This window comes from Sander vitreus, chromosome 2, assembly GCF_031162955.1.
Source record: "Sander vitreus isolate 19-12246 chromosome 2, sanVit1, whole genome shotgun sequence".
In the NCBI taxonomy this organism is placed as follows: domain Eukaryota; kingdom Metazoa; phylum Chordata; class Actinopteri; order Perciformes; family Percidae; genus Sander; species Sander vitreus.
This window is the reverse complement of record NC_135856.1, coordinates 18,596,980-18,657,927: the sequence shown is the minus strand read 5'-3', so window position 1 is coordinate 18,657,927 and position 60,948 is coordinate 18,596,980. Positions and strand designations below refer to the sequence as shown.

At 40.1% G+C, this 60,948-nt stretch overlaps 3 protein-coding genes across 5 annotated transcripts; 2 read left to right on the top strand and 1 right to left on the bottom strand.

Annotated features, from left to right (window-relative positions):
• Window positions 1-391: 391 nt before the first annotated feature.
• LOC144523746 (dynactin subunit 6-like) lies at window positions 392-3,389 on the top strand. The gene is made up of 7 exons (XM_078259570.1): window positions 392-499; window positions 689-753; window positions 1,343-1,448; window positions 1,606-1,691; window positions 1,811-1,858; window positions 1,999-2,141; window positions 3,054-3,389. The coding sequence occupies exons 1-7, from the start codon at window positions 471-473 to the stop codon at window positions 3,144-3,146; spliced, it is 570 nt and encodes a 189-aa protein (XP_078115696.1). The 5' UTR covers window positions 392-470; the 3' UTR covers window positions 3,147-3,389.
• Window positions 3,390-5,163: 1,774 nt separating this feature from the next.
• Window positions 5,164-24,960, bottom strand: gtf2e2 (general transcription factor IIE, polypeptide 2, beta). Of its 3 annotated transcripts, none has more exons than XM_078259550.1 (8): window positions 24,711-24,960; window positions 23,416-23,576; window positions 13,789-13,871; window positions 13,054-13,161; window positions 6,677-6,874; window positions 6,479-6,572; window positions 6,018-6,133; window positions 5,164-5,859 (listed from the first exon to the last, which is right to left on the bottom strand). In XM_078259550.1, the coding sequence occupies exons 2-8, from the start codon at window positions 23,573-23,575 to the stop codon at window positions 5,740-5,742; spliced, it is 879 nt and encodes a 292-aa protein (XP_078115676.1). In that variant the 5' UTR covers window position 23,576; window positions 24,711-24,960; the 3' UTR covers window positions 5,164-5,739. The 3 variants fall into 3 exon arrangements, with proteins under 3 accessions (XP_078115676.1, XP_078115665.1, XP_078115684.1); XM_078259539.1 differs by having other exon boundaries at window positions 23,416-23,580; window positions 24,711-24,959; XM_078259558.1 differs by having other exon boundaries at window positions 6,692-6,874; window positions 23,416-23,580; window positions 24,711-24,959.
• On the top strand, window positions 18,651-19,151 carry smim18 (small integral membrane protein 18). The gene has a single exon (XM_078269123.1). It carries the CDS (start codon window positions 18,753-18,755, stop codon window positions 19,074-19,076), a length of 324 nt encoding a protein of 107 aa, XP_078125249.1. The 5' UTR covers window positions 18,651-18,752; the 3' UTR covers window positions 19,077-19,151.
• Window positions 24,961-60,948: the final 35,988 nt, after the last annotated feature.

Below are 60,948 nucleotides of genomic sequence, written 5' to 3'. Positions count from 1 at the left end.
GAGATGTTCTAAGCCTTCCTTGGTTTGGTTTATAAATGATTTTAAATAGTTTTTTTCCTCACTGAAAAAGATCAAATCTTCTAAAATTGCAAGAAAAATGCGTAGTGACATATCTAGGAAACTACTGTTTTGATTAATCTCCCCTTGTGTGCCGCTCCAAATGTTAATTTTATTTTCTCTAGCCTTTTTGCCTTTGACTTGTGTATTTTTAAGTAACTTTTTTGTTGTTTTCTGCCTTGGTAATACCTTTTTGTACATTGGCAACATTTGTATATACGCATGAATATTCTCTTTCCCCTACGAGAGTTTTGTATGTTGCTGTTTGTTTTTGGCAATTAAAAAAAAAAAAAAGATCATGGCCTGTAAGCGTCACAGACATGTGACGCATGCGCATACGCTGTGACAACGAGGACTCTAAATCGATAATCGAGTGAATCAACGGCACCTCCTACTGGAGTTCATCTATCACAATGGCAGATAAACAAAATAATCAGAAAAGGTAATATTAATGTTAGTCCAATATTGATGTTTAACCGCTAAGCTAAAAGTTTGTAACAAACAAAATGATGACTAAATAGCCACCATGAAGTAACCATGTAACATTAGTTTAGACGGCTACCGTTAGCGAATTGGCTAGCTAGCAACGTTAGCTTAACATTGTCAACCTTTTTTCTCTCATGTTTTTTAGTGTCAAAATAGCCGCTGGAGCCGTAGTTTGTGTTGAAAGTGAAATAAGAGGAGATGTCACTATAGGTAAGCTATCTCGCTTTTGCTTACTTCCAAGTACCGTGAGTCACTGCTGACTTGACAAAACTTGCATTTCATTAACGTTACCTCAAATAACGTTACCTTAAGAATATTTGCTGTGTGAGAGAGTACCTGAAAGTATCTCTCTGACATCCAGGACACCACCACCTCAGTGTCCAGCTCATTGTTGACTGTCAGAACTATATGTTTATGATGAGAGAGGCCAGCTGGAGTAAGACATACCAGTACACATTGTGCGGATCAGTCGAAACCCATTTTGAATATTTTCACAATTGCAGGAAAGATGCTACAGCCTACAGTGTGGCTGACTACACCTAACTATGAAGCCACTAAAATTAGAAACCGATAGCACTATGTTTGCTATTGCACTGGTTAGAATCAAGCAAATAATTTCTTTGAATCAAGGGAAATAAAATAATTTTATTTTTTGACTCCATGTTGACCTACGTATTGTAAATCAGAGAAATCATGCAATTAAGGCGTTGCTTTGCAAATCGGATTAGACTTGAAACTAATTCTACAAGTTTAGGTTAATTTAACCTAACTCACTTTTTAAAATAATCTGTTTCCTCAGGCTCCAGGACAGTAGTCCACCCTAAAGCTCGTATCATTGCAGAGGCAGGACCCATCGTGATTGGAGAAGGCAATTTGATCGAGGAGCAAGCTCTGATCATTAATGGGTGATTTAAGATTCAGTGTACCTCAAAGTAGAACATGCAGGCCTATATCAGTGTTACACATACACGATTGGTCATCTTTGCATGTGGGCTGTCTCTGTTTTGAAATGATCCATGACTCCATCATGATAATTACAAGCGTGTTTGTTCTGCCCTACAGTTACCCTGAAAACATCACACCAGAGTCTGAAGTGGAACCAAAGACAATGACCATTGGCATGAACAATGTATTTGAAGTTGGCTGTGGTATCCTTTTGACTTGCCTGACCAGTCTTATTCAATAAGTCAAATGTTTTCATAATGTAACCATTACATGAATCATAACTGTCAAAAATCAAATTTTTGCCTTAGCTGGCACCCAACAGTATCACAAGCCCTGAAAATCGGGGACAACAACGTCATTGAATCCAAAGGTGGGATGTTTGCGACTTTGGTCGTCTATCAGTGTGTGTGTGTGTTCATGTGCGAGCAATCCACATCTGCAGAGTAGGATGGAACATTCAGATTAATAAAGTCACTCACCATATCGAATATCCTCTATTTTGTTGTCTAGCTGACGTCGGTAGGAATGTGATCCTCACCAGTGGCTGTATTATTGGAGCCTTCTGTCAGGTCAACACCTGTGAAGTCATACCTGAGAACACGGTCATCTACGGCTCTGGATGTATGAGGCGGGTTCAGACGGAGAGACCGCAGGTCAGCGTTCCATTACATTTTGTGCTTTTAGATGGACCATTTAAATCTAAGATGTGTGTTTTTATTTAACTCATTGGTAAGCATTTAATAATTCTGGGTAGTTCATTTCTTACAAGTTTCAAAAACGTACTCATTATCCTTCTGATGAACATAATACTGTATGTGGATATTTACTTTGTGCTGGCAGATTTAAATAGCAGACCTGTCCTGCTAATTTGATACATTTTAGACTGTATGTAATGTTCTTTTTAGGCAAATGGTTACTTAAAGCCTAAGGAGTTGAGCAGTAGACCAATACTACTGCCAAAGAGACACAACAGCAGATGATCTCAATATGCCTGCCTTAAACTTGTTTGTGACATACTACAAAATGGTAAAACCCTGCTCTGAATGGTTACACGGTTTGGTCATGTTTATGTTATCACAGATCTAGCCTGTCTTTGAAGCATTTCTTTCATGTCCGAAAGTTCCTACAGTACATGTACTAAATATTAAAAGTTTTCAAACTTTTCAACCATGCTGTGTGCAAGAGCACACTTTATGTAATACATACAAGCATAAATTGAAGCTCAAACATTCAAGGCCCTATGTTTTTATGGCCTTCTGCTAACTTAATCAGTGAGTGTTCAATAACATATTCCGATGCAGGTTCCTATGAGATTTTGCACATTGCTGCATCTGCATGCAATGAAGAACAGTGGGACTCTGGGCGCCTTACATTTGACAAACTGTACCTTATTATGTCACAGAATTGCAGTTTCTAATTTCCATTGCATATTTTTTCCATGTTTACTCAACTTGTTCAGAAAAACACTAGAAATCATGGGATTTCATCCACCGTGGTTTTAAGTAGTAGGGCAGGATTTTTCATGTCCTCAGCTTATTAATATGTTTGTGTTGCTATCTTTACAGCCCCAAACTCTTCAGCTCGACTTTCTGATGAAGATTTTGCCAAACTACCACCATTTGAAAAAAACTGTTAAAGCTGGCCACAATGCTAGCTAAACTGTAACTTCATACTTTAAAGTTGAATTGTAAACAGCTAGCAAAACTCATATTTAAATAGATATTTCTGGAAGGAAGCATGAATGTATAGAATTATAGAATATGTAACTAGCTTCAGCAGTACTTTTTCTCACTTACTGATAAATATTTTCTACTCTAACCGCAACAGCTGATAAAGACGTCTTTATCTTGCTGTGCTGATGATCCCTTTTCTATAATAAATTAAATAACTTCTAAAATGCTGATGGTGTGCTTCATATACTAATTTATGGTCACAGTGGTTACCAGTAACTTTCATCACTGGGTTGTATATAGTGCAGTAAGAACACAGGGATTAGCAGAATGTTTTCAGTGCATATATATATAGATTTTGAAAATGGGGGAGGGGGGGGGGAAATACCAACACTAAATGAGACATTTTATGTACATACAGCGGGGAAAATAAGTATTGAACGCGTCAACATTGTTCCCAGTAAATATATTTCCGATGGGGCTATTGGAATGAAAATTTCACCAAATGTCAGTAACAAAGCAATTAATCCACACATACAAAGAAATCAAAACATGTCCATGACAAAAGTTATGTGTAATAAAGTGGAATGATAATGGGAATAAATATTGAACATATGAAGAAAAGGCATGGGAAGCCAAAAAAACAGCTGAAATCAGTCAGTATTTAGGAAGCAATCCTGCCCCGTTAGTGTAAATATCAGCTGGATTAGTCCTAACTGATGGCCTATAAAAAGATTTCTCATTAACAAGGTGTCACTCAAGAAGCATTTCATGGTGGGTAAAAGCAAAGCACCGTCCAAAGACCTTCGAAAGCTTATTGTAGAAAAACATACGGATGGCATTGGTTACAGACGAATATCTAAACTTCTGAAAGTTCCAGTGAGCACTGTTGGGGCCATTATCTGGAAGTGGAAAGAACATCATTTCACCATTAACCGGCCACAACCAGGTGCTCCTCGCAAGATTTCTGACAGAGTCCACAGAATACTTAGAAGAGTTGTCGAAGAACCAAGGACCACTCGTGGAGATCTTCAGAAATACCTGGAAGAAGCAGGTACAGTTGTTTCAAAGAAAACAATTAGTAATGCACTCAACCGCCATGGCCTCTATACACGCACACCACGCAACACACCACTGCTCAAGAAAAGGCATGTGGAAGCTCGCTTAAAGTTTGCTGCACAACATCTGGACAAGCCAATGACATACTGGGAGAATATAATCTGGTCAGATGAGACCAAAATTTAACTCTTTGGCTGTCATAGCATACACCATGTTTGGAGGAGAAATGGCACTGCATATCACCCTAAAAACACCATAGCAACAGTGAAGTTTGGAGGTGGGAGCATCATGGTGTGGGGCTGTTTTTCAGCATCTGGCACTGGCAGACTTAATATAATTGAAGGAAGGATGAATGGAGAAATATACCATGACATTCTTGATAAGACTCTGCTGCCATCCACCAGGATGCTGAAGATGAAACGAGGGTGGACATTTCAGCAAGACAATGATCACAAACACACAGCCAAGGAAACTCTCAATTGATTTCAGAGAAAGAAAATCAAGCTGTTAGAATGGCCCAGTTCACCAGACTTGAATCCAATTGAAAACCTCTGGAAAGAAGATGCCCCCCGGAACCTTCAAGATTTGAAGACAGTTTGTGTGGAAGACTGGGCAAAAATAACAGCTGAGCAATGTGTGACTAGTTTCTTCATACAGGAGGCATCTTGAAGCTGTCATTACCAAGAAAGGCTTTTCTACTAAGTATTAAATACATTTCTGCAAGTGTGTTCAATACTTTTTCCCTGTCATTTCACTTTATTACACAACAATTTACAACTTCTGGACTTATGTTTTGATCTCTTTGTATGTGTGGATTACTTGAGTTGTTACTGACATCTGGTGAAAATGTCATGCCGATAGCCCCATCAGAAATATCTTTACTGAGAAAAACGACGCGTTAAAATACTCATTTTGCAGCACATGTAAATCAAGCTATGCTGCAGTATCCTGTAACAGTGTAGTTTATTAAAATAAGTTCAAAAAGTTTGAGTATTTTAAACTGCTATGCATGATGCTGCAAAGTGAAAGAATTTCAACACTTCTAAATTCCAGGTGAAGTGATGTCCGAGGTGTTTTCATGATGGATGAGACCTCCATGTCTTCTGCTATCCCTATTAGAAGGATGGAACGTTGCCATCAGATGAGGACTGCTGCCCTTTAAAATAAAAGCTTCCACACACACCTCTTTACAATATACTAAAAAAGATTAAGAAAAAAGTTATTTACACACTTCAACCTCATTCACATTTTAACAGTAAGGTTGCAGCACCCCCTTTTTCCTCCAGTGTCCTCCGGTTATCATTGATCAATAAACAAACTAAAAAGGATTCCACAACACAGTTGCTATTCACTCGATGTAATACAAGACCAATAATCACAAAAGAGTGCAGAAAAAGAAGCTAGTTTTGAAAATTGAAAGTCTTTGCATTGCAGCGTGGCCAGTGTCTCCATCCCGAGCCACGTCGGATTTACAGATTCTTCATCACTCCTCTGAGGGCATGAAGCAGCGAGGGAACGGATCTCACTTTTTAACAGGAACGCCGTCTGAATAGTCCTCCAGTACACCTGCCAAATGATTGTTGTGGGTCTTGAAGTGTCTTTTCCTCTGACCACCTTGCTTCTTCCTCTTTTGAACGGGTAACTGCGGGGAGCACAGAAACGCAATCGGCACTGATTAAGATGACTGTCAACATTCAGTGTTAAAATCTTTATTTCTAGTGAAATAAATCAGGGAAAGTATATTTAAATTTGGGAAGTTAGGATGAACATCAAGCAGATGGGAGCCCAGGGGACACTGACCACTTTCTTTGGTCCTGTTTCTTGCATGGAGGAGATGCCCTGTTTCTTCAGGTACTCATCAATCTTCTCTTCATCTATGGAATCAACGGGAACACTCCTCCACAATTTCTGGAATTCTACGATTGAACGACAACTTTTTGAGCCACAAACACACCGATCAAACAGCTGTACAGCCAATTATTTCATGATTTTGACCAAACACATGACCAGGGGTGCGCCAGGTGCAGTGGATATGACACATGCCTTTGGTGTGGGAGACCTGGGTTCGATTCCCACTGTGATACATCAACCAATGTGTCCCTGAGCAAGACACTTAACCCATAGTTGCTCCAGAGGCGTGCGACCTCTGACATATATAGCAATTGTAAGTCGCTTTGGTTAAAAGCGAGAGAGAGAGAGAGAGAGAGAGAGAGAGAGAAAAAAGAGATTACAGTTGGCTGACAAAGCTGATTTATGCTCACCTTCGTCTACCACAAACTGGCAGTGCTTGTCATTGTAGAATAGGATCTTTTTCTTATCTGGTCTTGTCACAAAGATGATCTGATCCCCCAAAGCCTGCGAACAACTCAGAGCTAATGTTTCTTCTCTTCAGACATACATGTGCTTCAGACATACATGTGCTTTAGACATACATGTGCTTTAGCATAAATGACATGTACTGTGTTGTTTGTTACCTTGATGGCCTTGGCTGAGTTGGGCAGCCCCTCCTCCACGTCATCCAGCAGCACTCCTCCCAGGCCCAGCTGGTCATGTTTGTCCAGCAGCCTCAGTAAGGCCTTCTTGTCCTTCAGGTTGTACTTGGGCTTGAAGCCGTACGTCCCATCCCGAACGTCAATTTTGGGGTTGTTGACCAAGGCCTGAGATTGTCAGAAAGGGAAGGAGTAAATGTCAGGTTTTAAGTCTTTAGTTAAGAAGTAGACCTGCTGGGAGATATTATAATTAGTATATTAGTATAGTATATTAACAGTTTTGTCATGTCAAAATATGTGAATTGATATAATAATTTGCAAACCTTGATACTTCATTACTCCTTTTTAACCTTTTATCTCTTTATGCCTCCACCAATCAGTCAAGTTGCAGTTCACATCCATGTCTGTCCAACCTCATATAATATATGTATTAATGACTTTAAAGGAATTAAATAATAATAAAAAGGTATTAGGTGTATTTTTTGGCAAAACCTGGATGCTTCCCCACACATCTTCAACCTGGCAGCACAGAAGATCTATACGATCACCACAGTTTCAAGATTAGTGTCACCAAATCAGAATCCCACCAAATGTCTCCCCTTCTGTTCCTGAGTTATAGGCAAGGCAGCTTTATTTGTATAGCATATTTCAGCAAAAGGGCAATACAAAGTGCTTTACATAAAACATTAAAGAACAGTTAAACGATAAAAAAAATTAAAAATTAAAACATTAAAGAGCAGTTAAAAACGATTAAAAAAAATTAAAACGGATAAAAGACGAGAATAAAATTTACAGTGCAATATAAAACAAGTTAACCGAGTCCAACTCGGGCCTCCCAGAGGACTTATGTTTTCTGTTGCAACACAGGTTCCAAACCTGGCCTCCCAGACGACTTATAAATTAACAATTATTTAAAGAAAGGCAACATCAAAAAGAAAGGTCTTCAGCCTTGATTTGAAAGAACTGAGAGTTGCGGCGGACCTGCAGTTTTCTGGGAGTTTGTTCCAGATCTGTGGAGCATAAAAACTGAACGCTGCTTCCCCCTGTTTAGTTCTGACTCTGGGGACATAAAGCAGACCTGTCCCAGATAGGGTTGGGTACCGTTTGGATTTTTACGATTCCGATGCCAAACCGGTACTTTTAAAACGATTCCGATTCCTAGCCGATTCCTAAACTGATTCTTGAAAAAGAAATATAAGTTAATATGCTTTTACGTCCGTTTTGGTGAGCCCAGAGGGAAAATATGTAAAAGTAGACTAAATTTACGATAGCTTGCTAACGGTAGACTACAGAGAAAGTGTGATATTTTTACGTCCGTTTCGGAGCGTGTACAAAAAGCCGTCTATCAGCTGTGATTGTAGAGTGCACGTTGGGGGAATAGCGCGGACACGCGCTTCACACCGCAAGCGGTCTGAATACTACCGTTTGCGTAGGAATCGGATCCATAGTGGAACCGGGTTTCGGAGACCTGTAAAGACACCGTTACAGTAGTCAAGTCTACTAAGACAAGAGCAAAGTTTTTCCAAATCCTGCTGAGACATAAGTCCTTTAACCCTTGATATATTCTTAAGGTGGTAATAGGCTGACTTTGTAATTGCATTAATGTGGCTGTTGAAATTCAGATCTGAATCCATGACTACACCAAGATTTCTGGCTTTGTCTGTTGTTTTTAACATTGTCGTTTGAAGCTGAGCGCTGACTTTTAATATTTCCTCTTTTGCTCCAAAAACAACCACCTCAGTTTTTTCTTCATTTAATTTAAGAAAGTTCTGGCACATCCAGTCGTTAATTTGTTCTATGCACTTGGTCAGTTTTTGTATTGGACTATAGTCCCCTGGTGACAAGATTATGTAAATTTGTGTGTCGTCCGCATAACTATGGTAACTTATTTTGTTGTTTTCCATAATCTGAGCCAGTGGAAGCATGTAGATATTAAACAGAAGAGGCCCCAGAATGGAGCCTTGGGGAACTCCGCACATCATATTTGTATGCTCAGATGCATAATTACCTATAGACACAAAGTAGTCCCTATTCTTTAAGTAGGATTCAAACCAGTTTAGTACTGAGCCAGAAAGGCCAACCCAGTTTTCCAATCGGTTTAGTAATATGTCATGGTCGACCATGTCAAATGCAGCACTGAGATCAAGTAATACTAGGACTGAAATTTTGCCACTCTCTGTGTTTAAGTGGATGTCATTAAAAAGACTTTAACAAGAGCCATCTCAGTGCTGTGGTGTGGTTGAAAACCCGACTGGAAGGCATCAAAACTGTTGTTCAGTGACAGGAAAAGGTTGAGTTGAGAAAAATCGCTTTTTCTATGATTTTACTTAAAAATGGAAGGTTTGATATTGGCCTATAGTTTCTCATTAGTGACGTGTCTAGATTGTTCTTTTTTTAGGAGTGGCTTGATTACTGCAGTTTTCAGGAACTGTGGGAAGATACCTGAGAGAAGAGACGTGTTTACAATCTTTAGAAGATCTGAAGCCAAATAATTCAAAACATTTTTGAAAACGCCCATTGTTATAATATCAGGACAACAGGAGGAGGTTTTCAGATGTTGTGTAATGTCCTCCAGGTTTTTATCATTGATCATATGAAATTTTGTCATAATGGAATTTGTTTTGCCTGGACACTGTGACAACATATCCTGTACTTGATATAGAGGCACTGACTGTCTAATTTTCTGAATTTTGTCTTTGAAGGAGGAGGCAAATTCATCGCAGGCCTTGGTGGATAAAAGTTCAGATGCTACTGGTACTGGAGGGTTTGTTAACCTATCGACAGTAGCAAACAAAACACGTGAATTATTATTGTTTTTGTCAATAATGTCAGAGAAGAAGGACCGCCTTGCATTCCTTAGTTCCAAATTATAAATGCGAAGTCTCTCTTTATAGATTTCATAATGGACCTGGAGATTAGTTTTTCGCCACCTGCGTTCAGCTTTTCGACGTTCTCTTTTTTCTGTTCTCACCAGTATGACATTTCTCCATGGAGATCTTTTCTTACCAGAGACAGCTTTGACCTTAGTGGGAGCAATGGTATCAATAACATTTGTAATTTTACAATTGAAATGATCTACAAGCTCAGTGACTGAGACCCTAGAGAGGGCAGGTGTGGATGAGTAAAGCTGAATGAATGTTTCAGTGATATACCGTTTTCGGATTACCTTTGTTTGAACACTTTTATGCACAGAGATAGTGCCATTAAAGAAAACACAGGAATGATCAGAGAGAGCAACATCAGTCACCACAACCTTGGAAATGTCCAGACCCTTGGAGATAATCAAGTCCAGCGTGTGTCCCTTATTGTGCGTGGGCTCCGTCACATGCTGACGCATTCAAAGTTAATACAGATTATAGACAGCAGTTCAGTGAAGTCATCAAAGAATGTTGCACAGTATTTAGGTGGCCTGTAGATATTTAGAAATATAGCTCGAGGGGAGGACCTTATCTGAAGAGCCACATATTCAAAAGAAGTAAAATTTCCATAAGATATTTGCGTGCATTGGAATGAGTCATTAAACAAAATGGCGACTCCACCTCCTTTCGTATTCACTCTATTCTCACTCATAAAACTGAAGTTAGGGGGAGCTGACTCAATGAGAACAGCAGCACCATTATTATAGTCTAACCAGGTTTCAGTTAAAAACATAAAATCAAGATTGTGCTTAATAATAAAATTATAAATTATTTTCCTGACAAAGACCTGACGTTTGGTAAGGCTAGTGTGTTAAAAGAATGAGCGGTTTCATTTTTTAGGACAGGCTGCGGCTGACGAGGAATGGATGCTAAATTTGTTAAGTTTGCAGTTAAGTGCTTCTTCTTACTTGGCGGATTTACCATTCTTTTTCTATTACCTATCACAACATACATTGAGGAAGAATTTAATACACAGGGCCCGGGCTTGTCCTGGAAAGAATCATGAGTGCCACTAGGCATGCAGCCTGGACCCGGCATATATCAGGTAAAGCTTGTTGCATTTCGTACACAAGCATCCTTAACAGTCTGGGGAGAGGGAATTTGCTGCCATTCTGGCAGAGACGCCTGGGGTTCCACTTTTGGCCAGGGGTAAGTGATGGGAGAAGGAAAAGGGGGCAAACTTGGTTCCAGCATCCACCAGCTGCCTCATCCTGCCACTGAACTCCAACATGGGGATGGGGGAAGGAGGGGAAAGGGTGGGTGGAGAGTGTTGGACGGGTGAAGAGGGGGGTTGAGATTTCTCGTATCTCCCATGGTCAAATCTCTGCACAGGTGGGGGCTGTGGTAGATCACTGCCATGCTTTCTTATTCCTTCCTCTTGTTTAGATTCCTCTTGTCTCATGTCCTTGACTGAGAGAGCAGATGTGTGGCGCAGAAAGTAAAGTAGGTTGGAGGTGAACAGCTTTACTCCTGGCTTGTTAAGGAAAAGTCCATCTGCTTTAAAAAGATGTCTGTGGTCCCAGAAAATGTTAAAATTTTCAATGAACTTCAGAGAATGGACGGTACATGCAGTTGGAAGCCATTTGTTCAGTGCCAACAGTCTGCTGAATCTCTCAGCTCCTCTTCTGACTGGCAGTAGAGGGCCACTGATAAACACCTCCATGTTTAGAGAGCTGACTGTGTTCAGCAGATCCATAAAGTCACATTTCTGCCGTTCAGACTGTTGCTTTACAACATCATGTGACCCTTTATGCAGTATAATGTTCTTCACAGTTGGGTGTGCTGTCACGATATCCGGGATTTCCGGGAGTATTTTGGTGTTTTTACTGCTTTTTACATCTTTTACAGCAGAGTCACCCACAATCAGAGTTTGAGGCCCAGTCATTAGCTTTCCCTGTAGCTTTTTACTTTTTGAATTGCTTTCAGTCCTTACCCTGCTGTGTGACGATGAGACGTAATCCAGGTAATCAGATGAAGGTCCAGGGTCCTGCGGCAGTGCAGCAAATCTGTTTTCCAGTTGCACACTTGGTTGTTGGGGAGGCATTTTGTTGCTAATTTTCCCTTTTGCAGCTGTCCAGGGCTGTGTCCTACTGAGTACAGGGGTTGAAGAGGCACTCTGCCTGGATGATAATGCAGGCCAGCAATTCATATCACAAATCTCAGGGCGCTGTGCCCTGCCCGTTAGTCGTCCTCCCATTACCCGGAAGATGATATACTCTTAGGCATTGCACCAAAAGAGTTCCAGGGAGGACTACCACTTGTTGATTTATTACCCGTTCCACAGCCCTCTTGTTTCTTTGTAGTCTTGTTGGTTCTAATTAGCCATGGGTTAGCATGCTTTTGTCCATTGTTTTGGATCCATGGTAAAGTGGTGTCATTCCTACATGGTCCGTTCACTCCCACGTTTACTTCTAACCGGTGAATTTTGGTTTCTAGAACTGCAATCTTCTGAGGGAGTTTGTAGTAGTTATCCACGGAGAAAGGAGGCATCTTGCTGCTAATTAGCTTTAACTAAGTACCACGTTTCCAGTCACTGTAGGATAGGCTTGAGCTATTGGTAGGCCACGCTCACACAGAAAAATTTTTGAAATATGGCAATAGCCTACTATGTCTACAAAAAATGTATAGTCCAGTGATTTATAAGTATCCAAGAGCCGCTGCTCATAGTTTCTCACAGAGGAAAAACAAGATTATCAGCAGAAATATGCAAGCAGAGGCAGGAGCAAGCAGCAAAGTGTCCGCACTGTAAGAGAGCAAGAGGTAGTGTTGAATAATGGCCAGAAGTGTTTTTTGCAGAACCTTTTTGATGTCACAGTGAAGTTGACCTTTAACCTTTTGGATGTAAAATGTCATTAGACATTTGTGTGAAATACTACTGTTGCCATAATAAGTGTTGAAATTGATCAAAAACCTGTTTGTGAGGTCACAGCGACCTTTGACCACCAGAAATGTGATCAGTTCATCCTTGAGTCCAAGTAGACGTTTGTGCCAAATCTGAAGACATTCCCTCCAGAGGGTCCTAAGAATTGCGTTCACGAGAATGGGACGAACAGACAGACAACCCGAAAACATAACGGGTTAGACGGAGCCCCGAGGAGATGCTAATTTCAAATCTTGCTAGCTTTTCAACATTATCAACCCTGCCTTTAACGTATTGTGTTCACCTTCCAAAACATGCACACTTCAAGCCGACTTTCAGCTGCAGAAGCTCCAATTTCTGTCAACCGTATCTTTAACACATTATTGAATGTTGTATGATGTGTGTTATCGGCATTATTACTCAGCTTCGACTCAGTGGCTACCTTCTTTTGCAACATACAGGATGTTCCGACTGTGGCTCACATCAGCGTACAGATGACTTTGAGAAGGAAAAACAGTGTTGTGGGGATTTCAGCTGTAAAACAGGTCCGTGAGACAAACAGAACAAACCTCAGTCATGAGCCATTGCTTCTGTTTCATGCTAATGTCAAGAAGTTTGGTCTCATCCAGGATCTCCTCTAGGGTCAGGCAGTGTGTATCACCATTCTGATGCCTTGTCTGAGATTTAAGGACAGAAAAGGACACAGATTTACATAAAGAAAACACACATGCACAGCCAAGAAAGTAAAAAATTGCGTATTTTAAAAAGGATGCACTTCTTAGCTCACCCCTTTAAAAAGGGATTTCAGCCAAATGTCTACACTTATTTTACGCCTTACATCCAACTGTCAGAGTATTTTACATGGTTTTCAACTGTGTGCTCAACAGATGGCACGAAAGATGCAAACATTTAAAGGAAATCTGTCAACTTGAGTGCGAGTTCTGCAGCGAGGGATGAGTCAGCTAGTGTGACAGGGCCTAGCTGCCTCTTTGCAGGGTCACAGCATGACAAACAAGCTGTTAACATATCAAAAGAAAGACTGGGGACCAAATGTTACACGACTGACTCAATGGGCTGACAACAGACAACAAGCTTAAAATCTATCAATTAAGTGGAAGCGGTTTTTAGAGCTTAAAATCAACTTGGAGAACAATGTCCATAAGACTGAAACAGACCTTAGTCAAAAACAGTGTTCATCTGCAGGGGCAAAAACTTTAAATATTTATACAATCAGAAATAAATAGCTAGAGAACATTCCTTTTTTTTTTTTTTTTTTTAAAGACTAAATGTCTCCGGAAGCTTACCTTCATGTAATTGACTATCTTGGCTAGGCAGCCAAACTTGTACCCAGAGCTCGTCTTGATGTTAAAGTTGCCATTACTAGACTCTGTAGAAAAGAGAAAAAACTTTATTATATTTAAATGTCACATTTGTTGTTGAAAATTTCTTTATTAGGAGTAACCCCTTGAGATGCACCATCTCGTTTTCGAGGGGGTCCTTAACAATAATTGAATCTACAGTACAATCATAATTGGACACAACAGTTAACAAAACAGACAAGCAAAAAATTATTTAGAAATAAATAAATAAATAAATAAATAAAACAGTCAGTCATAATCAAGTTTTTGATCAAGCAAGAATGAAACTGAATACTACTCATAATATTAGAAGAGGTGTTATGGTGTTGTAGTGGATTAAGGACAGGTACAGTTGGTACTGTAATAGGAAAACAGGGCATTTTTAAAGGATGGGAGAGATAGAATGGACCGAATATTTACAGGTAGATTATTCCAATCTGAGGGGGCTTTAAACCTAAAGGCTTTCTTAGCTGTTGAGAAACGTACAGCAGGAACAGAAAAAAAAAAGTTGTGTAGAGTGTCTCAAGTAGTAGATAGAGGAAAAGGGTACCATAAGCTGTTTAAGATAGCTAGGGTAATTGCAAGGTATACATTTGTAAATAAACAGCAACCAATGCTGATGTCTTCTTATTGAGGGTGATGGAAGAGCAAGTTTTTCATACATAATACAATGATGAGTAGTAAAAGGACATCCAAGAACAAATCTACAGATTCTATTGTAAGCAACATTGAGAGGGAGCAGATTAGTGCTGGGTGCAACCTGATATACAACATCAGCATAGTCCATAATTGGTAAGATAATTCTTGCACAAGTTTCGAACAGTAAGAGAAAAACATTTTCTGGATCGGTAGAGAACACCAATACCAAAATTGATTATTTTTAAAATATAATCAATATGATACTTAAATGAGAGCTCAGTCTAGCCAAAGTCTATACCAAGAGGTATTTGGTGTGTTCAGCTTTTTGCAGTGAACTACCATCAGAACATGTAATTACACATGTGTGACCTTTTAATTTGGATTTGATGGTCTGTGGAGTTCCAAAAATCATAATGTGAGATTTGGTTTTGTTAAGTAATAATTTATTTCTTATGAGCCAATGTTGTAGGCTATCAAAGTCAGACTGCAGAGCTGATTCGATTTGTAATAAATTAGTTTTGGAAGTGTATAATACTGTATCATCTGCATAAAGCTGAACACAACATTCAGAGTAGATTGATGGAAGGTCATTAACCAAAATAGAAAAGAGAATGGATCAAGAGTTGAACCTTGAGGGACGCTTTGTTGCTGAATTAATATATCGGATTTGCATCGTTGTATCATTACACATTGTTTTCTGTTATGGAGATAAGAATTGAACCAGAGTAGTGCGTTGCGTGACAGACCAGTAGAGAACAATTTATCCAAGAGCAAGTAATGATCAACTAAGTCAAATGCTTTTGTTAAATCAATAAAACTTTATACTAAAGGCTGACACCAGTGGACTATATGAAGAGACAGAAGATTTTTGTGAAAAGCTTTTTGTTGATTAAACTGTTTAAAATCAATAGACATGATTTGTACACCGGTTGGTATCAAACCCATCATAAGGAAAAAAAACAACAAATTACATTATTTTCTATGGAGGTTACTAATCTTTATTTAATGAGTAGACAATTTTAATTGAATGAATTATTCTACATCTTTCTTACTGTCAACAAATCCCATAAAAAGACCAAAAACCAACAATACATTTGTATTTGTTCCTACTGAAGAAATTATTTGTTGAAACGTTTCACAAATATATATATATATATACACTTTCATTTTATTAAAAGGTTGGGGACTATTTTCAGCAGCGAATTAACACACATTTGATGTGCTAATGAGTATGTATGGCAGCAGGACAGTGTATGTGAGATTAACTCAAAATAAGCTTCAGTGGCCATATTTGTGTGTTCATGGTGACAAAGGAAAATGTCACCCAGGACAACAGTGTGGCTCATTGATGTTTTTAATAACAACCAACCAAAACAATGGAGCTCTATGGCACAGATGAATAACATATATCAGGCTTTGACTACATAGTCAAAACGTTACTTGGATCAAGTTCTTGTTAGTTTTGGTCTTTTCATGGGATTGTTGACAATAAGAAAAGTGTAAAATAGCACCAGCCTTATTCTTTAATGTAACAAAAATATCCTAAAAATGCTGCAGGAGTAGTATATGAGAGTGATCTGATGAGAATTATTTGAAGTCTGGCCAGCTGGTCCTATTCTCTGTTGGAGTCCAACAATGCTGCCCCCCCCCCCAAGACTGTCTGGGGTCTGGACTCAGCACTCGCCAATCAAAGCTGAAAACAGACACCGATTCATCAATGATTCATGGTGTGGGCGGGGGCTTCTGCTGCTGTGAGCTGCACTGTGGGCAGGGCGCAGAAGTTGTGACAGGCCGATGAACGAATGGTGCAGAGGCAGGACGAAAAGAAGAGAGCCAATGATGGAGAGAAGCCCGTGCATTTCAGCTGAGACATGAAGAGCTGCAAGGAGTGGCGGAGGGAGCAAACGAGTGCACAAGCGACGTCTGAAAGTGCGTGAGCAAGCTGAGGAGGAAAACAGGTCGAGGAGTGAACGCGGAGGAGGGAGTGAGTGGAAGACAGAGCGATAGGTGGAGCACCACAGACAGGAGAGTGCATCTGTTGACTTGCGTCCTCTAAAAGACTGAGCCAGACACACAGGTGAGTCTGCATATTTGTCAGAATGGCATCGTCAGAATAATGTGTGCATGTCTGACATCAACAGATCATAACAATCCACTGTATACATTTATGCTACAGGCTGTAGGCTCTTCTGGGTCTCACTGTGTGGCTATGACTATAAGGGTTTTTTGGAGTGTAAACCAGCATTCACAGGGTAAAATCATGCATTTTTAAATGCAGCATGTCTATTTATGAAGCCAATTCCTTCTGCATTAGAGGAATCTAAAATTGCAAAGCACCATATCTAACAACTACGTATGGAAAATGTAATTCATATTAAAACTATTACTGAGCTAAAAGCTTTCGGTGGCATTTGTAATATTAAGGCCAAGACTGAGCAAGCACGCAATGTATTAAATAAACAAACATTCGCATGTCTGCACTCTTCCCGCTAGAATACCAAACATCAGAAACTCTGTGTGTTTCTATGTCTGTATGTGTATTCATATGCATCCTGCCTTTGTTTGTGAAGATGCACGACTCTGTGCAAACTGTAGATCTCAAGACGAATCAATGAGGGACTGACAGCTGTGTGGAGCCAGCCAGGGGAATTAGGAGTGCATACGTGTTTGTGTGTGTGTGTGTGTGTGTGTGTGTGTTCGGTGTGCATGCGTTTGGTGTGCATGCATTTGTTTAGTGAGAGGCAGCCGCTGTGTAGCCAGAGAGCAATATATGATCCTACAACACCTTTAAGAGCCTGGCTGGGGTGGGGCTCATTTTGGGTGAGATAACAGATGCTGTTGGGAGCCAATTTGTCATTAAGTATGTGACTGCGGGGGGGGGGGAAATACCAGGCGAGACAAATTAGTAAAAAAAGAGGTTGTTGTCATGGCAATGAGTTGACGTGAAGTTGATATGAGCTGGGTCTGCAATAAGAGGATGCTAAAGAGGGAGTTGAGTTGCATTAACTGAGAAGAAAATACCACAAAACGCATTCTATAAACAGATGGGCTTCAGTCTGTTCCAATAAACCAATTACCAACTCACAGTAAATGTAGTTAACTGTGTGACCCCTTGATAGTCATTATTTTCCTGCCTTACCTAGCTTAATTTAAAATCACACCGTAGTATTTAAGTATTTTCGCACTTAGGTAATTTCCTGAGTTGGAAATCTCTTGAGACAACTGAAGCCACGACAACAACATGTTCTATCACATTACAGTGTCAAGTAACACGGAACAACCGAGTTCCAGTCATACAAGGAGCATACATCTCTCCCTGTAAGTGCACTAAAATATACGCTCACTTATACAGGTCATACTCTAAGACGCCACAAATATATCCCTCATACATGAAAGGGTGCGTTTTTACACAGAGTAAGCCCAGTTGCAGTATAAGATCGTAGAATAAATACACAATTGTTTTTAACCTTACACAGTTAATCGCATGAAAAGAGAAGCACTTACGCCCCTCTTCCCCAACTCTTTTCTGTGGTTAACTCAAGTAATCTGGGTCATCTTTCTTGGTCTCAGTATGTGATATAAAATGGCTGTGGTTGTGTGTGTCCATATGTGTATTTAGAGCATGTATGTGCACACGTGTGAATGTGTGTGTGGACTAAGATACTGGCAAGCAGTTTCCTGATGATTTTTAAAATGGTAGGCATTGGCTGAAAATGTGAAAGGATAGCTGAAGAGGGACAAATGGCCTGACAATGTGCATAATGCAGAACATCATTTAACTTCATTGCTAGATTGCAGTTCCTTAACCTCATGTGACACTTTTGTCACATACTATGGCCGAAGATTTGCAAACCAAGAGTAGATGCCACGTTTCCCTGTGCAGCCATTCTTTTCTACCAGGCTTTTACATCTGATTTTGTTCTGAGCAGATGGCCTCAGTAGGGCTTATGCTCATTTGCAATGCATCCTTTTGCTTTAATAACACATTGTCTTCTCATGTAACTAACAAGTCTTTCTCTAGTGAGACTGTGCCGTGGTCAAATAGTACATTAGCAGTGTAAAAGTAAAAAATGAAATTCAGGCACATTTTTTTTGAGACATTCTACTTCTTTCATTTTTTAATCATTCTCTCACCATGGAAACAACCAACATTCTCTAATTTGGTCTCCCTACTGCTGTCACCACCTCACAGCGACACCCAGAACCAAACACTGTCACAGGCATTAACAATCTGTCTTTCTCCCTGTTTGTGTTGCTTCAAACCAGAAATCATGGCCAACATCACTGCCATTATACACCCAAGTAATCTCCCATGGCACCCCGAGGCGGTCCCTCTCTCCCGTGTCTCCTTGCAGGTCCAGGAGGTCTACCCTTTCCATGATGGATGGAATGTGGCCTGCTTCATCATCCTTCTGCTCTTCATCCTCACTGTGGTGTCTCTGGCTGCCTTGGCCGTGCTCTATGAGCTACTGGACTGTGGGTGCTGTGCCAAAGGGAAGACACATCACCAGCTACAGGAGGAGGGGCCGGGAAGCTGCGGAAAGCTCATGTCCAGCATTTGCAAAGAGCCGGAATCCTGCACTGAGGTGGTATAAGGGCAGCAAGGATGAAGATAAGGAAGCGTAGGAATTTGGGTTTCAGTTCTGAACTGGGCAATACCCCAGCGTAGACCCCGATGCCCTGAGAAAAGAACTTCTAAAAGTACCCAATAGTGGTTAAACTGCTCACAGTTAAGACGATGTGGAGGGAAGAGACAAGATAAGGTGACAGAGCAATGTAAAAAAAGGAAGAGGAGTGAGTCTAATTAGCTTTTCATTTCAGTTAGGAGGGGATCTTCACACATCTACATTTACTACCACTTAACACACAGGGTGAACCCTGGAAGCCATATTTTACACCAGAAACACTACCAGAAGAAAGATAGAGCACCCAAATAGTCTACTAATAATAGTGCTAGAAATAGTGCTAATATGTGACCATGTTAACATAAAAACACTAGAAAATCCCTATATCAGTTGGTTTAAAAGTGTGAATACTGCACGTACCCGTGAGGCTGTAAATGCAAATGCCCTTCTATAAGATGTGGTAAAATGTTGTATACAGACAGAAAATGATGTCCAGAGGCCTGTACTACGAATCAAGATCATCATGCCCTGGATTTATTTCAGTTACCCGGCTTCACTAACCCTAACATAACAGTCCTGCATAAGCTGTATCACGACGGTGGTTAACAACTAGTTCAATCAACCCAGGGTTTCCCAATCCAGCGACGTGCACGTTCACATAAAAGGAGGCGGTGTTTGCACAACATGACCAATCACAAACATCTACCAGAGCCGCATATTTTACATAAGAAGAGCAAACTATAATTCTACATAAATATGAAGAACACAGACACGGTTTTACAGGCAAAACGCAATACAGTCGCTGCTTCCTAAAACAGGGAGGAAAGCTGGCAAAAAAATAGCCAACGCTAAATGCGTAAATCACAACGCTTATTAATATCACTTCCCCATCAGTCAGGCACTAGATCTGACCATAATTACACTTGTGATTTCCATAAACTGTCATTGCTTTAGCCTATTATTTCAGTTGCAACCCTGGCAGTGGAAGCGATCGTGAGAGCAAATAAAAATATATAAAAACATAATTCAAACCGATGTGCGCATTGACAACACATGGCTCAAGATGCCGATAGCCTATATGTAATTCCCTCCCATTAAAATCTACATATTTCAGAAAAATACCCATCAGGGAATGTTAACGGGGTTGTCGGTCTCTAAATGTTTTAACTTTTATGAGCGCATCCCTCTCTCTCCCCCTCCCTCCCTCTCTCTTTCTCTCTCCGAGCACCGAGCTCCACCTGATCTTCTAAGAACGGTGACGCCGTTATCAATCGAGTATTGATTGATCAGTAGGCGGTGCTTTTACACTGGTTGATCTCTGATCTCCAACTTAACCTGCTCCCAACCAGGTTAGGTGTTCAGCATAAGTTACCACGGCGATTGAACCCGGTAACAAGTGATCCACTGTCGTGGTACAGAAAACCCTGGGTTGAACCTGAAGTTACCTCGTTAACGCCAAATCTCGCTTCGTAGTACAGGCCTCTGATCTAAAGACTTAGCCTAAGTTTCCCAACAGGACCTGAAAAACAACAAACCTGAACAACAACTACCAGATGATCAAGCTTAGTTGGATAACATTGCTGCTTTGAATAAAGCCTGTTTTTCTCTGTTCTTTAGTAATTTGTATGCCAGGGTTGTCAACATGTTTAGCATTTGGTTTGCTGCACAGTGATGTAATTTTATAACGTCATCTTGAGCACAATGTATGATTTCATGGGCCTTAACACAAAATGCCTAATAAATTGTCACTGAAATATGTACCAGCCTTTTTTCTGCTAAGAAAACAGACACACAGTATCACTTTTTATTGTTGCTAATATTTTGCAAACTTTCACTTTAAATTTCCAAAGAGCCTTCAGATTCTCAAAGTAGAGTACTTACTGACTATGATCATTTGGGCCGACATTGGGCTGTGCCTACCTTGCTGTGCTAGTTGGAAGTGCTTCTCCAGTAGGCATAGATCAAGTGACATTAAGCCCAAGAGGGACTTAATGTCACAGTTACACACTCATCCGTGTTTTCCCTAGGTTTGTGGAAGTCTTATGGCTGTTTTATGGTTCTGCGGAGGCTGCACGTAGAGCTTTCGCCGTAGCCTACGTAAGTGGCCTGATGTTTATACTTGTGCGCTGGTGTGTGCGTCGAGCCGGCATGTGTGTGTGGGAGAGCGAGGTAGAGAGAGACAGTGACGGCGATTAGCTTCGGAGCGAGTACCGACTCTAGAGTCATAGTGAGAGAAACAAAGTGTCTCCCCTGTGCTTTCTGACCACGGTGGGAAATCTTTAGCAGGAAAAGTTAACCCTCTCCTTGATTTCATGTTGTTTATGATTAAAGGAGAACCAGGAAGTGAGTCGGGGGAAATGCAACGGTACCAAGCCGCGTCGCTGCGTCGTGTAGTTACATTTTTCAAGTGGTGCACGTCAGGCTACGGCGTAGGGTCCGGCGTAGGTTTGTGTCTTCACGTACCTACGTGCGTAGCAACGGCGTAGATTTAACGCAGAAGTATAAATCAGCCTTTAGGTGCACATACTTGGCGGAGGGGTTTAGGGGTCCTCCCCCAAGAAAATGTTACGTTTTTCAATTTAATAATATGCAGTTTCTCATCATTTTGGAGCATTATTATAACCATATTGGTGTGTAAAATGTTGGAAAATAAACTAGAAAATGAAAATAAATAGATAATGAATAAATAAAACTCAAAAAGCTTAAAGACAAAACTTAGGTGGTGCCCAGAACGGCTTGGGTGCTGCGCACCTAAGCCTTATAATGGTAGAGAAAACCCTGCTCATATCAGAGTGGACATTTATCAGACAAGCACAGTTTCTATGTCTGTATTTACTTGTATGGAGCCTATATGTGGGTGTTTGTTGAACACAACAGGGATCTCACTGCACATTTCGCTCTAAATAACTCTTAAATGCGTACCTCTGGTCTTTAGTGACCTGGGACTATATTACAGCCTATGTAATCTGTTCATTTAATTCCTTTACACTCATAACTCCCTGGTATTCCTCAAACCTTTTGTTTTTAACAATGGTCTGGTGTCAAAATGTCTGAGGTACTGTATGTGAGAGTGTTACATACAGTATACTGGATGCAAGTGATGTTGTGTTTAACCTGTTTGGCCTCATGATGGCACTGCTGTCTCACGGTTAACAGACACAATGATGTATAAGTTAGCTTACTGTCTCAGTAACACCATGGTGCAGCACCTGGGTGTCAGGTATAGTGCAGAGCAGTGTTTTCCTTGATATCGGAGGGTTTAGATGACAGTAGCCCTGGAGATGAAGATGTACCTGAGGCTACTGATGAGAAATTTGTTTTGTATGAATTAAAAGCAGAACTGGAGCATGAGAAGACAAAGCTAGCTCAGACGATATGAGCTCTGAATGGGATAACCACAAGTAGTGATCCCAAGGGAAGTTAGGACTGATGAGGGAACCTTATATAGATACCACAACTGACTAGAACGTACTACTATAAACACAAGTAGTTTTTCTGGCCAAACTTCCAACTTGGGAAGCCAGACGATCTCACAGGCATTGCACTCTCATGGAAAGCCTTGGCCTTCAGCTGTTGTGGTCATGCATACGTTATTTTGGAGAAGCTACTCCGATTTTGAATAGGACATAACACAAGTCAAAAGAAGACAATCTGTATCATCTAAAAATGTTGATTGGTGCCTCTCTACTGATACTTACAAGCACATTGATGGGCACTAGAATCATACAGTATGTTACAATAGTGTATGTCAGCAGCACTGTTGCTTCTATCCTAGTCTCGCTTTGCCAGACCTTCCTCCACAGCGCTGTGGAGGAGGGTCTGGCGAGTCCATACAGCATTCTGGGATGGGAGAAAAACGTGCTCTGGTTTATTGGCATTTCTTTAAACCAATCACAATCGTCAGGGGCGGCGCTAAGCTCCGCACGGAGCCGCTGCAAAATAGTCTCAGGAAGGAAGTTGTTTTGGTGTACGTTCAAAAGTTGTTTTTAGTCGTGCAATGGAAAACTCAGATTGGACAGATAGTCTAGCTAGCTGTCTGGATTTAACCTGCAGAGATCTGAGGAGCAGTTAACCATAGTCCTCATAAATCCCCCAGAGTTTAAAATTCTAACACAAAGAAAGCGGAAGGTAACGGACATCGGCGAAAAGACATGCATCAGGCGGAATTTCCTGCGGCACTGGAGGACTCCCGGAAATGGAACGTTAAGGATATAGACTACTACTATCCCTACACAACGTACTTACAACACTAGGAAAAGGCCATTCACTGTAACAGTCAAACATATTAGAAATCATTTTCTTCACTTACCAGCATTGTGTTTGGAACCAGATGAGCTCTCTTTGTCTACTTTAGGCTTCTTCTTCTTGTGTGAGCCAGAGTCAGAGGCAGCCTGTCTCTTCTCTACAGCTGGATTGGATAGAGCTCTTTTCTTGAACAGTTCCCTCTCCCTCAGTAGAGCTGGATCCATCCTGGCTGGCATGGCATAAAATATATCAAAAACAGCAATGATTTTAATAAGACAAAATAAAGCAAGTAATCCATCTCTCCAAACAGAGCCTCGTCGTTAAGGCAGACATTTCATATAAACCAGATATTTTTTATCATGAAATGACTGAGGCAATCAACAATAATGTAACTGTTTTCATATTGGTACGGAAAATGGTATCACACTGTAACCATGGCCTGATTAACCAGTTTGGGGGCTCTGGGGAAAGAAATGTACTGCTGAGACCCCCATTGACACTGTCACCTCCACCCCCTGTACATTGTACATGTTCTCCGTTGCCTACTTCCCATCACGTACAGTGGATGCAGCAGACTACACATGCAAGCTTCATTATTTCTACACCGAGTCAGAGAGCAACCAGTACTCTTATGCTGATGTCACAATACCTGGTCCTTTGGTTTTAGTGTGTCAGTTGGTAATTTAATGAGACACATTTATTTAAGAATATGCAGCACCTGAGCACAATATAAACTAAAATAATAGAAGGTCTGGATTTTGACAAAGGACTCCTCTACAAGACAGGACCCACTGACATTAAATGACCCTAGGCCTTTTAGTGGCCGTAAAGGGTCAGGGGCTCCTTTTCCCGTTTGGAAATGCAGCTTTGACTGGAACCAGTATAAAGCCTTTTGGGCGTTTTAGTTTCTGTCTGATCTCTACCTTTGTAAAGTTACCACAGTTGTAACGTTAACGGATCCCAGCAAACAGCAGCTAAACTGGGACATGTAAATATTGCATGGACGCGAATGATCTAGCTACGCTCTTGCACCAAGTTAAACTGGCGTCAGAATGTAACGTTAGGTTGACAGCTAACGTTAAGTTAGCTAAAATTACCATTAGCTCGCTCCAAGTAACTAACGTTAGTGAGTCGACATTGTTCTAGCTAAGTTAGCCTGACGTTGTTGCTTTATTGTGATAATGTGAACCCACAAAATAGCCACATAACGTTATCTAAGTTACCAAACGCTCCTGACTAACGCTACTTAGTTTGTATATTTGGATAACAACATTGGTAAGCAAAGGTTACGACACAGTCTGACATTTGGTTTGTTAGTTAGCGTTAGCTTGCTGATTTGTAGCTACTTGATGAGCATACCTGACACTTTGTTCCTGCTCTCACAGAATGTGACGGGTTAGTCCAGGAGGACTAGCTAGCTATGTAGCTAATTTCGGGGGATATCTAACAGAAAGAAATGCTTCCTTCAGCAATTCACCGCTTTAACTTCTTCCTTCTACGATACTCTAAGTTAACATTAACTAACTAACTTCATACACAGAACATCTCTATTTTTCTCATGCTTTACTCCCGTTGCTGGTTCGATTCTTCGGACATCGATAGCGAATCCTTGGACGACGTCATCACGTATAATCACAATTCAACAGAAAGGAAAATACAACAAAAGGTATGCGTTTTATATTACACTGTATAGAACGACAAAACAAAAGCAATTATTGAAAACACATTATTAGATAAAGAAAAGTGAAAATATATTATGAGATATACTGTTCCAATCAAATTGAATGTGAATGAATGGTAATGGTAAGAAACACCTAAGAAAGAAGACAGCCTATTAAAGAGGGGGCAGATTTTGAAGGAGCTCATTTGATGTGTTCATAATGTAATTGACTATCACACCTCTTATCCGTGAATTTAGAAGTATCCACAAAAACTGACAAATGCTGGTTATCGCCAGGGAAGAAGTGGCTCAATGGCGCCACTTAGTGGTTCGTTTGTGCCACACACACACACACACACACACACACACACACACACACACACACACACACACACACACACACACACACACACACACACACACACACACACACACACACACACACACACACACACACACACACACACACACACACACACACCATGTTCCTCACGCTCTCTTCCATTCTGAACAGTTATACAGTAAATTGTGTATTCTAAGGGCTATGTTATTGACAGTAAACAGACACTGTACTGGGCTACTGTATCTCCAAGCTTAACATGAATGGCTTTTTTTCAGTGCAGGGAGATGAGAGATGAAAGCATGTTACAGACATACTATCAGGAACAAGTCTTAGTCAAGCTCAGATGACTACCACCAATGCACTGCTTTACAGTAATGCTGCCTGGTCAGTAATGTTCTGTCTGGCAAAGCGAGACTAGTAATGTTCCCTAGGCTACCACAACAAATCGGTGAAACAACTTCACAAACAAGTCCAAGTTTACTTGTTGTTTCAGTATATACGATTAAAAGAAATTATGTTTCTTCAGGACCACAGTGCAAAACATTAGAGAACATCTGGAGTCAAACAGTGCAAGAAAAGATCTGTGTTTGTTCAAATAAAGTACAAATGTGACATTTGCAGTTTGATTATGTGGAAAGTTAGAGATTGCACTGATGAAAGCCCTGGCGTCCATTGAAGGAATGCTTTGGCTTTGCAGTGTTCTGGAGATTAATGCATGGAGGCAAACCCTACACGAGTTTAGATGTGAGGCCTTTACAGCACTCCTAAACCCATTGGTGTCCTCTGGCAGCCTTTCAAATAAAAATTCAACTCCCTAAAGGAATTGATTATTATTATGTGCCTATAGTGCAACTTTGGCCATGGCTGAGGCTATAATCTATTCTGCACATTGATCAATAAATATGATTCAACCTTGCTTGTCACTATACTCACTGCATTCAAAAATGTGCCATATGGGAGGCTGAAGCTGGTCAAAGTTTAAAAAGGCCATAATGTCCGCACTACAGAGACAGTTGTTATGAAACTGCGTACATCAGTTCATCCAAATGAAGCTGGACTTTGCTGACTGAAGATGAAAGGCAACCCCACCACAGGGTAATCAAGTGAGAGAGCGTGAGATAAGGCTGCAGTATAACCAGGTCACCAAAGCAAATGGAAAGCTAAGTACCCAGGAGCAGCAGAGTGAGGAATATAAGATACAGTAGAGCTGGACCATAGCGTTTAGCTGAAACTGTATGAGGAGAATAGAGGGCATTTTTCCAAAATCAGTTCTCAAGTCCTGCACATGCATAAGCTTTCGCCCATAGATTATTTGGGATTTAACATAAAAGATGCTGCTTCATGTTTCCAAGCATTATGCAGTAACTTGTTTTAATGTGAAAGCTCCTTAGATAACATTAAGAAGCATTGTACAGCTTTATTTTCTGGTGTGATTGGCTTGAACATACTGTAAGAAGGTTTTCTTTGTGAATTCAATTGATTTGTGAGGTGAGGTGCATCGAACCTTTGATCCATAGTATTTTGGAATCGGTGGACTGTCACATTAAAGCCCTTGAAAACATGGCTTCAAATCTTTAAGTATTTCTCTTAAACATTTTATTAAGTTAAACAATCAAAAACTCAGCTAATCTGCTTTACCTGTGTTGGTGTTTTTGGTATGATCAGTATTGATTTGACAGTGACCAAACAACCCACCAGATTCAACCTATTCAGATTCTGATGGAATTTATTCAATAATTAAAATGATCAAATCCTGATTGGTACAGGGCAGTATGTGACATCACTCTTCTTCTTCAATCTGTTTTAAACCACTGAGAAAAACAGAGAACTGTGAAACCACAACTTTTGTAGAAAATAGCAGAAAATAGTGTGCTCATGAAGGACCTCATTGCTTGAAAATACGCATTGAGAAAATGATTTTCAGGGCCTTTGAAGAAATCTGAAAGACCATTTTACAAATATATATTTAATACAATCATTGTGGAAATAATATGACTTGGACATCTAACCAGTTGTTAAGCAGTCTGCCGGTCTATGAACACACAACCCTGCCCATGAGGTATGCTGTGTGACTTAGAAATGGGTAAAATAACAAATAAACAAATTTCACAGTTAAGGTAGTAATGTATCCATTCATACACCACACACACAGATACTGTACATGCTCACTGAATTGGTTTTTACAACCCACAGTGAGAGAAAATGCCTAAAATTGAAACTGAGTTTGCTTTCCTTTAAGGGTGTGACGAGACACCCAGCTCACGAGACGAGACACAAGATTGGGTTCACGAGATCGAGACGAGACGAGATTTTAACACTATTTTAAAGAACTCTTCCATGAAGAAATAAGACAAGAAAAATAGTCCTTTATTTAATCGAAAGTCACAAAATGAAAAATGAGCACTGAAATGTTGGGCCACAAACCCAAATGACTGGCTGATGATGGCTTCTCTTCTGTATAACTAACAGTTACACCATTACTTATTCCATATGTACCGTGGAGAGATTGTCTCTTCACTCAGAGAACCAAAGTTACAACGTAACCAAGCGTTTTCCGGCAGTAGTTGAGACCAGTTGTTTTGTACTTGAATGTGTCATTGTACAGTCGACAGAGAGAAATACAGTGGGGCAAAAAAGTATTTAGTCAGCCACCAATTGTGCAAGTTCTCTCACTTAAAAAGATGAGAGAGGCCTGTAATTTTCATCATAGGTACACTTCAACTATGAGAGACAACATGAGAAAAGAAATCCAGAAAATCACATTGTAGGATTTTTAATGAATTTATTTGCAAATTATGGTGGAAAATAAGTATTTGGTCAATAACAAAAGTTCATCTCAATACTTTGTTATATACCCTTTGTTGGCAATGACAGAGGTCAAACGTTTTCTGTAAGTCTTCACGGTTTTCAAGGTTTCAAGGTTTTCACACACTGTTGCTGGTATTTTGGCCCATTCCTCCATGCAGATCTCCTCTAGAGCAGTGATGTTTTGGGGCTGTCGCTGGGCAACACAGACTTTCAACTCCCTCCAAAGATTTTCTATGGGGTTGAGATCTGGAGACTGGCTAGGCCACTCCAGGACCTTGAAATGCTTCTTACGAAGCCACTCCTTCGTTGCCCGGGCGGTGTGTTTGGGATCATTGTCATGTTGAAAGACCCAGCCACTTTTCATCTTCAATGCCCTTGCTGATGGAAGGAGGTTTTCACTCAAAATCTCACGATACATCGCCCCATTCATTCTTTCCTTTACACGGATCAGTCGTCCTGGTCCCTTTGCAGAAAAACAGCCCCAAAGCATGATGTTTCCACCCCCATGCTTCACAGTAGGTATGGTGTTCTTTGGATGCAACTCAGCATTCTTTCCCCTCCAAACACGACGAGTTGAGTTTTTACCAAAAAGTTCTATTTTGGTTTCATCTGACCATATGACATTCTCCCAATCCTCTTCTGGATCATCCAAATGCTCTCTAGCAAACTCAAGATGGGCCTGGACATGTACTGGCTTAAGCAGGGGGACACGTCTGGCACTGCAGGATTTGAGTCCCTGGCGGCGTAGTGTGTTACTGATGGTAGCCTTTGTTACTTTGGTCCCAGCTCTCTGCAGGTCATTCACTAGGTCCCCCCGTGTGTTTCTGGGATTTTTGCTCACCATTCTTGTGATCATTTTGACCCCACGGGGTGAGATCTTGCGTGGAGCCCCGGATCGAGGGAGATTATTAGTGGTCTTGTATGTCTTCCATTTTCTTAAAATTGCTCCCACAGTTGATTTCTTCACACCAAGCTGCTTACCTATTGCAGATTCAGTCTTCCCAGCCTGGTGCAGGTCTACAATTTTGTTTCTGGTGTCCTTTGACAGCTCTTTGGTCTTGGCCATAGTGGAGTTTGGAGTGTGACTGTTTGAGGTTGTGGACAGGTGTCTTTTATACTGATAACAAGTTCAAACAGGTGCCATTAATACAGGTAACGAGTGGAGGACAGAGGAGCCTCTTAAAGAAGAAGTTACAGGTCTGTGAGAGCCAGAAATCTGGCTTGTTTGTAGGTGACCAAATACTTATTTTCCAGAGGAATTTGCAAATAAATTCATTAAAAATCCTACAATGTGATTTTCTGGATTTTCTTTTCTCATTTTGTCTCTCATAGTTGAAGTGTACCTATGATGAAAATTACAGGCCTCTCTCATCTTTTTAAGTGGGAGAACTTGCACAATTGGTGGCTGACTAAATACTTTTTTTGCCCCACTGTAAAGCTTATTTTATTGTTTCACAGTCATTACGTTCTAAAGCACAAAAAAATTACCATCAAACACAATCTCGTGGGATGAGATCTCGTCACACCTCTACTTTCCTTTGTCCAGACTGTATGCTGTCTGATTATCCCTCATGTCTTTGTTATAAGAATGTTATCATGTAAAGTAAGCAGGGCTCAACAGCTCGCTGATTACTTTTACTTTTAAAAGCCTTGCCAGAGTGTTTTATACACTGGACAACACACTGTAGCACAGAAAGTGTACATTAGCTACTGCATAAGGATATGGAAATTTGAATAGGAGCGTGTGTATATATCTGTGCACATTAGTTGGATATTCTGGTCTAGACTCATCTTATCTAATTTGGTCCTGAGTCCCAATATCTAAAGCCTGAGATGTCGATATTAAAATAAGTCAGTATGACTGCTGGTGTTTGTGTGTATGTGTGTGTGTGTGTGTGTGTGTATGGCATGGACACAAGTCTTTGGATGGGCATATTATTCCAAAATGTATTCACAGTCCTTGACTAGTCCTCCTATTGCAGAACACCCTTGTTGTGCAGTTACAGGACATAAAAACAGACATCATTTCATCCCAACTTTAAGATGTTCATGCGGCTCATAGAAAAAAATTAGCATCTCCAAAACTCTTAATTAATGATTCAGCAGGCCAGTCAAAGAAGTGAGCCCACATGAATGATTAAATATGTGCTAACCTAATTTAGGGCCTAATCCATAATGAATGAATTACACTGTTTATTCATTGCAGAGACATAATGGAAGGGCCAAGGAGAAGATTTAGACATCAGAGAATAGCCAGACTTGTGAAGTGACAAATGATTCTGCTTCTGATGGCTCGACCTCACCATGACTTCAACTGCAGTCACTTTGAAGCCGAAACCACCTGGGCAAGTCAAGGTATAACCATTGCCAATTAGACCGACACTGTCACTACGGAGTGAACTAGACTGAATCAGATTATTTTAAGGACTCACAGTGCTCTCTGAATTAATCTCTAGAGGTTTAACGTGTTGTTATTCACAGCTAAAATTGTGAGCGACAGTCATTTATTAGCAGGTCTCTGTGCAAGAGGAATGCGAGGGAGTTGGTGTATCATGTACTACAGTAACAGAGAGCGAGAGAGAGTCAGCACTGTAATCTAGAGGTGAGGAGTCATATCAAACAGAAGAGACGAGTGAAATCCTGGAGCTGCAGCCAACCAGTGAAAATCCCTGTGGAGGAGAAAATCTCAAAGTGACAGCTTTCAATTACAACAGTATGAGAAAGAGTGTGTGTGCATGTGTGTGTGTGTGTGTGTGTGTGTGTGTGTGTGTGTGTGTGTGTGTGTGTGTGTGTGTGTGTGTGTGTGTGTGTGTGTGTGTGTGTGTGTGTGTGTGTGTGTGTGTGTGTGTGTGTGTGTGTGTGTGTGTGTACTACCTGTCAGCACTTCTGGGCTTCACTGACAGTTCGATGTCACAGCGTCTGAATTGAAAGTACCTCTTGTACACAAGTAAGTCTTACCCAAACACACACACACACACACACACACACACACACACACACACACACACACACACACTTTCACACTTTTTCTTGTTCACATTTGTCTGTGCTGTATTCTCAGGTGTCTAGGTTGAACTGCTGTTGGACCTAAAATCGCACTGGAACTCAGTGTACTACTATGCGCTGTGTGTAGGTGTATGTAATCTGTGCCCAGAAGTTTGAGAGTATGGATATAGATTGTGTTTTGCAGCCTTTACTTAGGGGAAGCAAAGGCCATTAGTGAACAAAATATGAGCAAGGACTATGATTTATTCACTTATTTGTTAGTTTATTTAATAGAGTCACAAAATAAATATTGTTACAGTAAACAGGAAAAAGAAATGTGACAGATGTATATCTGGCATCTAGCTAAGTTGCAGCATCCCCTGTCCCTAGTTGTGCATTATCTGAAGCATCCAACGTTTATAGACACGTGAACAAAAATTGTGGACACATTACACCCATATCATCCCAAATTCATGGGCATTTATTTGCTGCTGTAATAGTCTTCTCTCTTCTGGGAAGGCTTTCCACAAGACTTTGGAACCTGGCTGCAAGGATTTGCTCCCATTAAGCCACAAGTGCATTGTGTTCACAACGGGTGTTCCTCTTCATCTCAAAAGTGTCGGATGGGGTTACAGTCAGGGCTCTGTGCAGACCAGTCCGGTTCTTCCCCTCCAAACTCTGAAAATCATTTCTGTATGGACCTAGCTGTGTGCATGGGGGCATTGTCATGTTGAAATAGGAAGGAGCCTTTCCCACACCTTTTGCTACAAAATTGGAAGCACACTTTTTTTTTTTAAATATCTATCGTATCCATCTATTGTATAATATTGTTTAAATAGCATTAAAGCTCAAACCATGAAAAACAGCCCATACCAAAATTACACATAGGTATGTGTCATCATACTTTTGGCCACATAGTGTTTCCTCCATTACAATATTCATATCAGCTTCATTTTATGTAAGTGTGATGTGTATGTCAATAAAACAGTAATCCTAGGTTATTTATATTTAATATTGGTATTAAATTAGACCCAAGGTGCTATGTATTCATTTTGTAAACAAATGATTAAAATTCATATTTATGCATAATATGAATTATTAGTTATTAAGGCCTATTTTGCAGTAGCAAACTTTTTTTTTTTTTTGCGAAAAGCGCAAGTGCTAAATGTTGTTTTACTGTAATGAGATCATTTTGTGAGGAGTGATTTTTGAGTTAAAGTTTTACAATTACAGTAACCACAAGGTGGCTGTAGAACAGCATTATTTTCTGCTGCAGCCTGATGAGTGACTCATCGAACCAGACGAGCTACAGCCTATCAGACACTTAGAGAAGATAAAAAACAGCCAAACCTGCTGTATTGACCCCAGTCTCAAGGCTGTAGCTCATCTGCTAACCTCTCTGAATGAAAAGCCCACCGTGGCTGCAAAAGCATCCATATTTACTTGGTAAATATAAATAGAGAAGATAGGGGATAGGGGAGATATAGGGGTCTGACATGCTGTCACGCTCTAAACCAGGCCAGCAGTCTGTGGCTTTGTTTAGACACTTTCTTGTGTGCCCTTTCTTCAAACCTTCCATCAAAAAAATCAACGATATGATTATAACCGACTGGTGAAAAGTGTGCTGGTCAAGCCAGGCAATCCTTTGCTAAATCTGACAGTTTAAAAGACAGAAGAGCTGCCTCTTAAGGATTTTGAACAAGCTCACTTGCTGTGAGGTGGCTGGTGAGGCATCGTTATGTAAGACATCACAGATACTCAAGGATGAGGCAGAGTTTTGTTGCTGAGGCAGTTTTTCAACTATTCTGTACTTTGTAGCGGACATAATGTCCCAGAATGAGTCTCATAGGCATGTGAATGTGAGATGATGAACAGCAAAAATGCATTATTCTGCTGTTTATGTAACTGGAGAAGGGGGATTTTCATGAATATACAGCAAGGGTTAAAGGTTCTCCCTCCCTGTTTTCCTCTGAAACACACGCACACACATACACACACACACATGCACACACACACACACACACACACACACACACACACACACACACACACACACACACACACGCACGCACACTCACTCATGCTTCCATCACTAACAAATCCCCCCCCACCCTACACACACACACACACACACACACACACACACACACACACACACACACACATCTTTATTACTATACTTGAGAGGGCCGTCAATGGCCAAAATTATACCCTTAGCTTCATTCCCTAATGTTAGCCTTAGTAAATGCCAAACAATTAATCTCAATTTATCCATGCATGTGCACATAACTTTGTGTGTGCTGCTACCAGATGGATGTATGCATTTGCTGTGTGGTTGTGTGGGTGGCTACAGGACAGCCAGGTGAGACGAGTGTGTGCTGTCCAAAACCTGCAGGGGCAAGCTAATCCTGGTTCCTGATGTTAATCCGAGTATTGAGCTTCTGTTGGGGAGGTGGAGGTCAAAGCTTTAGGTGTGTGTGTGTGTGTGTGTGTGTGTGTGTGTGTGTGTGTGTGTGTGATGCTCCTCTTGCCCTTTCCAAATGTCACAGAAGGGCCAACTCCTGAGGAGCTCACCCATAATGTGGGCTCACACGTTGTGTGTGTGTCATGATAATCTCCACTATTAAGCCCTTCAAACGCAACATTTCCAATGATGTTTGTGTGTGTGTGGACAAGAATGTGTGCACACTTCTCTGTGTGCACAGTCTGTTTGCATGTAACTTTCTCTTCTGCATCCCATTCTCTATTATCATATTGCATCTTTAATAACTGCCGTTCACAGTACGGTGCAGTCTTCAAACAAAGTCTTCAAAACAACATCTGCTTACTACAAAAATGTTTTGCCTAAAATGTTCTCAAGTGTTTTATAGTTAAGTCTTGATTTGTTATTATTATTTATGAACAACTCTCCTAAAGTTAGAAATAAGAAAGTCAATGCACTATGCTGCCAGGCTGTGTCACTTTTTCTAATACTGTCTGGTTACACTAACTTTTTCAATGATTTTGTGAAGCAGAACTGGCCCTGCCATGAAAAACTTGGTTCACACATGTATAAAAACATTGTAGAATTCAACATGAACAATCCACAATCCTGGTTTAATTTCATGACTCCCCATTTATGTATTCACTCATACCTATTCCTTATCCATGTGACTAATGTGGGTGAAAACAAAAACGAGTGCACCGTGCATGGTGCTGGATCCAGGCTAGCATTGTCCGCCTACAGTCTGTCACTAGTCGTCCTAAACTATTCCTTATGGCAGGAAAAACAATTAGCACAGCCACTTTAGCACAGTTTACTTGAGATTTGTTGACCATCATTGCCAAAAAGAAACAAAATAATTGTATGTTTGTTTTATTTCTTTACAAACTGATTAAGCTGTCCAGAATTACAGGTATATTACAACATTGTTTTTTCTTTTCACCACCACTCTAAAATTATGATTGTCATTGTATTTAGCCAATACAATAGAACAATTTGAGTTGCACAACAGCTCAAACTACGTGAGTTGTTTCTAAGCTTCAATTTGCAAAAACATGGAAAAGGTTCAAATGCATCCAAATGCTTATATATACCATTAGTGCATCCTGATAAAAAGGTGCACATTTACAGCTTTTAGAGTCTAACTCTGCGGGGGACTCAGAATGGTGCTGTTTATAAAACAGTTTCTATGACAATCATAACACAATGGGTTGTCTTACTCATGGGCAGAACCTATAATGATGGTCTTTGATTTCTGCAAAATACTGTCATTATCAGAGCAACAAAACTTCCAGCACAGTGCAACTGCCATGCACACTATATACTTATTGAGACACCACAACTTTTAAGTTTACCAAATGATTAAATTACTTCACAGTGATGGATTACATTATTAAAGAAACAGATAAGGCGCTAACGGTTTATATGTGTATGTTAAAAGCAAAACAACTTTAAGATAATACTGTATTTCATCTCTCCATTGTAATCCTTCCAGGTACAAAATGGTTAAAGGATAAGGTTTGTTTTTATTGTCAACTAATTCCATGAAAAGGAATTGATCCTACTACTAACCAAAACCTGATATGCTGTATATTAATCCTCTGTGCCATGGATGTCATTAGGACTTTTTCACAGAAGACATGTTGACATGTCACAGTAGGAAAAGCACAGATGCAAATAACAAAATGAGTGATGAATAAACACACACTGGGCCATCCAACACTATTAAAAACACATAAGTAAGCCACACCGTTGCACTGGGTGACATGTTCCATCATTATAATACACATGGGCACCGTAGTTTATTTAATCAATCCTACATACACCGACCTGTTGAAAGTAGTCCCAAACAAACAAATACAGTTTGAAATGAAAATATATATTTGTTACCTGGTTTTAAAGATTGACTTCTTCAGCAGCAGAATATACAATTAACTTGAAACATAAAACATGTTTAGAAGGAAACATACTTTAAGCTGAATTATGCTTTCTATTCCATTCAACCAGGTGACTCTTTTTCTGCGTGCTGATCTGGCGGTTAAAGGAGCTGATGGGATAACATTTCACTGAAATGTTATCTCGTATGATTTCATGTGACGAATAAAATTGATTGATTGATTGATAGAAACATGATGAGGAAATGTTGTTAATTAACATATGTGGCAAGTTGCAAAATGTTGATACTCAACATACTTTATTTGTTTTCTGCTAAAAATATATGATCTTGTCAGGATCCTGCCGTAACTGACTGCCTTTGTGCCACCCTGGTGGCCATTTTGTATATTGTGTTGTGTTTTATGCTTGTTGCTATTTCCCCATGTGCTCTTTGGTTACCATGGACTGTACAGTCTATGGTGGTTACCTGTCTGTCATGTGTCTTTGTCTCCGCCCATCCCCTTATATGGTCTGCACTTCCTGTCTTGTAAGTTTCCCTCCGTTTCTGCTCTCACCTATTCCCAATTATTGTCTTGTTGGTCTCATCCAGTCCTCTGTCTTCCTGTTAATTGGTCTGTGTATTTCTACACCCCTCTGTTCCTCTGTTCTTTGTCGGTTTGTTTCTCTGTTTGTCCTGTCTGAGTCCTCTGTTCGTTTGTAGGTTTGTAGCTTTGTAGTTGTAAGTTTGTAAGTTGTAGAGTCATAATACAACGTGTTTGTCTGAACTTCTGCCTGGAAGAGTCTTGCATTTGGGTCCTCCTGCTGAAATCTGACAGATCTTGTGATACAATATATCTTGTGTTATGACTACAGTGTGTACAGCATTTTATGTGTAAGTTAAGGCAACAAAAGCACTTTTATTAAGGTTAGGGAAACATCACGTCGTGATTTAGAAATATAGATTTGCAATCGTGTGTGTGTGTGTGTGTGTGTGTGTGTGTGTGCGCATGTGTGCGTGCTGGATTTATTCAAGAATTCCTGTGATATCAGCTGGCAAACATTACTTCCCAGCCTCTCTCATAATCCTCCTCCCTTTTTCACAAGTGTTTCCTGACCAAAATGGAAAAACAATTGAATAATGAAGTACAATCTAATACTTCACATATATCCTCTCTTATCATCTCCACTAATGAGGCAAACAGGATAGCTTAACAGGTTGTTTAGGGTGGACATTATACATACTTTGAAGGTCATCCCTTTGGAGAAAAAAATAAAATTGTTTAAATTATATTCAAGAAAGTACATCAACAAAATTCATATCCCAGCCCATATTCTCATTTGGAATAAACACTAATAGATAATAGAATTCCAGCACACTGCCAGCCCCTTTTTATGAACCCAAACCCAAGAATCAGTACAATATTTTATCATATTTATATTTCTTTTTTTCTTCCACTTCTTTTGTAGGCCTTTATTTGGACAGGACAGCCCAGACTTGAAAGGGGGAGAGAAGTGGAATGACCCGCAGCAAAGGGCTGCAGGTCGGAGTCAAACCTACGGCCGCTGTGTCGAGGAGCAAACCTCTACATATGGGCGCCCGCTCTACCAGACGAGCCAACCATGGGCCCCCATTTTATAATTATTTATATCAGTTGCACATCACCATAAGTTTGGTCAAGTAACAGTTAATAAAAGGCCTTGATTACATACTCTCCTGGATGTATTACATTTGTAATGTATGACAGGAAGACTTAATAATGCTCTGACTGCAACTGAGGCCTGACATTTTGAGCTTTATATATCAGTAGAACTGAAAAACAAATACTGTTGTCAAGGATAGTGATCGCCATTATCATTTGTTTCTGGATGCTTCATGCTTGTCATAGGCCTCCGTATGTTTGTATTGTCTATAGCCCTCTTGTTCGTTGTGTTATCGGTCCCTTTGTTATAATGCTTTTTGATCACAACATAAAGAGTCATGCTTGCTTTCCTCTTAAAGCTGCATTAAGTGATTTTCTTTGCCAGTTGGGGGGCAGCGGAACAAGCTGTAAACACAACATCTAACATTATCAGCTCATGAAGTTGTTATGGCACGTTAGCAATATTTGCATTCATTTGGATTCATGTTTCAGTCCACCTGATGGATGTAAGTCTAATATTCACGCTCCTTTTGGCTGTTTCCACCAACGACTAAGAAAATGATCCGTCTCTTTAGCTTTCTAAATGCTCCACTATGTTCACTAGCTGGTAAATAGTCACTAACTTTCCCTGTATGTCATTCGGTGCTCAGTGTGCGGTGGGGTTGTTTGTGGCCTGGAAAAGCTAAACAAATAGCCACAGCTAAAAGACACAGCTAAAAGCTCCATAGATTCTGAGGTAAAATCTAGTTGAGTGATAATTATCTGTGAGTTTGTCAATACAAGTGGCACACTTAGCAATAGACATGGTGATTTGATCTATTGTAATAAAAGTGACAAAAGTAAGAGCCACAGCCATGCTAGTTGCTCACAATAACAATAATGTTTGGAGTAGTTTAGAGTAATGTTTGCCTTTGTTAGTTATTGTTCACCATATTAGTTCGTCTTAGCATGTTAGCATGCTAATATTTGCTAATTAACAGTTCAAGTAAAGGTGTGGCAGATGAGAATGTCATTAGTTTTGCCAGACCTTCCTCCACAGCGCTGCTCAGGAGGGTCTGGCTAGTCCACACAGCATTCAGGGATGGGAGTAAAACGTCCTCTGGTTTATTATTATTTTATTATTTCTTTAAACCAATCATAATCGTCTTGGGTGGCGCTAAGCGCTGAACAGAGCCATGGTGCCTCTGCAAAATAGCCTCAGGAAGGAACTTGTTTGGTGAAACGTGCACGTTCAAAGGTTGTTTTAGTCGTGCGAGAGAAAACTCAGATTGGACACTGGATAGTCTAGCTAGCTGTCTGGATTCCCCCTGTAGAGATCTGAGGAGCAGTTGACAATAGTCCTCATAAATCCACCAGAGTTTAAAATGCCAACACAAAGAAAGCAGAAAGTGACGGACATCCGGCCAAAATGAAGGACATCCGGCGGAATTTCCGGCAGCACCTGAACAACCCCGGAAGTGAAACGTCGTCAATATAGGCTAGCTTTCTAGTAACACAATGAGAAAATAATGTTAAGTAACATATCTGGCAGGTCACAAAATGTTGATATTCAAAGTACTTCATTTGTTTTCTGCTCAAAATATTCGAACTTGTGAGCATATCTTCTGTAGTCAATACAGCCATATTAAACACTTTATGATTAAGTTTAGGCAACAAAAGTACTTTTATTAAACATCACAGTCTTTTTTTGAAATATAGATTTGCAATCGCTAGGAGACAGGGTTGTCAGCAGGAATGAGGGAGCTTGGAGCTGAGTGCAGACAGGGTAGGGAATTCGGCAAGTATTGAGAGATTGACTAACACATTGCTGTTTGACTTTTTCCTTTTCATTGGATTTGTTTACAATAAGAAAAATATAGAGAAAGACCACTCCTATGCTTTAAATGACTCACCACTGAGGTATTTACTGAGAATGATTGAGTCATCCATGGCAAATCACTACTTTATTCCTAGTAGTAATCATCTGTTGCTGTAATAAAATGAAAGAAATGGCGCAGTTTAACTAATGCCACTCATATTTCTGCTTTGGGCCGACTTACTCACATTTTTGTGAATTCCTCATATGTTCTATTTTGGATCATTGTGGCTTTCCTACTCGACCAACTAGAGTAGATGTCGTGGGAACAGTAAGGGTCAGTCATTTTTTGTGATCGTGTATGTGCTTGCATGTGTGTGTGTGTGTGAGAGTGAGAGTGAGAGAGAGAGAGAGAGAGAGAGAGAGAGAGAAAAAATAAAGCTGAAAAAAGTTGCAAAAGTAAGCATTTCTGTTCCTGTGAATCTCTTCATTTTGTAAGTGTGTACTGTATGTATTTACATAATAAATGAATATGTGTTAACAACACAATGTGGTACCTTATCATTTTCCTTTGTGATCGATCAGCAAATCGAGAAAATCAGTATTATCTTATAACATGTGTTTAGCTCATGTGTTTGTTAGGCTCTCTCCCCTCACAGCTTGCTGTCACATACCAGGTGTTTATTTAAGCAAACGAAGCAACTCAAATTCACTTCATTCTTTGTGCATTTTAACACTTTTCTACTTTCTCTCTCCTGTGGCAAAGTTACAGTAACACCACAAATGCTATTTTCTCTCTCTCTCTCTCTCTCTCTCTCTCTCTCTCCCTCCCTCTGTCTGGCTTTCTCCATCTCACTCTCTCTGTGCCACGGTGTTTGGTGTAGGCAGCAGTGATATTTCAGTTGTGGGTATTATTAGTTTCTCTTGAGAGCTCCACCTGTACACAAGTCACACCATTGTCAGGGAAGGAGGTGAAACCAACTGTAAGACATGGGCAGCAGTAATATTTAGCACATTAATGAGAAAATAACCATAGAGAAGACACAGAGATACAAATATTACACCTCACCCAAAATCAGCATTAGCAATTACCATTGTTTGTATTAATGTATCCTCCAGTAATTAAATGCTTGATGAAAAATGTGCAGCAAAAGTCTGTGGAAAAAAAGAAGTGGAAGCTGTATATGCACCAAGCTGAATATGGTGCTAAAATACGTCTTCAATACACATTAGAAACCCATCAAACTTTACTAAACAGCTGTGGCTGGAAATAGCAAAAGAAGACATTGTGCACATAAAAAACATGCAAAGAAACAAAAATTAACTTTATTCAATATATAGCCTATAGCTTTTTTTTACAGAAAATATTCAGATGTAACCCCCAATGTAATCATGAACATTTTCATAGGTAACTGTAATTTAATTGCACATTGTCCTAGTAAAGTAACGGATTACGGATAACAGTTACCTTTATTTTGTAACTAAATTATGTAATGCCGTTTCATGTAACTAGTTACATCCCAACACTGTTAATACCTATAAAAGGAATTTAAAATTAAAAATGTAAAAGCCTTTTTAAAATCCATCTAAAATTCTTTATTTTATTTATAATTTAAAGACAGAATAATGAAGTGGAATTATTAATTGCCACATGTAATGACAGTAATTGTTTTCTTATTGCACAATTCATATGCAAATTTAAGTAATCACTTAATGGCAAAGAAAGGAATTAAAGAAGTAAAAGTAAAGTAGGCGACCTCTTCAAAGAAGGGATTCTTATGACCTTTGAAGAAATCGCTCTAATGTATGACATTTCAAGAAAAAAACAGCAAACTCTAATTTAAAGCTACTCCAATATAATTGGCTGATGCAGACATACACAACTTCTGTTTAAATTAAACAAATACAACAATAATATATCGGACCTTTGTTTTAAATGCAATTACGCTAAAGGAACATTTATGCACTGTGTCTGGGAGTGTGACAAAATTACTGTAAAACATTCTGGAAGGAAACTATGTTCATCTTGTCTGTGAACATTCCACTTGACCCTAAGATGATTTTCCTGCCAACAAATCTAAATCTGAAACCCCAAGAATATAAATGTATTGATTTTGCTATATTACAGGCAAAAAGGACTATAGCTCTCATCTGGAAGAAAATGGGTGTTGAAAATTGTAATTGCAATAAAAACATTCTTAAAAAAAAGAAAGAAAAAGTAATCTCTTAATAACTTGTTTCAGTGTATCAATTAATTAATCAATTATAATTATGCACTGAAAAGGTCTATCATTATTTCAGTGCCATAAAGCCTCTATACAAATTGCCCCTGAGGGACATAAAACATCTATAGAATCGCACTGAATGGAGTCTACCGTGGCCATCTGAAGCACTGATGTCTGCATGGTCAACATTAACAGCTGGAGGCTACAGGTCTCTTACTGAGCCACTGTCACAACATGTGGCAGCTGTTATCAAAGACAAAGGTGGTACTGAACAGGATTTTTTTTCCTGGTCACTGAGAGAACAGAGAACTAAAACAAGCTGTGTGTGTGTGTGTGTGTGTGTGTGTGTGTGTGTGTGTGTGTGTGTGTGTGTGTGTGTGTGTGTGTGTGTATGTATGTGCGCGTGTGCGTGCGTGCGTGTGTGTTTGTCCATGCACCTACTGTACTGTGTGGGGGGTCTCTAGTTGATGCTGCAAATCAGCCCCAGCAGCTGTTTGTATATCACTTTTAGTCCTTTTGCAGTAGGATATATTTAACACATTTTTTCTTGACTATTTATAAAAAAAAATCTAACTGATGTACTGTGTCTGTAGCCACTTATCATTTTAATGATGATTTAAACTGTTGAATTAAAACTAATTTAATGAATTTAATTAGCTTTTTATCACACTTTCTTTCACTTTAAGACACCTACATTCAAATACTGCAGGCTGTTCTCATGAACCAAATACTGACATGTAAATGCATAATGTTATTCTTGTTAATATAGGCCTATAGTATGTTATGCCTCTAGTATGTGTATCTTCAGTTGAGGATTTACTGGCTTCATTTATGCCTTTAGTGAGCTGTTCTGTCTTTGTCACATTTTCACACAAGCTCCCGCATAAGAGACCCTGTGTCATATGTTATCATACAACTTGTACTCAGACTCCAAAATATGAATGTGTTTCTCTGTAATGCTAGAAAGAAATCTGCATCCTTAGTTTATAATGCAATGTAAATTGATGGATTTATGGCTTAGAAATGCATTCTGGCATAAAGCACTTATTCATTCTTGTCTGTCACTTATGTTTATTAAATCTGCAATAGCAAGCAGAAAAATGCATAATTTGCTTTAAAGTTTCATTAATGGCATGTTGTATCATTGATGGCCAATAAAACTAATTGTGAGTGAATTGATACATTATCATTATGTACTTGCAGGAGCATCTGCGAGTGTTGACTTGTGAAGTGCAAGTGAAGAGGGATCGGTTTTCGGTTTTTGGAGAGGGCCTCCGTCAACGTTGTTTCTAGCTAACTAGCAAGCTACACAATGCCCCCCCTCAGCTGTACACCTGGCTGTGACTCATGCCATGACCATGAAGCCTATAAACTCCACCTCACTGCCTACAAACACGCCCTCATTGCTGCCAAATCTGCCTACCTCTCCACCATCCTCACCAACCCCTGTCAAAACCCCAGAACCCTCTTCTCTACAATGAACAACCTCATCAAGCCTCGGACCAACACCGTCCCTACCTCTACTCCAGATCTCTGCAACTCATTCCTCCACTTTTTCGCTGACAAAATCAACATCATTCACCAATCTCTATCCCCTGTACCTGACCTCCCAGTATCTACTCCAGCACCGACCACGGCCCCTCTTCTCCCCATCCCTCCTGACCCACGAACCCCTCCTCCACACTGCCTCCTCTCCCAGTTTGACTCGGTCACCCCTCCTGAAATCTCCAAACTCATCAGCTCTTCCAAACCCACTACCTGCTCCCTTGACTCCCTCCCTACTCCACCCCTTGAAGTCCTGCCTCCCCGTCCTATGCCCCTACCTCACTAACCTCTTCAACTCCTCACTGTCAATTCAATTCAATTTTATTTATAGTGTCAAATCATAACAGGAATTATCTCAGGACACTTTACAGATAGAGTAGGTCTAGACCGCACTCTATAATTTACAAGGACACAACAATTCCAGTGATTCCCCCAAGAGCATGCATGAATGCGTAAGTGCGACAGTGGCAAGGAAAACTCCCTTTTAGGAAGAAACCTCAGACAGACCCAGGCTCTTGGTAGGCGGTGTCTGACGGTGCTGGTTGGGGGTGTGATGAACAATGGCAATAATAGTCACAATAAAGATAATAACAAGAAGTAGTAGTTGTAATAGTTCATGGTGTTGTAGAGCACAGCAGGGCTTAACAGGGCGTGGCAGGGCGTTGGCCGGACATAGCAAGTCGAAGCCGGGCATTGCAGAGCGTAGCAGGGTGTAATAGGGCACAGCAGGGCGTAGGGCAGGACCACAGCGACAGCTGCCACCATGATGTAGGTGCCATCATGATCCAAGATCCAAGAACATAAGGACTCCGGGGAATAAGCTCCCCGGAGCTAGGTTAGTAACAAGCATTTCTGGGACATGAATACACACAGATGGAAAGAGAGAGGAGAGAGAAGCTCAGTGTGTCAAAGGAGGTACCCCGGAAGTCTAGAACTATAACCGCATAACTAAGAGCTGCAGGGAAGGGGAGATAGGGAGGCTGTGTTCCGTGATTGTGGCTACACACCTTCCCCCGCCGGTCTAGGCTAACGCTGCGACTCCTTACTCCCTAAGTATACGTAAGCTTTCTATGGGGAGAAGCAGAGATAGGGTGGGGGTGCGCCATGACTGTGGCTACAAACCCGCCCCCGCCGGTCTAGGCGAACGCTGCAACTCCTCATACCCTAAATATAGTAAGCTTTCTATGAAGAGAAGCAGAGATAGGGAGGGGGTGCGTCATGACTGTGGCTACACACCTTCCCCCGCCGGTCTAGGCGAACGCTGCAACTCCTCTCTCCCTAACTATAAGCTTTATCGAAGAGGAGAGTTTTAAGTTTACTCTTAAAAGTGGTGATGGTGTCTGCCCCCCGAACCCAGACTGGGAGCTGGTTTCACAGGAGAGGAGCCTGATAGCTAAATGCTCTGGCTCCCATTCTACTTTTAGAGACTCTAGGAACCACAAGTAACTCTGCATTCTGGGAGCACAGTGCTCTAGTGGGACAATAAGGTACTATGAGCTCTTCAAGATATGATGGTGCTTGACCATTTAGAGCTTTGTAGGTCAGAAGAAGGATTTTAAATTCAATCCTGGATTTTACAGGAAGCCAATGCAGAGAAGCTAATACAGGAGAAATATGATCTCTGTTCTTAGTTTTTGTCAGAACACACGCTGCAGCATTCTGGATCAGCTGGAGAGTCTTAAGGGTTTTATCTGAGCATCCTGATAATAGGGAATTACAATAGTCCAGCCTGGAAGTAACGAATGCATGGACTAGTTTTTCAGCATCGTTTTGAGACAGGATGTTCCTAATTTTGGCAATGTTACGAAGGTGAAAAAAGGCTGTTCTTGAGGTTTGTTTTAAGTGGGCGTTAAAAGATATATCCTGATCAAAAATAACTCCTAGATTTCTGACAGTAGTGCTGGAGGCCAGGGCAATGCCATCCAGACTAATTATATCTTCGGATAATGAGGTTCGGAGCTGTTTAGGGCCCAGCACAATAACTTCAGTTTTGTTTGAGTTTAACATCAGAAAATTGTAGGTCATCCATGATTTTATATCTTCAATGCATACTTGAAGTTTAGCTAACTGACTTGTTTCATCTGGCTTGATTGATAAGTATAATTGGGTGTCATCCGCATAACAGTGAAAGGTAATTGAGTGTTTCCTAATAATATTGTCTAGAGGAAGCATATATGAGGAGAATAGAATTGGTCCAAGCACTGAGCCTTGAGGCTAACTTTAGCGTACTTGGAGGATTTATCATTGATATTAACAAATTGAGATTGATCAGAGAAATAGGACTTAAACCAGCTTAGTGCGATTCCTTTAATGCCAACTAAATGTTCCAGTCTCTGTAAAAGGATGGTATGGTCAATAGTGTCGAATACAGCACTAAGATCTAATAAGATGCTGAGGTGGATCTGAGGGACCATGAGGGTTGGTACGGGGAGAGGAAGTCAGTGAGGTATGAGGGGGCCAGATGGTGGAGGGCTTTGTAGGTGAGGATCAGGATTTTGTAGGTGATCCGGTGGGAGATAGGAAGCCAGTAGAGTTGTTTTGAATGTCCTGAATTCAATAACAAACTCCGCTACGCTGCGGGTTCCCTGGCGGAGTGAATAAAGTCTCTTAGATGCGTCCTTACCTCGGACGGGGTGGTCAAAAAGCTTCCTCATCTCAGCCGTGAATCTCTGGTAGGAAAACATGCAGGGATCCTGTCGCTCCCATACGGCAGAAGCCCACTCCAGAGCCTTCCCACGCAGCAGTTCAATCACAAAGGCTATACTAGCCTTGTCTGTGGCGTAGGAATTGGGCTGCAAGTCAAAAACCAGTCCACACTGCATGAGGAATGAACCACATTTTCCCAAATCTCCTTCGTACTTATCTGGCGTTGCTATTTTGGGCTCACAGAACGAAAAAGCTCCAGGAATAGCAGGCGTGGATAGAGAAACAGGTGGTGGATTATCTGCAGAAACCCCAAGCTGAGTCTTCATTTCCATCAGAGAGGCAGACAGGTTACTCACAGATAACGCCATCTCCTTAAGCACCATGCTGTCCTGCCCCAACATATTTTCCTGTTGGGTAATGGCATGGCGAACAGAGTCCAGGTCCGCTGGGTTCATCGAGTGTCACGATTCACTAGGACAGGAACCCAAAAGCAGACAAGGACAAGGTAAGTAGAATGGAAAAAAAGGTAAGTATTTATTTGGTTTTGGTACGTGGAAGCAGGGGATGACGGATTCATGCAGATCCAGTAATAATGGTGATGCAGACGGCCAGACGGAGATGGCGAGAATCTTCCAGGTCACAAAATGGTGAGGATAACGATCTGGCAGGGAATGGATGTCAGTTCACGGCATAAATGGTGGAGAGGTGATGATCAGGACCAGGTGTGCAGATTGCAGATGAGATACAGGTGAGTGTGATTGCTGATTCTCCCACCTTGCTTCGTCGCCAGGCAACCAGACAAGATGCGTTCAGGAACTCCCAGAAAAACACAGACTCACAGGTGAAAACAGAAACTGAGGCAGAAAATGAACTTAGGAAGCAGAATTCATGACATGACCATACCATCCTGTTACAGAGATTGGACCATTTAGTTGCCATTAAAGGAATCGCTCTAAGCTGGTTTAAGTCCTATTTCTCTGATCAATCTCAATTTGTTAATGTTAACGATAAATCCTCCAGGTACGCTAAAGTTAGCAGTGCTTGGACCAATTCTGTTCTCTTTATATATGCTTCCTCTAGGCAATATTATTAGGAAACACTCAATTAACTTTCACTGTTATGTGGATGACACCCAACTAATCAATCAAGCCGGACGAAACCAGTCAGTTAGCTAAACTTCAAGTTTATGAAGTTATTGTGCTGGGCCCTAAACACCTCCGAACCTCATTATCCAAAGATATAGTTACTCTGGATGGTATTGTCCTGGCCTCCAGCACTACTGTCAGAAATCTAGGAGTTATTTTTGATCAGGATATATCCTTCAACGCTCACTTAAAACAAACCTCAAGAACAGCCTTTTTTCATCTTCGTAACATTGCCAAAATTAGGCACATCCTGTCTCAAAACGATGCTGAAAATCTAGCCTATGCATTTGTTACTTCCAGGCTGGACTACTGTAATTCCTTACTATCAGGTTGTCCAAATAAGTCCCTTAAGACTCTCCAGCTGATCCAGAATGCTGCAGCGCGTGTTCTGACAAGAACTAAGAAAAGAGATCATATTTCTCCAGTATTAGCTTATCTGCATTGGCTTCCTGTAAAATCCAGGATTGAATTTAAAATCCTTATTCTGACCTACAAAGCTCTAAATGGTCAAGCACCATCATATCTTGAAGAGCTCATAGTACCTTATTGTCCCACTAGAGCACTATGCTCCCAGAATGAGTTACATGTGGTTCCTAGAGTCTCTAAAAGTAGAATGGGAGCCAGAGCCTTCAGCTATCAGGCTCCTCTCCTGTGGAACCAGCTCCCAGTCTGGGTCCGGGAGGCAGACACTGTCACCACATTTAAGAGTAAACTTTAAACTCTCCTCTTCAATAAAGCTTATAGTTAAGTAGTGAGGAGTTGCAGCGTCTGCCTAGCCCGGCCCACCTGCTTCTCGTCATAGTCGTCAGATTCATTAACCATATAATCAATAATATAATCAGAGTAGAGGGAGGCAGGCCAGTACAGCCCGATCCAGCAGGGGAGAGTTCTAGCCCGACCAGGCTCCTCTCCTTAACCTGTCTCTCTTAGTTATGCTGTTATAGTTTTAGGCTGCCAGGGGACTTCCTTCTTTTGACACACTGAGCTTCTCTCTCATCTCTCTTTCCATTTGTGTGCATCCATGTCCCAGAAATGCTTGTTACTAACCTAGCTCTGGGGAGCTTATTTCCCAGAGTCCTTATGTTTTTTTTTCACCCAGCATGTTTCCTTGGATTAAGGTGGCACCAAAATCATGGTTGCACCTGTTGCCGTGGTCCTGCTGCACGCCCTGCTATGCCCTGTTACACCCTGCTACGCTCAGCGGTGCCCTGCAGTGCCCTGCTACGTCCTGCTACGTCCAGCTACATCCTGCTATGCCCTGCTATGCTCTGCTGTGCCCTGCTACGTCCTGTAACACCCTGCAGTGCCTTGCTAGGCCATGAACTACTACAAATACTATTTTTAGTCATAGTTCCATTATCTTTATTGTGACTATTATTGCCACTATTCATCACACCCCCAACCAGCACCGTCAGACACCGCCTACCAAGAGCCTGGGTCTGTCCGAGTTTTCTTCCTAAAAGGGAGTTTTTTTCCTCGCCACTGTCGCACTAAATGCTTGCTCTTGGGGGAATTATTAGAATTGCTGGGTCCTTGTATATTATAGAGTGTGGTCTAGACCTACTCTATCTGTAAAGTGTCCTGAGATAACTCTTGTTATGATTTGATACTATAAAAAAATTTAATTGAATTGAATTTGTCTGTGCTACAACATATTATAAAGTATGTTGTCCAATATTGTAAGTTATATACTTAAGTTATTAATAACTGCTTATAAAAAATAATAATGATATGATAATGATAATGTACATTAATTAACAAGATAAGCCAATAAGACCAGTATGGGAAATGAAATTTAATTTATTTAAGTTTTTCATAGAGTTAACAGTTTTTGTGTGAATGCATGCAACGCTAAAGCAATTTCTGAACCCAGCTGAGCTGAACACAGCCTCTGTGAATCAGACATATCAAATTCATTTCTGCCATCCAACTTCCTCTTGCTCTCTTCTTTTAACTCCTCCTTTTTAATATCACTTTCACTTTCTCTATCTTTACAAATCTTTTAACGCAACCATCTCTCTCACTCTCACACTCACACACTCTCACTGTCTCATTTCCTCACACACCCAGCAATCTTTTCAAAATCACTTCCTTGATTCACATCTTTGCCCTCCCTATTTATGAGCACTTTATTGAGAAGCAGAGAGGTGGCAGAAAAACAGACATAATTGCCTAGGGTGGAAAGTTATTGGAAAATGTATGAATTGCTTTCTTCAGGCAAGAGCTGTAAGAGTGTCAGGAATAAAGAAGGATCCTTAATAGCACTGAAGGTCAGGTGCTGGGATGTTGGGGAGGAATGTCTTTATGTTGAAGCCAAATGGGAGATGAATAAACACACAACATTTTTCTCTCACCCTGTCTGCATATGCAATTTATCTGTGTGTGTGTGTGTGTGTGTGCATGTGTGTGTGTTTGTGTGTGTGCATGTGTGCATGTGTGTGTGTGTGTGTGTGTGTGTGTGTGTGTTAGGGTAGGGGCCGCTAATATTGTTATTCTTTGCCAGCTGGGCTTGGCTGACTAAGGTTAGGGCTCCTTTTGATAGGGTCATTCAAGTTTATCTCCATGGTTACAATCAGATACCATAAGGTGGTAGTAAGTTACATTTAGTGAGGATGGGTATGGAAAACAAAAGAATATTGCTGAGAGAGGCACACATCGTCAGCCTAATAACAGCATCACTCTATTGGGTTTTTAGCATGTCTGTGTATGGTGTGTATTTTTGTCACTTTGTGACATTTCCAATGTCTCATTTCCAAACCTAGTTTTCGAGTTTGGAAAAAGTGCATCACATACTAAAGGTGCGAGAAACTCTTTTAGAGCGCTGTGCCTTTGTCGAGGAGAGTCAGGTTGGTTTCAAGGTTTCTGGTATCAGGATAGTTTTAATGAAGCCTCTTCTCCTGCGACTGCGGCTATAAATGAAATTTTTTTGTTTTTTGCCTCCAGTTCCAGTGAATTCTGCCATGTTGCTTCATGACCAATTGGTAACAGTCACTAAAGTGCAGCAACAGTAGGAAAAACAAACAAACATTTCTCCATGATATGAAATAATTTGTATAACAATCATGTGAGATGAGATATATGAGAATGGGGTCACATTGTTAAAATAGCTATGACTACAATATATACAATCAGTAAACCAGTGGGAAAAATGAATATTGCACTCTAATATGCATTTCCAAACCAAAGGGGCTACCTGCACAAGCCAAAAGTTGTTACCACTATGACATAGCCAGGATCAAATGTTTGTCTTAGTCTTCTGCTTATTGATAGGTTGACTTAATGCTGCTATTGAATTGTTACACCAATCAATAATGATCAGTGTGTGAAAAGTAAATGTACATCAAAGAAGATGTAAGCAAAATAATTGTTTCCATTTGTTGCTATTTAAACAAACTTTCTTAAAGAATCTTAAGAAATACCGTGTTTTGTAATTAAGTTTTCTCCTCAGCAACAAAATGGAAATGATTACACTCTGAGTAATGAAGAGACAGGGATCCTGGTCAAGTTGTCTCTGAAATGACATGAGACCTTTGCCAAGAACTATATCTCATGCTGGATTAAGAGGTTTTCAACCAAGATAGGTACAGCTGAAGCAATAGACAACTTGCTGATTGTTCTCTGGATGTTGTTATTTTCAACAAGTGTTCAGAAATAGCACTGTACACTGTACACCGTTAAACTCACTCATTCTCATTGTCAACTCACTCAACTCATTTGGTTTTCCTTGCCTAAGAGTCAAAAGCTGTCCAGTTCTCAAATCACTGCCCACATATAAGACTGGTCAGTTGTTGGGTTGCTGTCCCACAGTTAGTTACTCATACGGAAATGTGCTTGTTATGTATATTTAATGACATTTTTTCATGCATTGTTGTTCTTACTAAAACAACAGTTTAAACATTCAACGGAGACGATGTTTAAGCAAAAAAGGAGAAAAGTCAAAGTATTAACAATAGATAGAATAAACCTTTTAAGATTGTTTGACTTATATGACTAAATTTCCATTTAAAAAATAATTATTTCTGTATTTACAGCTTCAAACCCCTGTCTCTGTAAACACCTCACCTGAAGCACCCTCACTCTCTAACGTCCTGGAACTTTCTGTGTGACGTTTATGCATTCTCTGCATTCAAACCAGACACACAAGAAAATGTATTACTCAGTAATATTTGTGTCTAAGTGAAATCAATCACTAACTTAATATCCCCTATTTCTATTTCTATTCCTATTCATCGCATCTCCTTCACTTAGACTATGAAATTAGTCAATGCTGTGGACACCCGATGAAAAATGTAAAGGCAACTTTCTCGGGCTTCCTCCCACAGTCCAAAGACATGCACGTTAGGTTATTTTTTGACACTTAATTATCCGTAGGTATGAATATGAGCATGAATGGTTGTCTGTCTCTATGTGTCAGCCCTGTGGGACCTGTGGGTGTACCCGACCTTTCGCCCAGTGTTAGCTGGGATTGGCTCCAGCCCCCCTAGCGACCCTGAATAGGATAAGCGTTTACAGATAATGGATGGATGGATGTGTTTGAGGGAAATCAATCACTCACTTAATGTCCTCTATTTCTATTCCTATTTATATTTATTGCATCCTCTTCATTTAGACAATCAAATTAGTCAATGCTGACAGATAGCCACCCGATGAAAATAGATGTAAAGGCAACTACCTGCACATCTAGCATATTCAGCAGACCAGGGACAGTCAGCACATTGCTACAATTCTGTGGGTGGACTTCCTGTGACCAATCAGTAAGATTGGTGCCTGGGAGTGCCAGAAGTTAGAGCTGCCGGAAGTCCCAAGAGACTTGAGATGTTTGTGGAAGTTTTTGAAGGAATAAATTATCAAATGTTCTGTATTTTTGCCTGCTACTGATATTTTGAGATGTGTTCATCTTTCCCATTATGAACTGTTGTAAATACCATTTACTTTACTTTATTTATGGATTACTCTATCCTATCTTTTCCTCTAAAAGTAATACCAACCTCTCATTGGTATGTTGTACTATGTCAACACACGCCACATGCAGCAGTCCCTCCACCAATCAACCTGATGCAAGGCACTGTGTCTCTCCGTGTTGCTGCTGCTCTACCTGTCCAAAACTAATCTTAGTTTGTTCGGTAGAGAGACAGTAGAGAGATGCAATGCATTTCAAAGCCTGAGAGATGACATTAAATGAGGGGAGAGAAAGTAGGGATTTGAACCATGAATGCTGCCATTACATGATCAGCATCTTAAAGTAACTATGTAACTTTTAAATGTTTCTGAAACTACGTAATTTTTCATGATGATCATAAATGACCTGTAAGAGCAAACAAGACTAACAGTGAAAAGAACGCTATTTTTATACAATTTTTATTAATGCCTTTGCCTGTGTCCAATTGTTTTCACAAAGTCACAAAATGATTTAGAATGGCTCTACAGAGCACACAAATTCTGACGGGTCACAGATTTCGGCGAAACACTGGAAAAGCCTGTGTTAGTAAGTATCTATCCAAGTAAAAGGTGGCAAGAGATTTCTTTATACAGGCCTAATTGTATTTTAATTTAATTTTAGAAGTTATATGTTGTATGTATGTCTGACAATGGGGCAGGGCCATCACAGAAAAGAAGGAAATTAAACAAAGAACATCTATTTCATTCATAAAACAACTTTACATTGGAGATGTGGTTGTACGCCAGTAGCCGACATTAAATTACGTCCCCCTTCCATTTACTTGTGTAAAGCGTCCTTGGGTTTCATGAAATGCGCTATATAAATCTAAGTTATTATTATTATCATTATTATGTTATTTGCTACAACAAACTCTTATTGCTTTGGCTTGTGACACAGTGACAGTGATTCCCGGTTTAGCTAGACAGTGGGTAATACAGCACCGTAAGAAAAATACCTTTATGACATCAGGTGTGGTAATTTTTTTCATTGCAGTAAGGATAATGAGCCAACCCTAAATAACTTTCACTGGAAATAAAACAGCAATGTCCTACACTGCTGTGTTACTGAGAAAAAAAAGTAGTGTAATTACTAGGGCTGTCAAAATAACGCGTTAATTTCGATTAATTAATCTGAGAAAAAAATAACGTGTTAAAAAAAATAACGCAGATTAATCCATTCCATATTGACGTTTGACCCAGAGCCATTCTAGCCACCATTGGACTGTAAAATGAAGGAGGGAGACGAGAATGTTCTGCCTGGATTATTAATTGGAACATTTACTTGTAAAAATCTTCTTCCTGCCAACCCTGGCTACTGAAATCTGACAGTGCCACTGATATGTCTGCACTTCTCTCTGATGCTCTGAAACACAAACACCGCTGCACATGATGCTAGTTAACACTATACTCGACAGCAGCTAACGTTAGCCTACCGCTAGCTAGTAGCTGGATAAACACGGTTAAAATGCTGACAGCTAACACTAAACGGTGTAAAGTTTGACTGTGTTTTACTGTAGAGGATTCAACACCGGTATGTAACAATCTGCAGCTGCCGTCGGAGAAACAACACAGACGGTGCGTTCAATGAAACTGGTAAACTACAGCCTCGTGGTGCATTTGAAGTTATTGTAAATGTCCTTTTCCCATCTGATGGTTCAACAGCACTTTACTACTGAAATTAGTTATTGTTATTGTTATACATTATTATTAAATCATTTCATTTTGACCATGTGGCCTTAGCAATAAACAAGCCGTTCTTTAATGTCACCAACTGTTGTTTAGTACCCTTTTTTTTTCTTTTCTTTTTTTACTTTCTTAAAAAGTATCGGTTCAGCCACCGTTAATTATGTATGCGATTAATTTCGATTAATTAATCACAGAGTATGTAATTAATTAGATTCAATTTTTTAATTGATTGACAGCCCTAGTAATTACATTAAAGTCCACTGCTTCGAGGTGTTGCCATTGCATTCCTGTACATCTGATGCAACACTAAATCAGACCTGTAATGAGCTAAGTTTCAGGTTGTTCGGAATATAACAACACAATAAAGTGAGGTAGAGAAGTGTGCATGTGCAAGCGTGTGTGTGTGTGTGTGTGTGTGTGTGTGTGTGTGTGTGTGTGTGTGTGTGTGTGTGTGTGTGTGTGAGATAGAATGTCAGAGGATGGGATTTGTATGGACTGAAGCCTATCATAATTACAAGCCTTCCAGACAGCCCCGAAACCACAAACGCAAAATTCTTCTGAGAGTTTGACTGTTTTAAATCTAGCTGTATGCAATTGACCCCTTGTGCCTTCTCTGCCTGATCCCCCAGACGTACAATATCTGACATTATTCGCACATAAAGAAATACAGCAACACCTCAGTGTACATCCATCTACACATATACAGACATTCAAAATGCCTTTAAGAGTTTCTCAGTGGTAAACTGGGACAAACTGTTCTGGCAGGGGAAAACGTCTGTACTCAGAGAGCAAAGCTAACTGTTTGGCGGGCTAGCATGTGCCCTGGAGTGGCTACACACACACGTACGTGTTATAAAGTAGCAGGCTGTTGTGGCAGATGTAAACTGGATGACATCTGGCTGTAGCAAGGTTCTTTCTCTGTGTTCATGTTTGTCCTATTACCCTGAGAAATGAAGGGAGAAATGGCTTTGGCATGACTTCTCGAGGTCCAGAGCTAAACAAAATCTCCGTCATGGAAGAATGTATCTATAATAATATTACCTGAAGACAAATAGTAACCCAGTGCGTGGAAGATGAGAAGGAAAAGTTAAAAGGCAGAACAGCTGAAAATAGGATGTTCAGGAATAAAGAATAAAAAATATGAAAGAAATGAAGGTAGATGGGAACAAGGAGGAAAGGAGAGGAGAGGAGGAGGGAAGAAAATAGAGGAAGGTAAGCGGAAAAAGGAAGAAAAGAGAAACACAGCCGAGCAAAGGATTTCTTTTTTTTTTTAAATCTTATTTTCTCTCACTTTCATTTATCTCGTTCTATTTCTCTCCCCCACTGCTGCTCTCATGGGAACCAAGTTTTGAGGTGCTGCGAGTGTTTATTACTATGTGTGTGTGTGTGTGTGTGTGTGTGTGTGTGTGTGTGTGTGTGTGTGGGAGGTGGTAAATTGAGCAGGTGTATCAGGAACAAAAGAGCAGGGAAGATCAGTGAGTCAACTATTGTCATGCTGTGTGTGTGTGTGTGTGTGTGTGTGTGTGTGTGTGTGTGTGTGTGTGTGTGTGTGTGTGTGTGTGTGAGACAGAGAAAGAGAAAGTGTAACACAACTCGACCTCAGGGATTTGTCAGGGGAAACAACACACAGTGAATCCCACTTAAAGTGCAAGTGAATACACACACTCATACATGTAGACTCAAACTTGCAAACACACACAAGTGCACAAAGATAGCACTGGATTATGTTGATTTTTGTCCAGTAGGCACTCAGTGAGGCAAATATGCTTCTGATTGTCTCTTGGTTTGAGGTGAAGAAGTGGCTCTTGACAAAAAGAAAAGCATTCATTCTTAAGTTGTTTTTTTTCAGCCTTGACTGTAGCTGTTTCTCCCTTGAATACAAAGAACATCTTCTGTTCATATACTATTCAGGGGCAGACAAATAACATAACATTATGACATCTCAGTGTTCGTTTATTGTAAAGGACACAATGTGTGTGTTATAATATGCCAATCCTATTTAAATGCAATAACACAAGTGAGTCAATAATATTATTCAGTACCGTTGTCATGGTATGCAGGAAGGAGCTTCATCTACTTGGGAAACAAAGAAGCTATTTTCACCAAAATGTCTTCAGACATACAAATACTTAAACAGATAAACAATTTGTCAGAAAAAAAACAAAAAGCTGTTCTTATTTTGTATTCTTTTTTTCTTCCTTTTGATACTGGTCTTTCAGAACTTTAATGAGGTGCAGCGTGGGCGCTGCTTCTCTTTCTCTTCCCATCGCTTTTCCTGCCTCCCTCTACTCACTATTCCTCTTTTTTTTTTTTTTTATCAAACACCTCAGTCCAGTTAAGCTACTGCCTTCGAGTTCCACAGGGGGTCCTCGCAGAGGTATAGCTTTCTGAAAAAAAAAAAGGTTTCTTAGTAAGTTGTAATGAGCTGCCTTAAAACATCAAAGATGTGACATTAACCATATATAATAATGTTTAGGGTATATGTTTGGTCAGTCTATTACTGTCTGTAATGGGAGCACACTTTCTCTGTTATAGAGGAGATTTGTGCTGAGCTGGGTTGTGGCTTTTCAGTGCTGCCAGACTGCATACAGCAGTAAAAAGATACAGACAGGCTGCAGATGACCTCTTATTACCATCTGCTACTTTATTACTCTTGTTGACTTGATGACACTCCAAGCAGTCATTCAAAGATGATGATCTGGATTTGATTAAACAAAATGTTTAATTGTCATAAACTTGGTAAACTTCATAAAAGTCAGTCAACACAGAAATGATCTTGGAATGAAAAGAACATTTTGTGGTGCATATTTGTTATTACAGTATTTTTGTTTTTGTTTCAAGCCTCTCGGTTATTCATAATTATTATGTTACAATAGTCTTTGTTATGTTGTTTTTTTGTTTTTGTGAGACTGAATAGCACATTTTTAGAGGGTTTTTTTAGTCTTACTGGTTGTCCAGTGAAGATTTGTCACCTGCCTTTTTTTTTAGTCACTTCACCTTGTGTGCTTGCTGCTTTTACAGTTTTTCTCAATCGCTTTGGCACAATCGTCAAAAGTTAAACTACTGTATATAACTATTTACATGAACATTAGGTCACATGACTATAGTCATTTATAACTGCAGTTGCAAAATGCAGTTAGCCTGGCAGATCAAACTAGTTTGCATTCCTTTGCTATTTAATCATATTACTATCAATTGCAAATATATACATGTTCATTGTGTAAATCCCTACTTGCAAAACAATAAGCTTTCATACATATATTAGATACATAATAGTTGTGTGGTATTGTTGTAAAAGGTGTCCGACTTAGGCGAGATGGGGAACAATTCAATTTCCTCACAATTTAGAGCAACCAAACGCAAACAGGTGACAGGGAGGATATCAGGTGTGATGTCGATAAAATGTTGTGGCCAGACAGAGAGGAGAGATTGGAAGACCCATGAGGTTGATACAATTGCAGCACATTTTCTTTTTTCTTGCACATATTGTGCAGCAGTTCGTGATCATTTGTACAAGCTTTCTTTATGTATTTGCGTTTGGCTGGTGTGCATATACAATGAGAAATAAATGTTTTGTTGAAAGTAGGGTGTGACATGGCTGACATCAGTACTACGTAACTCCACTGGGATTTTATCCATGTTCACCATTTTCTTCTGAGATTCTGGAGGCGGTGTACTTCACCGCAAGATAATCTTCAGTGGTGATGAATACACACATCCAGAGAGAAAAAAAAAGAGCAGGCTGATGGAGGGCTCTGCAGAAAATGCACCTTATGGTAATACATTTACACACATCGTAACAGTCACAACATTTTCGCCCCTCGCAGACCAGCTGAGTTAACATAAAGATTTGGTGGTGCAAGTCCTTGTCCCCACAGCGTTCAAGCAGCTTCTGGTTACAGATTTAGACCAGTTCAACTAGCATCACTGTCAGGACAGATACGAGTCAAAGCACTAGATTTATGTATCAGCTGAAAGTGCTTGAGCCCAGCTATAATTTATGTGCTCATGTTTTTGCCATAAAGTTGGAGAAATACAAACATTTGCCTTTTGTTTTCTTTTAGATTACTATCTGACCACATGCACATGCTTGGGTGCCTTAATAAAATAAATAGAAACAGCATTGCATTTCTTTGTTTTCCCAGCTGTACTAAAACTGTACCAAACTGTGACCCCAAAGTTGCAGTATCAGACCGTGAATTTTGTTTAGTATTCACATTAGATAGACAGATAGATAGATAGATAGATAGATAGATAGATAGATAGATAGATAGATAGATAGATAGATAGATAGATAGATAATAGTTATTGCACTGAGATAAACAATGCCAGTGACATCTGAGTTGCACTGGTCATGCTGCAAACTTTTCTTGCTAAGGATTAAAAAAGGTGTCATATCAAGAGGAAAATATCATTATTGGTGTAAGGTTCTCATGTGACAGATGGGATGAGTGGGTGTTAATATCTCAGCAAGTGCTGGTTTCTTTATGTATGCATGTTCTGTAGGCGTTCAAACCTTCTTACCTGCATTCTCTCTCTCTCTCTCTCTCTCTCTCTCTCTCTATGTTCTACCATCCCTCCTCTCTTTAACTATGTAGTAAATGTATGTGTTGTAGTACAGATAACTCAGAATAGGAGGGAAAGTGTGGTTCTAAGTGGGTGTTTACAGTAAGAGGGATGGATAGAAACGATGGACCATCAGAAAAGAGGGGAGAGATAGATTGATGTTAGGATAATTATTTATCAAAGAATGGACAAAACCGCTGGAGTTCTCTTAAAAGTTTGTTTACTTGCAGCAAGTAGAGTCAGTTTACAGCACTTCAGCATATGTACAGAAAGTGACTGTCGATAGTCTTTAACAGTAGCTTTTTATAGGGAAAAGGGAGTAATTATCTCACAAAGAGAAACTTTCTTATGTCTGGTCAGGCTTGACGTCTCCTGCTCTCAGGGGTTTTCGGTGCTTTCCACAAGGTCAGTGATAATCATGATTATCACATGAGAAACAGAAATGGATGCACAGTTTCTTATGCAAATAGTTTAATAATAAAATTAAGCAAAGACTATAGCAAGCATAACTTTTCTAACAATTGAAAAAAGAGAGTGCAGGAGTGATAGAGTAAAAGAGATATTTGTGCAAAGCCACGAAGGTTATACCGAATTTCGTGTGCACAAATGTGAGCGTGCACCTGTGTGTCCTCTTTATAATGGTACATTGTTCATGCAGCATTTCACACCTTTAAATTAAGATATTAACAGCATAGAGAGTATTAAAATCAACTCATTATAATCACCATTAATTCTAGGGAAGCTTTTAGTGCACCATTTCTCTATTTTTGACATATATAGGTCACAGAATTTCCATGTCCCCAAATTAGTTTTCACATAATCATGTACATTTGAGTAATGCATTTTTGTATTTCATGTAGGGTATTCTATACTTTCAGGACTAGTTGCTGGAGTCCTCAGGAACAGCACTTGACTGTGAGGTGATTTTGACATAGGGGCCACTGTGTATTGCAGGACCATGTGATGCAAACTGCCCTAAAAAGCCATTTTACCCAACACATAAGGAGCACCTGCAAAACAGTGAACACACTTTCTGAGCTTCATTAACATCCCAAAATGACTCTTTCTATTTTCAGAATTGTATCTAGTCCAGTATGAATTAAAGAGTCTAGAAGAGCACTATCAGTAAATGTATTGTATGTGTGTGGGAAGCCAGCAGTTAGTCTCTAACTAGCTCGGCTAGAGAAGGACTCCAGTGTGCATGCTCTATGGGCCCAAAAATGCAGAAGCCTGAAATTTTGTACGTATTTTGACAATTAATTTGGAGGACTTGTTGGTATGTTTTTTTGGTGCCAGTTAATCAGAACTTCGTCAATTTGTAAAAATAAAATAAAATAAATTAACCCATATTTGGTATTTCTGCTAAGAACAGCAGGTTGGCAGTATATCAGTTTATGTTAAGCTTGCGCTTCGAAACAGAACTGGACCCACAAGGCAGACAAGTCTAGATTAAACGGTTTATTGCAAAAAATTAGAGAACACAAGGGAAGCTGGGAGTTGAGGCAGACAGTCAGGAGATCCGGATGCAAACCGAGGACAACCGGATGAGGCTGGGCGAGTCAAACAGGTAAGTGAAGCATGGCGGAGCTAGAGGCAGAAAACAGATCTAAAGTCAGACAAGTTGAAAAAAACAGAGAGCAAAAAAGGTTTTCGAAAAAGGAGCTGAACATTACCACTGTGAATACACTGATAAACTGGCGAAGAGTGAAGTGGGAGACCGGGTTAAATTCTGCAGCAGGAGTAGATGGCAATCAGTACTGAGGGTTTTCAGGTGGCTGAATGAACAGGCAGGTGAATGGAATCACAATGGCCACGCCCAGCCTCACACAGGAACACAGACTAACAAATCCAACAGTTTATCCTTTTTCTCTGTATAGAAGTTAAATGTTAGTTTTTTTAAATGCACATGTGCCTGCTGGGATCCATGATGTCTGTAGGCGTGACTCCTTCAGGCCTGAGGTGTTGTTTTACGTGTGTTGGTGGACTCTGCAACTTGAAGTGTGATATAAAATGAATATGTGGGCAGACAACAATGTCTGGTGTTGGCAAAAGTCTGAATTAAAATGCCTTTTGCATTGTACTGGCCACCTGGACTGTGTGCCTACTTATGCTATGTGTGGCAAAAACATGCAATGGGGTATAAGCTCTCTTTGATTGTGGGGGCTGCATTCCAGCTGTTTGGGTTCACAATGTAAACAGGTATGTCAGAGTAAGATTCAGAAGTAGTAAGTAATTAATATCTAAGACCCGATTAAATTTCAAACAATCTATAAGCAGGATATGTCGATTATCCAGTAGTCTACACTGTCCAAAACATATAGGACTCTTACATGGAGCCATTATGAACGTTACCGACAGAGATTTGCATAGGACCAGACCAGTTATTTTAGAAAAAATCACTTCATGCATGTGGCACCAGAAACAAGTCGAGTCTGCCCATTTTAGCTTGGCATGTCTTAGATAGGAGGCTTTGCTATCCAAGTTCATACCATTTAAGTGTAAATAACAACAATACAAACATTTCAATATAGTGGGTTGAGGTCAGTGGAGGCAAAGTATATATGGAAAACTGCAACAACAAAAAAATGCAGGTAAAATAAGATGAAAAGATGAATGTACAGTATTGCTATAATTGGTAAAGTTATTTTTTAGATATGGAGAGACAGAAAGACGCAGCCAGCTGACAAGTGGCCAGATGGACACTGGAGTATCCGTTTGGATTGACACTTGCTTTGGCTAAAAGTAACTAATTGCTGTTTCCAAACAGTGAATGGATTTTTATCTGACTTTCCAAAGATGTTGTGTTTAAGTTAATTCTAATTTTGGTTGGATCACTTACAATCTAAAGAGTTGTGTTATTTACATTCAGTCTCAGTGAATAGCTACACCTGGGTCTTTCTTACACGTTTGCTAGTGATATTTACTGATCTAAGTGGTATTTTTTTATCAGTGATACTCAAGTGTACATAGATACCTTATAATCATGTCAAAAATATATAAAACCAGTTTCATATATGCCATTTCTATGCCACAGTAATATTACTGGAGTGTCTTTTTCTTGAAAATCGAGAACAGTGTTGAAAACTACTTTGGCAGCATTTACAATGAAATAGCTCTTTGAGTGTACACTCAAAGGCACCTTTTAATATTCATAGAGAATTTAGAGCCATAAAAGCCAATCTACAGCTTCTTATAACGTCAATTTGTTAGTTCACCTGCTCTCTGTAATTCTTAAAGCAGTTTGGATTTTTAATGCTG

What these genes read in the sequence shown, in the direction of transcription:
- smim18 (XM_078269123.1), top strand. Translation starts at nt 18,753, where the DNA reads ATGGCCAACATCACTGCCATTATACACCCAAGTAATCTCCCATGGCAC.
- gtf2e2 (XM_078259550.1), bottom strand. Translation starts at nt 23,575, where the DNA reads ATGGATCCAGCTCTACTGAGGGAGAGGGAACTGTTCAAGAAAAGAGCT. An exon ending in AGATAGTCAATTACATGAAG is followed by an intron (nt 13,162 to 13,788) that starts GTAAGCTTCCGG and finishes CTTAAATCTCAG; the next exon opens with ACAAGGCATCAGAATGGTGA. An exon ending in CCAGTTTGTGGTAGACGAAG is followed by an intron (nt 6,134 to 6,478) that starts GTGAGCATAAAT and finishes GTTCAATCGTAG; the next exon opens with AATTCCAGAAATTGTGGAGG.
- LOC144523746 (XM_078259570.1), top strand. Translation starts at nt 471, where the DNA reads ATGGCAGATAAACAAAATAATCAGAAAAG. An exon ending in AAACAAAATAATCAGAAAAG is followed by an intron (nt 500 to 688) that starts GTAATATTAATG and finishes CATGTTTTTTAG; the next exon opens with TGTCAAAATAGCCGCTGGAG. An exon ending in CAACGTCATTGAATCCAAAG is followed by an intron (nt 1,859 to 1,998) that starts GTGGGATGTTTG and finishes TTTGTTGTCTAG; the next exon opens with CTGACGTCGGTAGGAATGTG.